The sequence below is a fragment of the Phyllobates terribilis genome, unplaced genomic scaffold (assembly GCF_046119375.1).
Source record: "Phyllobates terribilis strain yellow unplaced genomic scaffold, ASM4611937v1 Scaffold_1__5_contigs__length_1240528914, whole genome shotgun sequence".
NCBI classification, from domain to species: Eukaryota; Metazoa; Chordata; class Amphibia; order Anura; family Dendrobatidae; genus Phyllobates; species Phyllobates terribilis.
The window spans coordinates 1,190,965,013-1,191,037,101 of NW_027362761.1; the positions used below are offsets into that span (position 1 = coordinate 1,190,965,013).

The 72,089-nt window shown below is 47.5% G+C and overlaps 1 protein-coding gene across 2 annotated transcripts; it reads right to left on the reverse strand.

Moving 5' to 3' along the window:
• Positions 1-2,328: 2,328 nt before the first annotated feature.
• Positions 2,329-59,752, reverse strand: LOC141163961 (uncharacterized). 2 transcript variants are annotated; one of them, XM_073649192.1, is made up of 9 exons: positions 59,595-59,752; positions 49,681-49,808; positions 25,276-25,453; positions 21,480-21,862; positions 10,463-10,564; positions 9,234-9,338; positions 7,905-7,988; positions 5,897-6,001; positions 2,329-3,598 (listed from the first exon to the last, which is right to left on the reverse strand). In XM_073649192.1, exons 2-9 carry the CDS (start codon positions 49,798-49,800, stop codon positions 2,945-2,947), a joined length of 1,731 nt encoding a protein of 576 aa, XP_073505293.1. In that variant the 5' UTR covers positions 49,801-49,808; positions 59,595-59,752; the 3' UTR covers positions 2,329-2,944. The 2 variants fall into 2 exon arrangements, with proteins under 2 accessions (XP_073505293.1, XP_073505292.1); XM_073649191.1 differs by having other exon boundaries at positions 7,884-7,988.
• Between the last annotated feature and the right edge of the window lie 12,337 nt (positions 59,753-72,089).

Genomic DNA, 72,089 nt, shown 5'->3' on the forward strand with positions numbered 1-72,089 from the left:
GTTATCTGACTTCCTATGCGAATAGTATTCTTGTGTGTAACTGAATCTCTGCAAGCAAGTTACTAAACTGCCTATACAAATACTATTCCTGTATATAACCACATCTCTGCAAGCAATTTACATGATTGCCTATAAATCTAGTTTTCACATGTTATCCACATACCTGGCTATGCTTTATCTGGTGCTTCCTGTTCCGCTTATCTGAATGCTGTAATGCATATCCCGTTGTCCTGGTTCTTTCTGATCTATGAGCAGTCTGACAAGACGCACTCTGCTGCACCATTGCCCCCAGTTCATTCTGCTCAATCTGAACTATGGCATAGAGAATCCATCTCACGGGATAAGCCCATAACACCCATTTTCCTGCTTCCATAACCCACATCATTTGTCAGAACTGTTTGGTCACTTGTTGCCTAATATATCCCACCATTTTAGAGGTGTCATTGTCATGAGATAATCCACATTATTTACAGTACTTGTCAGTGGTTGTTAATAATATGGCTGATCGGCATGTCTTCACAATTAGAGAAGAGCATGACCCAGGACTCTTGGAGTAGGAGCCTTCTAGGCTGTGCTCTGTCTAAATCACTCTAGAAACTGTTATTTTCTACCATCAGAAAATGGAGAAGTCTTAAAAATTGAGGAACAGGAAACCAACATTGTCAAAATATTATAAACGGAATCATTGAGCTGTATATTAAGCTATACTCGCTACAGGAAACATAAGGTCTAGTTGTGTATGTAGCACCATCTGCAGTACTAGAGACTAGAAGAATCTTCAACCCTTCATGATATTCTCCTACAGCTCATTCACTCCATGATTTTTCTTCACAGGCATCATAGTTCAAGGGACTCCATGAATGAAAAGTCTAGTAGGCAACGCTGCAACTTCGAGCTCCAGTTGTGTGAACGTCTAAATGAAGATTGGACTGATGTGTTGGTCATGATTCTGATGTAAGAGCTAGAGACCAACAGTCAAGCCAATGACTTTTAAAATCTTATTTTCCCCATTTCGCCTCATGCATTGATCCTGTCATTTTCCATTGGCTTCCCAAAGTCTGAACTGAAAGCCCAACTATATGTTGTGCCTAAAAGCATTTATACAGATAGGTAACCAGATCCAGAGAAAGACCTGAAGCCACTTATTGCATAGAGACAAAGATACAGAGATAAAGATCCACCCCCACTTATTGTAGAGATAAAGACCCACCCCCACTTCCTGTATAAAGATAAAGACCAGCCCCCGACTTCCTGTAGAGAGAGAGAAAGACCCCGTCTTCACTTCCTGTAGAGAAAAATACCCACCCCACTTCCTGTAGAAAGATAAAGACCGGCCCCCGACTTCCTGTAGAGAGAGAGAAAGACCCGATCCTCACTGACTGTTGACAGCTAAAGATCCACCCCCACTTACTGTAGAGTTAAAGATCTGCCCCCACTTCCTGAACAGAGAAAGATCCGCCCCCACTTCCTGTACAGAGATAAAGATCCGCCCTCACTTCCTGTACAGAGATAAAGATCCGCCCCCACTTCGCGTACAGAGATAAAATCCTCCACTTCCTGTACAGAGATAAAGATCTTCCTCCACGTCCAGTATAGAAATTAAGATCCACATCCACTTCCTGTACAGAGATAAAGAGCCGTCCCAAATTCCTGTACAGAGATAAATATCCACCCCCACTTCTTAGAGTGTTAAAGACCCGCCCTCACTTCCTGTACAGAGATAAAGATCCTCCCCCAATTCCTGTACAGAGATAAAGATCCTCCCCCACTTCCTGTACAGAGATAAAGATCTGCCCCCACTTCCTGTACAGAGACAAAGATCCATCCCCACTTCCTGTACAGAGATAAAGATCTTCCTCCATTTGCTGTATAGAAATAAAGATCCGCATCCACTTCCTGTACAGAGATAAAGAGCCGTCCCAACTTCCTGTACAGAGATAAAGATCCTCCCCCACTTCCTGTATAGAGACAAAGATCCGCCCCCACTTCCTAGAACATTAAAGACCCGCCCCCACTTCCTGTAGAGAGTTACAGACCCACCCCCACTTCCTGTAGAGAGTTACAGACCCACCCCCACTTCATGTAGAGAGGCAAAGACCCATCACCTTTTCCTGTGAGTCATCTCGGTGTCTCTGCTGCTAGTTACGGATTACACATGACAACACTCCGTGAAAAGCAATTTCAGCAGAAGGTAGAAACCTAGTGGTCGACATTTTTATGTGATTTTGATTTTTTTCACACTGAAAACATAGAATTTGTGTATTTACTCAAAATGATTAGTCATTGTTGGGGCCATCAGACGTGGCAAAGTGTATTGAAACTACAATGACAATTTACATTTGTTTTATTCAGAAACAGCAGATTAATAAGAATCATAGAAAAGCACAAAATGAAGTTTATGTCACATGGCTACTAATTAAACAGTTTTCAGTGCAAAGAAGTAAGATATCTAAAGTGCACGGCATGGCGTGCTACAGAATTGCAGATTTGCAAGACTAGGTGTGCTGCAGAGTCGTAGATGACCTTTTCTTGATCTGGGCAAATATTTAGGACACCACACTTGTCCTGTAAGTAAATACCCTGGCACAGGATGAATGGCTTGTTGGTGCCCATCTTGGCAACTAGCACATGGTATATATGCCTCTCTTTAGTGTGGTGAAATTCAAAGCATGTACACAACTTCTCAAGGGTCATTTCAGGGCCTCATAAGGGACCATTTAAGGTTATAGAAGGATCAGGCATTTTCAATTTTAATTGTTCTCATTTAGGAGCCATTTCTGGTTAAATTTTATAAAACATTCTTTTGGATTCCCAGCATAATAGCGGCTTTATCTTCTATAATTGTAGTACGGAGTACATGTATCTACATTTACATACATATGTGCAAACGACGTTGGCAGCTCCTCGGTTCTTCGCGTCTGGTGGCCCTTTAAGTGTGACGTGTCTAGCTATGTCGATTTTTCCACAGAAGGAATACAGACAGACAAACAGAAATAACGGTGATTGTAATCAGGACCTTTCTTTCACGATCCCTTCCATAGCTACAAGTTTCCTCTATGCTCTGATCATCTGTCTCGTTGGGATTTGGAATTTTTCTTGGTCGGTTCCTCAACTCGTTGCCATTGCCTTCCAAGAGCTCTGCATCTGGATCCTCGTTGAAATCAAGTCTATAGTGGCTTACGCCTCTACTTCCAAAGCTATTCTCTTCCGGCTTCTTCAATGGCGACTGATCAAGCCGCCTGTTACCCCCTGGGCTGGACTTATAGGATGTACTACTGTTGGCTCTGTCGAACGTGAAGTCATTCTCCTCGGGACTTCTTCTGTCTGTGATCTCCATACTTCTGTGATTTGGAGTGCTCACAGATGGACCATTCCTCGGTGTGGAGGATGTAGGAAAAGAGCGATGACCAATATCATTTGATTCACTTCTCTCCGAATAATCGCTTATTTGTAAATCATGAATAGATGTTTCTGGTAACGCTCCAACTTCACTTGTGTCATCTCCAAACCCTTGTGTAGAGTTCAGGACACCAGGTTTGCTGAAATATTCTTCATCATTGTTGCTTTGTAGTGGTCTACAAGAGGAACCAGAAAGAACCTAGAAAAAAAAAACATAACCCAAACAATTATAAAATAAAAAAAACTAAAATGGAATTAATCATCACCATTTGTGAAGGAAAAATAACAACAGTATAAAAGTAGACAACGAAATGCAAGACTTTTTGGAGCCACCATACTTTTTCTAGACCACTTTATACATTTATGTTTGGACAGTGAAAAGAAGAAAAAAATCCCAAGTTGTTGAGTAGAGGAGATAACGTTTCCGATGCTGTATGGTAAAAGAAAGATTGATTTCTGCTTCCCTGGTGGTCCGGAGCTATAGAGGAGGCAATATGTCTATGGTTGTTTGATGTAGTAGCTATTAGTACTTGATTCCGGATGGTCTAGCGGATAGATACATTTCTGCTTTCCTCTTGGTCTCAGGTTGTAAAGGAGTCAATACTTCTGTGGTTTGATGTAATGGGCATAAGGACAGATTCCTGGTGATTTAGGATAAAGGAGGGATTCAGTTCTGCATTCCTCTTCATCTTAGGTTATCGAGAAGTCAATACTTGTCTGGTGGTTTGATGTACAGTAGTAGGCATTACTATATGATTCCTGTTGGGCTAGGATAGCTGAAAGATTCATTTCTGCTTCCCTCCTGGTTTGGGATTAAAGAGGAATCAAACCCACTATATCAAACTAAAACACAAGTATTTAGTACCTGATTCCTGGTGGTCACATATGTGGTGGTTTGATGTAGTGGGCATTAGTATGTAATTCCTGGTGGTCTAGGGGTTTAGAGGAGTCAATACTTCTGTGGTGGTTTGATGTAGTTGGGGTTATTACATGATTCTTGGTGGTCTAGGTTAAAGGAAGGATTCATTTCTAATTTCCTGGTGGTCAAGATTTGCAATGAACGTAATGTCTGACGGCCTAGAGAAGCAAAGGGTTTAATGCCATCGTCCTTGATGTTCAAACGTAATGAAGAGGGATAGTACCAGCAATCTCATGATCTCTTCATTTCTGCTTCTCTGGTGGATTTTTGAAAAATGGCCAAAGAGGTAGAGGGAGATACGTGAAAATGACGAAAAAACTTATAGCCACTTATTGTTCCAGTGGCTTCGCTATAGTGGTCTTGCCTGCCAGGGTTTCATATTAAAGGGGTTAGCCTATGTTGGGGCTGAACCTGGTAAGGGCTGATGGTCAACCGAATGGACACCTGCACTGTTGTAAACCATATAAATACCACTGTCAAAGATTGCCAGCGGCATTTAAGCGGTTAAAACAGCAGTCATCAGGGCTAGATCTGATTGCTGCTGTTAGAGGCGGGTGCCGGCTGTGTTATACTCCTGAGTCCCCTCCATACACCCACAACCGACCTGTGACGTATCTATCTCATGTACAGGATTTTTTTTTTCTCTCCGTTTGGGGAGGTTGGGTTTTTTTTTTCTTTTGCTGTGATGATTTGGTATATGATATTATTAATTATTATTATTATTACTATTATTATATTTGTATTGTGTAATATTATTAAGTTATTATATTATTATATATTTTATTATAATATTTTTATTAGAATATTACGCATGTTATTCAATTTACATTGTATTCTATTTTATTCGATTTTTATATTATTATATAGTTATAATATTATCATTAATATAATTATTATTATGATTAATAGTAGTATTATATCATTCAGTTCTAATTACTATCATTACGATTAGTCGTAGTATTATATTATTATACAGTTCTAATGTTCCATCATTATTATGATTAGTAGTAGTATTATATTTTTATTGTGTTGTTATTAAGTTATTAGATTGTTATTGATAAATTATATGCATAATACTATAAATATAGAATCAACTGACATTGTATTATTATAGATTACATTTTTGTATTATACACTAATAATGTTACAATTAATATAATTATTATGATTTGTATTATATTTTTATTGTGTTATGTTATGGAGTTATTATATTATATTTTATTATTATACTGTACTTTTATTATAATATGCATACAGTATTATTCAATTGACATTGCATTATATTTTATTACATTTTTATATTATACAGTAATAATGGTATAATATCATTATTGTTATGATGATTATTATTTTTTTTGTTATTGTGTTATGTTATGAAATTATATTGCTATTGTATTATATTTTCTTATTACATTTTTTATATTATTATCAGTATACAGTTATAATAATGTTATCATGAACATCATTATTGTTGTTATTATTATGATTAGTAGTAATATTATTAAAATAAAAAAAATAAAAAAGTTCCTAAAAATAAAACACTGTTTCTGATATACGGTATGCAGAACAGAAACTCACCGCCTGACGTGCGGACTGTGCCTCGTTCTGTACTCCGGGAACCGCCGGGTCTCTGATCGAGCGAGCGGGTGGCGGGGTCGCAGGCTGCTCCGGATGGTTTGCTGCCTATAGGAAACATGAAAGTTACGCTACGACAACTCAAACTTTTTCTCATTTGTTTTCGGGGCATAGGAGGCTGGCGCTGATCTGTTTAGAGAAGCTGATCAGGTCTCACATCCCATTTTGTTCTTGTACAGACTTCAACCCACTGTAACTTTGCCATATAACATATAATATATGGCTGCAGATTCCTGTTTCAGAGCTATAGACGCCTGAAATAAGGTCGCCTCTCCCTAGACAAACAGCGAGCAATAGATTGCCTTTAACTGCATAGCAAAAGCAGGCTGTACTAATGATACATTGCCCTGAAAAAGTATTCACATCCCATGAACTTTTTCACATTTTTTACGTTACACCCACAAACATAAATATATTTTTATTGAGATTTTATGTGATATAATAACACTCGGTAGCAAGTATTTGTGAAATGTAAAGGAAATGATACATAGTTTTCTAAATATTTAAAAAAATATCAATCTGAAAATTGTGACGTGCATTTGTATTCAGACTCCTAAATAAAATCCTGAGTGACCAATCGTCTCCAGAAGTCACATAATTAGTAAATTTGAGACCACTTGTATGTAATGTATTCTCAGTATAACTACATCTGTTCTGTGAAGGCCTCAGAGGTTTGTGTGAGGACATTATGGATCAAACAGCATCATGAAAACCAAGGAGCCCACCAGACAGGTCAGGGATAAAGTTGTGAAGAGTAAAGCAGGATTAGGTTTTAAAAAAACAGCCCAAGCTCTGAGCATCTCACAGAGAACTGTTCAATCCATTATCCAAAAATGGAGTATGGAAAAACTGCAAACCTACCAAGAAATGGCTGTCCACCTAACCTGACATCCCAAGCAATGAGAGCGTTAGCTAGAGAAACAGCCAAGAGGCCCATGGTCATTCTGGAGGAGCCACAGGGATCCATAGCTCAGGTGGGAGAATCTGTTCACAGGACAACTATTAGTTGTATACTCAACAAATCTGGCCTTTATGGAAGAGTGGCAAGAAAAATGCAGCAATTTTTGAGAGCAAGTCCCGTTTGCAGATGGCAAAAAGTCATGTAGTGGACACAGCAAGCATGTGGAAGAAGGGCTCTTGTCAGATGAGACCAAAGTAGAGCGTTTTGGGCTAATGTGTGGTGGAAAACTAACACTGCACATCATCATGAAAACACCATCCCCACTGTCAAACATGGTGGTAGCAGCATCATGCTGTGGGGAGGCTTTTCTTCAGCAGGGGCAGGGAAGCTGGTCAGAGTTGATGGGAAGATAGATGGAGCTAAATACAACACAGTCCTGGAGGAAAACCTGTTACAGGCGGCAAAAGACTTCAGGCTGGGGCGTAGGTCTATCTTCCAGCAGAACAACGACCCTAAACATCCTGCCAGAGCTACGAAGGAGGGTTTAGATCAGAGCATATCCATCTGTGTGAACGGCCCAGTCACAGTCCAGACCTAAATCCCAGAGAATCAGTGATCAGCAATTTTCACGTCTTACCATTATGTCTTACGTCTCCATCCAATCTCACTGAGCGAGAGCGAGTGCGCAAAGAAAAAGGGGCAAAAATGTCACCTCTGGATGTGCAAAGCTGGTAAAGACAGACCCCAAAAGATTGCAGCAGTAACTGCAGGGAAAGGTGATCCTACAAAGTATTGAGTCAGGGGAGGTGAGTAGAAAACCATTATTTAGAAAACCATGTATCTTTTCCTTTACACTTCACAAATACTTGCTACTTTGTATCCCAATCCCAATAAAATACATTTGAGTTTGTGGGTGTAACATAAAAAAAATGCAGAAACGTTCACGGGGTATGAATACTTTATCAAGGCTCTGTATATATACCAGTATAAATCAGGACTGTTACCGTCATGTGCAGAACACAAACTCACCGCCTGACGTGCGGACTGTACCTCGTTCTGTACTCCGGGAACCACCGGGTCTCTGAACGAGCGAGCGGGTGGCGGGGACGCAGGCTGCTCTGGACGGTTTCCTGCCTGCATGAGATTAATATAAAGCTTAGATAATGATAACTCAGTAATTACTTTCCTCACTACATTTTTGCTCTGCTTCATTAGGTCACAGCTATAACCAGTACCCCAGCCTCACTGTATGGTCTGTTGGAGTCTGGGGGGTTCTGAAATTTACCTCCAATCTAATCAAAGACTCAGGCTTCTGATTTCTCCCTCCCCTATACTTTACACTGCTATGTACAACCTTTAGCTGGTATATATATCAGTATAACGCAGCAAAAAGTATGGCATAGCAAAGAAGACTATGCACTTTAATCTCTGGATAAAAAAAAAAACAGAGGATCTTATTAAATAAGGCCAAAATAAGCTATGAATGATGTCACAGGGAGCTCCAGTGACATCACTGTCTATATACGGACAGATTACTGGAGCTGCCAGGCCATAGTGATGAGAACCGGGCCAGATTGGCCTTCAATGAATGCTGCTAAGATCAGCACTTTGTGGTCGAGGGAAAGTTACCAAGGACAGTGTGAAGGAGAATGACTCCATATGAATCAAATTCAATACAATACCGCTAGGAAAACTCTCATTAGGCTGCAATTCACATTACAACCACTAGGTGGCCACAAATCGACATAGTATAAACATCTCCCAACAGAGTATCACGGTTTTTTATTTTTTTTCTACAGCTGTTCCTCCTGCGCCACTCATCTCAGGACATGTTGAGTCAGGAGAAAAGGTAAGAAAGGGCACATATCTATAACAACGTTAAGTAAAAGGTGGATGTTGTGGGGTCCCTGGATTTGGTCTGTGTCAAGTGAGGAAGAGAGAGGGTTTTTTTTTTTCTCTGTTCGGGAAGACAAACGAGGTTTTCTTCTTGGTTGTGATAATTTGGTATTATTATTTATTTAACTCGCTTATATAGCACCATTAATTCCACAGCATCATCATCGCTGTCCCCATTGGGGCTCACAATCTACATTCCCTATCAGTATGTTTTTGGATTGTGGGAGGAAACCGGAGAACCCGGAGGAAACCCACACAAACACTGAGAGAACCTACAAACTCCTTGCAGATGTTGTCCTTGGTGGGATTTGAATCCAGGACCACAGCGCTGCAAGGCTGCAGTGCTAACCACTGCGCCACCGTGCTGCAAAATATTATTACTTATATTGTATTATACTATTATATTGTGTAAGACAAAAGCATATGAGTGAAGTTTCTAAAAAAAATAAAACTGTTGCCAACACGTGCAGAAAACAAACTCACCGCCTGCTGTGTGGGCTGTGCGTCATGCTGTACTCTGGAAACCACCTTCTCCCTGACCGAGCGAGCGGGTGGAGGGGACGCTGGCTGCTCTGGACGCTTGGCTGCCTATGTAAAAAATAATATAAAACATAAAAGATTTACATAATTACGACTCTCAAATTACTTTCTGTACTATGTGTTTTAGTTCAGCTATAACCAGTGACTCCAACCTCTGTGCGTCGTCTATAGGAGTCTGGGGTGGTCTGAAATTCACCTTCTATATCATAAATTCAGGATCCTCCCCTATGCTTTACATTGCATTAATCCTCCTTCCTCGATTCTTTCATTCACTCAAAAGTAGTTCCATTTGGAACACGGAATTTATTCTTTTTTAAATGATATAAAGAAAAAGAGAACTAATATCTGTTATGATAGTGTAGCAACTCACTCAGGATAATAGGTAAAGCTAAAAACTGAAACTGACCCTTCTTGTTCCTGTACAGACAAAAGATCCTGACCCCGCTGTCCCTAGTGGTTCCTCTGTGAGCAGAGATAGCGCTAACCACAGGCTAGACAATGGAACTCGGACCTATGCTGCCCAAAAGAACCAGAGGGCAGAGCAGAGTGCAAACTACCTATAAAATGGAAAGTGTGCTGAAAAAGGATATTATTATTTTTCAATTTACATTGTTTTAGGGACTGTTACATAATTCCCCTTTAATATAACAATACAACCTGCTCACCATTTTAGCTATGTTCACAATCATTTTAATATTGTATTAGGAACCCTGCATCCTCTAGTGGTTAACTTCAGAGACGGGTGACCTCATGGGACATGTCAGGCTCAGAAGAGGATTGTTCGGTCCCCTATTGGACCAGCCTAATCTTATTTTTAATAATGGCTAACAATCGTATTAATATACAATAGTTGTTCAGTTTGGAAAACCTCTATCCAATAGGGAATTCTGAGTTAATAATGGGTCATTATTCGAATCATCATCTATGGGTTCTAAAGAGCGTCTCTCTCTCTCTGGAGGACCTCTCTTGTCCTGCATTACACAGACAAACATTGATTTTAGTGAACATGGTGTAATACTTTGTTTCTCCTCGGGTGGCGCTGCAGGGAAATTAAACACTTACTTCCATGTTCTACCCTCTCTGGGGATTCTAGAAGGCAAAACAAGTAGGTAGGAAACCAGTTAAACAAGTAGGTAGGAAACCCTAAAACCACAAATAAGAAAATAGCAGACCTGTGATGGAAATGCGTCTCTCTCGTCCTGCGCAGGATGACTTCTCCCATCGCAAGCCCCTCGGTCACCGCTTGTAGGACTAGATGTCCCAGCATCTGGAACCTTATTAGGAAAATTGAACTTAGTATTACATAACTACTTCATACTCTCAAATAATACCTCTTTTAATGTCTGTGCTGTGTTTACAGATTTATCAGGAAATATATACCGTATGTGTCTACTACAGCTATTACGTGATGAGACATGGAGCCTGTGAGCTGAGACATGAAGCCTGTGAGCTGAGACATGGAGCCTGTGAGCTGAGACATGGAGCCTGTGAGCTGAGACATGAAGCCTGTGAGCTGAGACATGGAGCCTGTGAGCTGAGACATGAAGCCTGTGAGCTGAGACATGGAGCCTGTGAGCTGAGACATGAAGCCTGTGAGCTGAGACATGAAGCCTGTGAGCTGAGACATGGAGCCTGTGAGCTGAGACATGAAGCCTGTGAGCTGAGACATGGAGCCTGTGAGCTGAGACATGAAGCCTGTGAGCTGAGACATGAAGCCTGTGAGCTGAGACATGGAGCCTGTGAGCTGAGACATGGAGCCTGTGAGCTGAGACATGAAGCCTGTGAGCTGAGACATGAAGCCTGTGAGCTGAGACATGAAGCCTGTGAGCTGAGACATGGAGCCTGTGAGCTGAGACATGAAGCCTGTGAGCTGAGACATGAAGCCTGTGAGCTGAGACATGAAGCCTGTGAGCTGAGACATGAAGCCTGTGAGCTGAGACATGAAGCCTGTGAGCTGAGACATGGAGCCTGTGAGCTGAGACATGAAGCCTGTGAGCTGAGACATGGAGCCTGTGAGCTGAGACATGAAGCCTGTGAGCTGAGACATGAAGCCTGTGAGCTGAGACATGAAGCCTGTGAGCTGAGACATGGAGCCTGTGAGCTGAGACATGAAGCCTGTGAGCTGAGACATGAAGCCTGTGAGCTGAGACATGAAGCCTGTGAGCTGAGACATGAAGCCTGGGAGCTGAGACATGGAGCCTGTGAGCTGAGACATGAAGCCTGTGAGCTGAGACATGAAGCCTGTGAGCTGAGACATGGAGCCTGTGAGCTGAGACATGAAGCCTGTGAGCTGAGACATGGAGCCTGTGAGCTGAGACATGAAGCCTGTGAGCTGAGACATGAAGCCTGTGAGCTGAGACATGAAGCCTGTGAGCTGTGACATGGAGCCTGTGAGCTGAGACATGAAGCCTGTGAGCTGAGACATGAAGCCTGTGAGCTGAGACATGAAGCCTGTGAGCTGAGACATGAAGCCTGTGAGCTGAGACATGGAGCCTGTAAGCTGAGACATGGACCCTGTGAGTTGAGACATGGACCCTGTAAGCTGAGACATGGACCCTGTAAGCTGAGACATGGACCCTGTAAGCTGAGACATGATCTATCAGACTGGGTTGCCTTTTTACGTTACTCCATGGTCTAGTTCTGATGATCATGTGTCCATTATAGGTGCTTTATGTGGTGGACATGGATCCACAAGGGCATCACAACCAGTCTATTAAGCTACAGAAGTTCTCTGGGAACAGATGGGATAGCCTTTGTTTCCTACATGTGGCAGTGAGCCTTGGGTGCCCATGACCGGTCATCCAGTTTAGTAAGTATTAACCACTGTACATGGGCAAAATCCTAGAAGATCCTAGATCTTGTATTGTGTTGTTATATACTAGGAACAACCCACACGACCCACCATATACCAGAAACTCCCACAAGCTCCACTGTATACCATGAACTCCCCTCAAGACCCGCCATATACCAGAAACACCCACAAGATCTACTGTATACCGGGAACTCCCCACAAGACCCGCCATATACCAGAAACACCCACAAGATCTGCTTTATACCGGGAACTCCCCACAAGACCCGCCATATATCAGAAATACCCACAAGATCTGCTGTATACCAGTAACTCTCCACAAGACCCGCCATATACCAGAAACACCCACAAGATCCGCTGTATACCAGGAACTCCCCACAAGACCCGCAATATACCAGAAACACCCACAAGATCTGCTGCATACCGGGAACTCCCCACAAGACCCGACATATACCAGAAACACCCACAAGCTCCGCTGTATACCATGAACTCCCCTCAAGACCCGCCATATACCAGAAACACCCACAAGATCTGCTGTAGACCGGGAACTCCCCACAAGACCCACCATATACCAGAAACACCCACAAGATCTGCTGTATACCGGGAACTCCCCACAAGACCCGACATATACCAGAAACACCCACAAGATCTGCTGTATACCGGGAACTCCCCACAAGACCTGCCATATACCAGAAACAGCCACAAGATCGCTTTATACCGGGAACTCTCCACAAGACCCGCCATATATCAGAAATACCCACAAGATCTGCTGTATACCAGGAACTCTCCACAAGACCCGCCATATACCAGAAACACCCACAAGATCCACTGTATACCAGGAACTCCCCTCAAGACCCACAATATACCAGAAACACCCACAAGATCTGCTGTATACCGGGAAGTCCCCACAAGACCCGCCATATACCAGAAACACCCACAAGATCCGCTGTATACCGGGAACTCCCCACAAGACCCGTCATATACCAGAAACACCCACAAGATCCGCTGTATACCAGGAACTCTCCACAAGACCCGCCATATACCAGAAACACCCACAAGATCTGCTGTATACCGGGAACTCCCCACAAGACCCGCCATATACCAGAAACACCCACAAGATCCGCTGTATACCAGGAACTCTCCACAAGACCCGCCATATACCAGAAACACCCACAAGATCGGCTTTATACCGGGAACTCCCCACAAGACCTGCCATATATCAGAAATACCCACAAGATCTGCTATATACCAGGAACTCTCCATAAGACCCACCATATACCAGAAACACCCACAAGATCCGCTGTATCTTCTTTTTATCTTAATCCTGATTATTTGCTTAAAAAGCAATCCAGAGAACACAGTTTTTCAACGCCATTTGCTTGTTGGCACTGCAGAATTCAGCCAGGTCCTTTCCATAATACAGCGCTAAAAATCCAGCTATTTAAAACTGTGGTTTGTACGTCACACAGATCACATAAAATTGCGCTGAAAATTCTGCCATTTCTGGCCTCCATTAAAATTTTGTTTCAGTGTGTCAGCGAAGTTATTGACACCAGTTTGCTGTTAAAAATAGTTACCTACAGGCCAGCTATTTAAAACTGTGGTTTGTCCGTCACACGGATCACACATAAGTTTGCTCCAAATTCAGCCATTTGTAGTGAGCGTGGAAAATATTGTCCTCCATTTAAAATGGGCAAGGCACACGGCAAGGTACGGGGAACTGGACGCGATGGTGCATGCAAAGACCGAGGCCGTTGTCAAGCTTGTTGCCACAACAAACACCCACATCTTCTCGCTCGACCTTCCTGTCCCAATTAATAGGAGACCACAGAACACCACTATTTAACAGAGAGCAGTGTGAAAAGGTTATTGGCTGGATAGCAGATAATGCTTCCAGTCACTTAGCCACCACCACCACCACCCTGTTTTCCACATGGTCAAGTCTCAGTAGCCGTGAGTCTGGACTGCATATTCCTCACCCTGATCCTCCTTCCTCCCACCATGCCCACTGCCAAGAGACAACTGATCCCACACTTGGACACTCCCTTTTCTATTTATAGATTCGGGCCTCTCGCCTGGTCCACTTGAAGATGGGCAAGAGGAGATCGCATGTAGCGATGCCCAAATATTTGAGCAGCCACGATCATACGAAGGCGACGGTGGGAAAGTGTCACAAAAGGTGGACGATGATGAGACACAATTGCCAGAAAGTCAGGAAGAGGACCAGGGTACGGAAGTGGAAGACGAGGTGGTGAATGATATAGTAACTGACCCAACCTGGCAGGAGGACATGCAGAGCGAGGACAGCAGCACACAGGGAGAGGGAGGCAGAGCACCCCAACAGGCAGGAAGAAGCAGTGTGGTGGCCACAGACAGAAGGCGGGCAACCGTTCCCCGTAACACCAACACAACGGAAGTTGCCAGTATAACTGTTAGGTCTTCCCGAGTCTGGTTCATTTTTAAAGACTCTGCCGATAACCCCAAAACTACCAGCCTGACCACCGCCATCATGTTCAAACACATGGCAGCAAAGCACCTGACTTTGTGGGCTGAACCCCAGGGTCCAGGAACAGTGTCTGCGGGTCACACCACTGCTTCTTCTGCTGTTGTGCATGCAAGCCAATCCCCTGTCCATAGTGCATGCGAAGATGCCTCCTGCCCTGCACCTGTCGTTGCACACTCTCAACTAGCACCATCAGCAAGCACATCCTTGTCCCAGCGCAGCGTTCAGTTTTCCATACCCCAGTCCTTGGAACGCAAGAGCAAATACGCAGCCAACGCTCCACAGGCCACACTACTAAATTCCCACATTTCGCGACTGCTTGCACTCGAAATGTTGCCTTTTAGGCTCGTGGAGATGGAAGCTTTCCTCAACCTGATGGCGGCGACCGTCCCTCAGTACTCGGTCCCGAGCCACCAATATTTCTCCCGGTGTGCCGTCCCCGCATCACACAAGCACGTGTCCCACAACATTAGCCCTCAACAATGCAGTTACTGGGAAAGTCCACCTAACCACGGACACCTGGACTAGTGCTTGTGGGCAGGGATGGTTAACCCAGTGTGCTGACGGCACACTGGTTAACATAGTGGAAGCCGGGACCCAGTCAGACCTTGAGAAGGAACACATCCTCCCGACGCCGAGGATTGCGGGCCCTAGTTCAATCAGAGTTGCCCCCACAGTCTACAGCTCCTGCACCTCATCCTCCTCCTCCTCTTCAGCCTCTTTCTCCGAAATGACCACATCAGTCACAAGCTGGAAGCACTGCCTCAGCCAAGCGGCAACAGGCTGTGCTGAAGCTAATATGCTAAGGTGACAAAGCGCACAATGCTGAAGAGTTGTGGACAGCTCTGAAAGAGCAGGCAGATCTGTGGCTGACACCGCTGACCCTACAGCCAGGCATGGTTGTGTGTGACAATGGCCGGAGCCTGGTGACGGCTCTGAGGCGAGGCGAGCTCACACATGTACCATGCCTGGCCCATGTGCTTAACCTCGTGGTTCAGCGGTTTCTCAAAACCTACCCGGAGCTGCCGGATCTGCTTGTTAAAGTAAGCCGCCTGTGTGTCCATTTTAGAAAGTCAGCTACAGCTTCCACCGCCCTTGCCGTGCTTCAGCAGCGTTTGCAGCTTCCAGCTCACCGACTGGTGTGTGATGTCCCCACGCATTGGAACTCTAATCTGCAGATGTTGGGAAAGATTTGTGAGCAGAAGAGGGCAGTTGTTGACTACCAGCATCAACAAGGCCGTCGGTATTCAGTTCAGACTCCTGCTTCTCTGTCTTCTGAAACACTCTCTGCTCGCAATCAAAGAGGATGTATTGCAGGCGGAGCACGATGAGATGGAGCAAGGAGCCATACAGGGTGATTACACACAGCCCAGCCTCATCCCATCCCAACATGGATTGTGTGACAATGAGGAAGACGAGGAACAGGAGCTAGTTTCATGCGCTCTAGACGGTACTACCTGCACAACTGTCATACCGTCTCTTCAGCGTGTATGGCCTGAGGACAGAGAAGAGGAGGAGGACAGCATGGTCAGTCGTCCTCTTGGTGAGGACACTGAAGTCTTGCCTGTTGGCAGTCTGGCACGCATGGCTGAGTTTATGTTACGCTGCCTTTCCCGTGACCCTCGCATTCTCAATATTTTAGGTGTCATCATTACTGGTTGGTGACACTTCTAGACCCACGCTACAAGGAGAACTTTATATCTCTTATTCCTGAGGCAGACAGGTCTACAAAAATGGGGCAGTACCAGAAGGCCCTTGTTGCGAAACTATTAAAAAAATTCCCATCTGAAAACGCTGGCGGCAGAGGTCACAGTTCGTTGGACAACCAAGGAGTACAGGCGAGAGAGACACTCTTGGGTATCCAAGCTGGACACGTGGAATGAACTGGCTCTCTACGCCTTGGAGGTACTGGGCTGCCCTGCCGCTAGCGTTTTATCCGAGCGGGTTTTTAGTGCCGCTGGTGGAATTATAACTGATAAGCGCATCCGCCTGTCAACTGAAAATGATGACAAGCTGACTCTTATAAAAATGAACAAGGGCTGGATTGGGCCAGACTTCTCAACACCACCGAATGATAGCAGCGTAACATAAACTCAAATCCAGTGTCTTTTTTTGGGAGGTGTATTCCCATGCACCTTTTCACACCCAGACATGGGTATACGCTTCCTGATTTTGGCTATTTGCTCTTGTCCTCCTTCTCCTTCTCCTCATCCTCATCCTCCACCACCATATCACCAGGGTGACCGTGGTCCGTGATGCAACACCCACATAATTTTTTTAAAGGGTGTTTATGATGCCCGTAAAAAAAAATTTTTATACAGTATGTTCATGTATACCCCCCAGGGGTAGATGTTTGTCAGCCCATACACTTAGTGCATGGGCATTACAAGTATAGGAGAACTGCTCCTTTCTAATGGGAACATTTTTTTCTGAGACCCTCCTCCACGTCTCTTCCAAGGTGCATTGGAGTGCCTCCCAATTTTTGGCAGCCCTTGCATTCACTGCATAGGCCAACACTATGGGAGACCCACTTCCTAATAATGGGAACATGTTTCATGAGGCCTCGAACGTCTCTTCCAAGGGGCATTGGAGTGCCTCCAAATTTTTGCCAACCCTTGCATTCACAGCATAGGCAAACACAATAGGAGACCCACTTCCTAATAATAGGAACATTGTTTTCAGGAGGCCCTCTGACCTCCAAGTCTCTTCCAAGGGGCATTGAAATGCCTCCAAATTTTTGACAGTCCTTGCATTCACTGCATAGGCCAACACTATGGGAGGCCCAGTTCCTAATAATGGGAACACTTTTTCATGAGACCCTCTATATCTCTTCCACGGGGCATTGGAGTGCCTCCCAATTTTTGGCATCCCTTGCATTCACTGAATAGGCCAACACTATGGGAGACTCACTTCCTAATAATGGGAACATTTTTTCATGAGGCCCTCTACGTCTCTTCCAAGGGGCATTGGAGTGCCTCCAAATTTTTGGCAACCCTTGCATTCACTGCATAGGTAAGCAGTATGGGAGACACACTTCCTAATAATAGGAACATTGTTTTCAGGAGGCCCTCTGACCTCCACGTCTCTTCCAAGGGGCATTGAAATGCCTCCAAATTTTTGGCAACCCTTGCATTCACTGCATAGGCAAACACAATGGGAGACCCACTTCCTAATAATGGGAACATTTTTTTTCAGAAGGCCCTCCTCTACGTCTCTTCCAAGGGGCATTGGAGTAGGTCCAAATTTTTGGCGGCCCTTGCATTCACTGCATAGTCAAACAGTATGTGAGACCCACTTCCTAATAATGGGATCATTGTTTTCAGGAGGCCCTCCTCTAAGTCTCTTCAAAGGGGTATTGGGGTGCGTCCAAATTTTTAAAGGGGTATTGGGGTGCGTCCAAATTTTGGGCAGACCTGCCACTCACTGCATACGCAATAACAGTATAGGAGACCCACTCTTTAGTAATGGGAATAACAAAGCATAGCCGGCTGATGGCTCTCTAAGAATAGCGAGGGCCGACTGCTGGCCCTTTAAGAATAGTAAAGGCCGCCTGATGGCCCTATAAAAATAGACTTTGTGACTTTCAGAGTCCCTCCATCATAAATGAAACAGGATGTGTCTGATCATGTCTCACACAGCATATGGCCAGATAAGGTTGTAAAATGTTAAAATGACATTTCCTGCTGAATGCATTTGTCACGGATGAAAGCAATGCAAAAGTGCAAAAACGCATCAAAAACGCTACATGTGAACATAGCCCAAGGTGTGGAGGATCATTTTGTTTTTGGTTATTTATTTTGCTTTATATACAAGTCATTACCCTGGAAAGGATGTTCCTTAACATATTTCCCAGTAAAAGCCATTTTGGTTTTGTTTTTGTATGTTTTATTGTGAGTCTGTAAAAGTGGCATAATACTCTGACAACATTGTTGACAGCAGTGACCTGGGAGTCAGAAATGCTTCCAGAGGTCTTCCCCGTGCTGTCCCCATGTCATTTGAGCACTGTTCCCATCGATTTGGGCAATTTTTAGGCCCTCTGCAGACCGCCGGGTGGACCCGCCTTAAAAATGCTCAAGTTTCCCATAGACTCACATTGGGCTCGTTGCTCGGGTCGAGCACCCGAGTATTCCAATGTGCTCGACCCGAGCAACGAGTACCCGAGCATTTTAGTGCTCGCCCATCACTAGAGATTACTAATCCCTCTGGAAATAACCAGTATCTGGAGACACTGAGAGAAATATCACCGTCTAGTGCCTTCCTTTTTTTTGACGAGTGGAATAAGAGGAATATGCCCTCATCTCACAAGATCTTCCATTTACTGGAGCATCCCACAAGCCCTTTCGTATACTGTGAACATCTCACAAGACTCACTGTATACCAGGAACACTCCATAAGACCTGTCATATACTGGGAACACCCCACAAGATGTAACATATACGAAGAACATCCCGCAAGATCCACTGTACACCGGAAACACCCCACAAGACCTGCTGTATGCCCTGAAGACCTCATAAGACCTTCCATATACTGGAAACACCCCAAAAAACCTTCTGCATCACGGGAACACCATACAAGACCTGCCGTATACTAATAATAACTTACAAGACCTGCCATATACCGGAACACCTTACAACATCTAGAGTACAGGAACACTATACAAGACGCGCTGTAAACCGGGAACATCCCACATCATTTGCCGTATACCAGGAACACTCCACAAGACCTGCCATATACTAGGAACACGAAACAAGACCTGCTGTATACCGGGAACACCACATAACATGTGCCATATGCTTGTAACATCCCACAAGACCTTCGGTATACTGGCAACACCCTACAAGACCTGCCGTACAGCCAGAATCACCCCACAAGACCTGCCGTACAGCAGGAAACACCCCACAAGACCTGCCGTATAGCCGTAAACACCCCACAAGACCTGCCGTACAGCAGGAAACACCCCACAAGACCTGCCGTATAGCCGTAAACACCCCACAAGACCTGCCGTACAGCAGCAAACACCCCACAAGACCTGCCGTATAGCCGTAAACACCCCACAACACCTGCAGTATAGCTGGAAACACCCCACTACACCTGCCGTATAGCCGGAAACACGCCACAAGACCTGCCTTGTAGCAGGAAGCACCCCACAAGACCTACCATATAGCAGGAAACACCCCACAAGACCTCCATATAGCAGGAAACACCCCACAAGACCTGCCATATAGCAGGAAACACCCCACAAGACCTGCCGTATAGCAGGAAACACCCCACAAGACCTGCCGTATAGCCGGAAACACCCCACAAAACCTGCCGTATAGCTGGAAACACCCCACTGCCGTATAGCAGGAAACACCCCACTACACCTGCCGTATAGCCGGAAACATCCCACTACACCTGCCTTGTAGCAGGAAACACCCCATAAGACCTGCCATATAGCAGGAAACACCCCACAAGACCTCCGTATAGCAGGAAACACACCACAGGACCTGCCATATAGCAGGAAACACCCCACAAGACCTGCCGTATAGCAGGAAACACCCCACAAGACCTCCGTATAGCAGGAAACACACCACAGGACCTGCCATATAGCAGGAAACACCCCATAAGACCTGCCATATAGCAGGAAACACCCCACAAGACCTCCGTATAGCAGGAAACACACCACAGGACCTGCCATATAGCAGGAAACACCCCACAAGACCTGCCGTATAGCAGGAAACACCCCACTACACCTGCCGTATAGCCGGAAACATCCACTACACCTGCCTTGTAGCAGGAAACACCCCATAAGACCTGCCATATAGCAGGAAACACCCCACAAGACCTCCGTATAGCAGGAAACACACCACAGGACCTGCCATATAGCAGGAAACACCCCACAAGACCTGCCGTATAGCAGGAAACACCCCACAAGACCTCCGTATAGCAGGAAACACACCACAGGACCTGCCATATAGCAGGAAACACCCCATAAGACCTGCCATATAGCAGGAAACACCCCACAAGACCTCCGTATAGCAGGAAACACACCACAGGACCTGCCATATAGCAGGAAACACCCCACAAGACCTGCCGTATAGCAGGAAACACCCCACAAGACCTGCCGTATAGCAGGAAACTCACCACAGGACCTGCCATATAGCAGGAAACACCCCACAAGACCTGCCGTATAGCAGGAAACACCCCACAAGACCTCCGTATAGCAGGAAACACACCACAGGACCTGCCATATAGCAGGAAACACCCCACAGGACCTGCCGTATAGCAGGAAACACCCCACAAGACCTGCCGTATAGCAGGAAACACCCAACAAAACCTACTGTTTACCGAGAACATCCCACAAAACCTGCCGTATACCAGGAACACTCCAAAAGACCTGACATATAACAGGAACAACCCACAAGAACTGCATTATACCAGCAACACACCACAAGACCCGCCATATACTGGGTAAACCCGACAAGAACTGCCGTATATGAGGAACACCCCATAAGACCCGCAATATAAAGTCTTTGTTGGCAGGCTGCTGAGATAACATCACGATCATAATGCTAATGACCGCTGCAGCCAATCTCTTAGCTTAGCAGTCTCACAGTCTCATGCTGACTGTCATGGCAGCACATCGGCAGAAAGACAGCACTGAACCTGCGGTGGTGAGTATAGCTGAATTTGCTACTTGATATATATATATATACACCTATGGAATAAAGGTGCTAAAGTCACTTATGTGACAAAGCAGTCTTGGCGTTTCCCCGTTGCACCAGTGCCTCGGAGTGATTGCCGCCTTGGCACCACCTATACTCATGGCATTTTATACAATGGGTCCACAACTTTGCAGTGAGATGTTCTTCAGACAATGGGGTATGGAGGAACCTACCTTCTGAAAAGCTTCGGTATCACCCTCAAATGGTACGGACTGATATGGAGATGTTTCCGGGACTGGGTTTCTGGACATCTTATCTTTTAATGTTCTTCTGTCCAACTGTATAGGTTCGGAAACGCCTTGGGTAAGGGTGGCTCTTGGGCGAGCTGGTGGGTCACATGGAAGGCTTCTAAACTCATGGCTTTGTCCGGATGCTGAACTCGGACTCTTCTCCCGCTCAGGCTGCATCGGTTTTGTTGATGGACCTGGTTGTGTGTCCTGCGATGATGGGGGAATCGGTCCTGGGAGGCTCGAGGTGCATTCTGGACTTTCCTGTGGTGGTTGCTTGTTGTGATTACTCAAAGATGGAGGAAGTGATCGAGGAGAAGAGACTGAAGCTGCAAAAAGAAGATATATATACCAGTACATATAGCTATAGGGTTGGTAAAGATTTAATTATGTCGATTAATGTTGTTACTTTAGAATTGCTGTGATGACTTGGATAGGTTCCTGGTTGAGTTACTCTTAAACTAGTCTAGATGAGGCCAGGTTTTGTTTTTTTTTCTCCCATTTTTCGAAGAGTCATAACTTGTTTATTTTTCCTCGACACACAAGAGCGTATTTTTGGCAGTACGAGTTACAGTTTGGAATGATACCTTTCATTTGACCATATAATGTGGAAAGAATTTAAAGAAAAGCAATTCTCCCAATTTATTTTGTTTTGGTTTTTATTGAGTTCACTTTATAGTACAAATGACAAGTTGGCTTTGTCCTATGGGTCAATATGTATATGAGAAAAACAAAAAAATATATAAACTTTTCTAAACTTACTACTACATAAAAAAAACTTACAAAAATGTTCCAAGAGTCGATAGACTTTTTTTTAAGGGACAAGCTGCAGTTTTTACCATAACCATTTTGAGATCTATACGACTTTCCGATTTTTTTTTCCATTTTTTGGAGGCAGGCAAAGTGACCAAAAAATTGCAATTCTGCCATTTATATTTTTTTCCATCTTGCCATTCATCGTACAGGATAAATATGATGTATTATTAGTTTAGACATTTGTGCATGTGGAGACAGTAAATGAGTTGATTTTTTATCTTTTACATTTTCTTAGCTACGTTCCATGAAAAGGAGGGTGACTAACTTTTACGATTCTGGATATTATTATACACTTCTCAAAAAAATAAAGGGAACACTTAAACAGCAGAATATAACTCCAAGTAAATCAAACTTCTGTGAAATCAAACTGTCCACTTAGGAAACAACACTGATTGACAATCAATTTCACATGCTGTTGTGCAAATGGAATAGACAATAGATGGAAATTATTGGCAATTATCAAGACACCCTCAATAAAGGAGTGGTTCTGCAGGTTGGGACCACAGACCACATCTCAGTACCAATGCTTTCTGACTGATGTTTTGGTCACTTTTGAATGTTAGTTGTGCTTTCACACTCGTGGTAGCATGAGACGGACTCTACAACCCACAGAAGTTGCTCAGGTAGTGTAGCTCATCCAGGATGGCATATCAATGCGAGCTGCAGCAAGAAGGTTTGCTGTGTCTGTCAGCGTAGTGTCCAGAGGCTGGAGGCGCTACCAGGAGACAGGCCAGTACACCAGGAGACGTGGAGGGGGCCGTAGGAGGACAACAACCTAGCAGCAGGACCGCTACCTCCGCCTTTGTGCAAGGAGGAACAGGAAGAGCACTGCCAGAGCCCTGCAAAATGACCTCCAGCAGGCCACAAATGTGCATGTGTCTGCACAAACGGTTAGAAACCGACTCCATGAGGGTGGCATGAGGGCCCGACATCCAGATGGGGGTTGTGCTCACAGCCCAACACCGTGCAGGACGCTTGGCATTTGCCACAGAACACCAGGATTGGCAAAGTCGCCACTGGCGCCCTGTGCTCTTCACAGATGAAAGCAGGGTCACACTGAGCACATGTGACAGACGTGACAGAGTCTGGAGACGCCGTGGAGAGCGATCTGCTGCCTGCAACATCCTTCAGCATGACCGGTTTGGCAGTGGGTCAGTAATGGTGTGGGGTGGAATTTCTTTGGAGGGCCGCACAGCCCTCCATGTGCTTGCCAGAGGTAGCCTGACTGCCATTAGGTGCCGAGATGAGATCCTCAGACCCCTTGTGAGACCATATGCTGGTGCGGTTGGCCCTGGGTTCCTACTAATGCAGGACAATGCCAGACCTCATGTGGCTGGAGTGTGTCAGCAGATCCTGCAAGATGAAGGCATTGAATCTATGGACTGGCCCGCCCGTTCCCCAGACCTGAATCCAATTGAGCACATCTGGGACATCATGTCTCGCTCCATCCACCAACGTCACGTTGCACCACAGACTGTCCAGGAGTTGGCGAATGCTTTAGTCCAGGTCTGGGAGGAGATCCCACAGGAGAAAATCCGCAACGTCATCAGGAGCATGCCCAGGCATTGTAGGGAGGTCATACAGGCACGTGGAGGCCACACACAATACTGAGCCTCATCAGGAGCATGCCCAGGCGTTGTAGGGAGGTCATACAGGCACGTGGAGGCCACACACAATACTGAGCCTCATCAGGAGCATGCCCAGGCGTTGTAGGGAGGTCATACAGGCACGTGGAGGCCACACACAATACTCAGCCTCATCAGGAGCATGCCCAGGCGTTGTAGGGAGGTCATACAGGCACGTGGAGGCCACACACAATACTCAGCCTCATCAGGAGCATGCCCAGGCGTTGTAGGGAGGTCATACAGGCACGTGGAGGCCACACACAATACTCAGCCTCATCAGGAGCATGCCCAGGCGTTGTAGGGAGGTCATACAGGCACGTGGAGGCCACACACAATACTCAGCCTCATCAGGAGCATGCCCAGGCGGTGTAGGGCGGTCATACAGGCACGTGGAGGCCACACACAATACTGAGCCTCATTTTGACTTGTTTTAAGGACATTACATCAAAGTTGGATCAGCCTGTAGTGTGTTTTTCCACTATAATTTTGGGGGTGACTCCAAATCCAGGCCTCCATTGGTTAATAAATGTGATTTCCATTGATGATTTTTGTGTGATTTTGTTGTCAGCACGTTCAACTTTGTACAGAACAAAGTATTCAATGAGAAGATTTCATTCATTCACATCTAGGAGGGGGTATTTCAGTGTTCCCATTATTTTGTTGAGCAGTGTATATACGCACACACTGTATGTACTTACAGTTGAAACCAGAAGTTTCCATACACTGTATAAACAGACACATCTGCATGTTGTTTTTCTCAATATCTGACATGAAATCAGAATAAACCTTTCCCGTTTTAGGTCAATTAGGACTACCATCATTTTTAATATTTGCCAAATGCCAGAATAATGAGAGAGAGAATGTTTTAAGGCATTTTTATTACTTACTGCATAAAAAATGTTATGCGGCGTTTTTCCTGCCAATACGCTGTTTACTTGCTGCAAATAGTCAAGGTGTGACCGTACCCTTAGGCTGTGTGCACACGTTGCGTTTTTGCTGCATTTTTGTAGTACAGATTTGATACAAAACCTGAAGGAATTCTTAGTCCGCGCAAAGTGAGGGTCCTGAAGTCTCATGCACACGTTGCTTATTTGTGACTTGCAGAATGAAATCTGCGCTTGTCAATTCTTTCAGTGTTTTTGCTGCAGATTTCACGCCTATTAATGAGCGTGGAAAAATCTGCACCGAAAACGCAAGTAAAAAACACGAAGTTTTTGTCGCTTCGCTTTCCTGCCAAGGGATACAGAAATGGTGCAGGGATTTCAATGCCAGTCTTCATATGTCCTGACAGTTTTACTTACATCTGGGACGATGAGAAGAATATTCCTTTTGAAACTTTTGGGCGAGTTCCAAATATCCGCAGTGTTCTAGAGCGGTTATGAAATGGTTCACCCAGTCGTCACTTCTGCTCAGGTCTAGATAGAAATCCAGCACCGTGCTCCTATTGCCCTGATTTCTCACATAAGCGTTCAGTCTCTCCTGTAAAATATGTATGTATCGCCCATTAACAGTGACCAGACTTACTGTGTTTAATAAATATGTCCCCATGACAAAACTTCCAGGTTCCCTGCTCAGACAGCTTAGCGTTGTCATAATGAACACCCAATATTTTTTTTTTTATTCTTGCTAGGAAAATTATAGTTAGATTAGTATTAGTTACTAAGAAGCCCGGCATCCCGGAGTTTCCAGCAGAAGGGGGCAGGAAGTGTTGTCATAAAAATAAAAGAAGTCAAGGTTTGTTGGGTTTAGCTTTAAATGGTTGCTGTACTTTCAGACAACTTGATTGATAAATAATGTGATAGACAATCTGCAAATAGCTTTATTTAAATATTATATTGTCTAAACCAGTGTTTCCCAAACTCCAGTCCTCACGGCCCCCCACAAGTCATGTTTTCAGGATTTCCATAGTGCTGCACAGCTAAGAGAATTACTGAGGCCTTGATGATACTTCCACCACCTGGCCAATGCTAAGAAAATCCTGAAAACATGAGCTGATGGGGTCAGTGAGGACTGGAGTTTGGGAAACACTGGTCTAAACCATGAAAAATCCTTCCAAAGTGCTGACCACTAGGTGTCTCTCTTCTGTGTGACCTGTTCGCCACTGCCTGTTGTTAAGTGTAATCCTTCTCTAGCAGCACAGACAGCCAGGTGTCTCATAGTAAGTGGGGGGCAGCCCGTGTCTCATAGTAAGGGAAGGGAGGCCCGTGTCTCATAGTAAGTGAGGGGGCGGCCCGTGTCTCATAGTAAGTGAGGGGGCGGCCCGTGTCTCATAGTAAGGGGAGGCCCGTGTCTCATAGTAAGGGAAGGGAGGCCTGTGTCTCATAGTAAGGGAAGGGAGGCCTGTGTCTCATAGTAAGGGAAGGGAGGCCTGTGTCTCATAGTAAGGGAAGGGAGGCCTGTGTCTCATAGTAAGTGGGGGGCAGCCCGTGTCTCATAGTAAGGGAAGGGAGGCCCGTGTCTCATAGTAAGGGAAGGGAGGCCCGTGTCTCATAGTAAGTGAGGGGGCGGCCCGTGTCTCATAGTAAGGGAGGGGGCGGCCCGTGTCTCATAGTAAGTGAGGGGGCGGCCCGTGTCTCATAGTAAGGGAAGGGAGGCCCGTGTCTCATAGTAAGTGGGGGGTGGGTCTGTGTCTCATAGTAAGTGGGGGGCGATCTGCGTCTCATAGTAAGTGGGGGCGGGTCTGCATCTCATAATAAGTGGGGGGCGGGTCTGCGTCTCATAGTAAGTGGGGGCGGGTCTGTGTCTCATAGTAAGTGGGGGGCGGGTCCGTGTCTCATAGTAAGTGGGGGCGGGTCCGTGTCTCATAGTAAGTGGGGGGCGGGTCTGTGTCTCATAGTAAGTGAGGGGCGGGTCTGTGTCTCATAGTAAGTGGGGGCGGGTCTGTGTCTCATAGTAAGTGAGGGGCGGGTCTGTGTCTCATAGTAAGTGGGGGCGGGTCTGTGTCTCATAGTAAGTGGGGGGCGGCCCGTGTCTCATAGTAAGTGGGGGCGGGTCTGTGTCTCATAGTAAGTGGGGGGCGGGTCTGTGTCTCATAGTAAGCGGGGGCGGGTCTGTGTCTCATAGTAAGTGGGGGGCGGGTCTGTGTCTCATAGTAAGTGGGGGCGGGTCTGTGTCTCATAGTAAGTGGGGGGCGGGTCTGTGTCTCATAGTAAGTGGGGGGCGGGTCTGTGTCTCATAGTAAGTGAGGGGCGGGTCTGTGTCTCATAGTAAGTGGGGGCGGGTCTGTGTCTCATAGTAAGTGGGGGGCGGGTCTGTGTCTCATAGTAAGTGGGGGCGGGTCTGTGTCTCATAGTAAGTGGGGGGCGGGTCTGTGTCTCATAGTAAGTGGGGGGCGGGTCTGTGTCTCATAGTAAGTGGGGGCGGGTCTGGGTCTCATAGTAAGTGGGGGGCGGGTCTTTGTCTCATAGTAAGTGGGGGGCGGGTCTGGGTCTCATAGTAAGTGGGGGGTGGGTCTGTGTCTCATAGTAAGTGGGGGCGGGTCTTTGTCTCATAGTAAGTGGGGGCGGGTCTTTGTCTCATAGTAAGTGGGGGCGGGTCTGTGTCTCATAGTAAGTGGGGGCGGGTCTGTGTCTCATAGTAAGTGGGGGGCAGGTCTGGGTCTCATAGTAAGTGGGGGGTGGGTCTGTGTCTCATAGTAAGTGGGGGGCAGGTCTGGGTCTCATAGTAAGTGGGGGGCGGGTCTGTGTCTCATAGTAAGTGGGGGGCGGGTCCGTGTCTCATAGTGGGGGGCGGGTCTGTGTCTCAAAGTGGGGGGCGGGTCTGTGTCTCATAGTGGGGGGCGGGTCTGTGTCTCATAGTGGGGGGCGGGTCTGTGTCTCATAGTGGGGGGCGGGTCTGTGTCTCATAGTAAGTGGGGGGCGGGTCTGGGTCTCATAGTAAGTGGGGGGCGGGTCTGTGTCTCATAGTAAGTGGAGGGCGGGTCTGTGTCTCATAGTAAGTGGGGGGCGGGTCTGTGTCTCATAGTAAGTGGGGGGCGGGTCTGTGTCTCATAGTAAGTGGGGGGCGGGTCTGGGTCTCATAGTAAGTGGGGGGCGGGTCCGTGTCTCATAGTGGGGGGTGGGTCTGTGTCTCATAGTGGGGGGCGGGTCTGTGTCTCATAGTGGGGGGCGGGTCTGGGTCTCATAGTGGGGGGCGGGTCTGGGTCTCATAGTGGGGGGCGGGTCTGGGTCTCATAGTAAGTGGGGGGTGGGTCTGTGTCTCATAGTAAGTGGGGGGCGGGTCTGTGTCTCATAGTAAGTGGGGGGCGGGTCTGTGTCTCATAGTAAGTGGGGGGCGGGTCCGTGTCTCATAGTGGGGGGCGGGTCTGTGTCTCATAGTGGGAGGCGGGTCTGTGTCTCATAGTAAGTGGGGAGCTGGTCTGTGTCTCATAGTAAGTGGGGAGCTGGTCTGTGTCTCATTGTAAGTGGGGGGTGGGTCTGTGTCTCATAGTAAGTGGGGGGCGGGTCCGTGTCTCATAGTGGGGGGCGGGTCTGTGTCTCATAGTGGGGGGCGGGTCTGTGTCTCATAGTAAGTGGGGGGCGGATCTGGGTCTCATAGTGGGGGGCGGGTCTGGGTGTCATAGTAAGTGGGGGGCGGGTCTCTGTCTCATAGTAAGTGGAGGGCGGGTCTGTGTCTCATAGTAAGTGGGGGGCGGGTCTGTGTCTCATAGTAAGTGGGGGGCGGGTCTGTGTCTCATAGTAAGTGGGGGGCGGGTCTGGGTCTCATAGTAAGTGGGGGGCGGGTCCGTGTCTCATAGTGGGGGGTGGGTCTGTGTCTCATAGTGGGGGGCGGGTCTGTGTCTCATAGTGGGGGGCGGGTCTGGGTCTCATAGTGGGGGGCGGGTCTGGGTCTCATAGTGGGGGCCGGGTCTGGGTCTCATAGTAAGTGGGGGGTGGGTCTGTGTCTCATAGTAAGTGGGGGCGGGTCTGTGTCTCATAGTAAGTGGGGAGCTGGTCTGTGTCTCATAGTAAGTGGGGGGCGGGTCTGTGTCTCATAGTAAGTGGGGGGCGGCCCGTGTCTCATAGTAAGGGAGGGGGCGGCCCGTGTCTCATAGTAAGTGAGGGGGCGGCCCGTGTCTCATAGTAAGGGAAGGGAGTCCCGTGTCTCATAGTAAGTGAGGGGGCGGCCCGTGTCTCATAGTAAGGGAAGGGAGGCCCGTGTCTCATAGTAAGGGAAGGGGCAGCCCGTGTCTCATAGTAAGGAAAGGGAGGCCTGTGTCTCATAGTAAGGGAAGGGAGGCCCGTGTCTCATAGTAAGGGAAGGGAGGCCTGTGTCTCATAGTAAGGGAAGGGAGGCCTGTGTCTCATAGTAAGTGAGGGGGCGGCCCGTGTCTCATAGTAAGGGAAGGGAGGCCTGTGTCTCATAGTAAGGGAAGGGAGGCCCGTGTCTCATAGTAAGTGAGGGGGCGGCCCGTGTCTCATAGTAAGGGAAGGGAGGCCTGTGTCTCATAGTAAGGGAAGGGAGGCCTGTGTCTCATAGTAAGTGAGGGGGCGGCCCGTGTCTCATAGTAAGGGAAGGGAGGCCCGTGTCTCATAGTAAGGGAAGGGAGGCCCGTGTCTCATAGTAAGTGAGGGGGCGGCCCGTGTCTCATAGTAAGTGGGGGGTGGGTCTGTGTCTCATACTAAGTGGGGGGCGATCTGCGTCTCATAGTAAGTGTGGGCGGGTCTGCGTCTCATAATAAGTGGGGGGCGGGTCTGCGTCTCATAGTATGTGGGGGGCGGGTCTGTGTCTCATAGTAAGTGGGGGGCGGGTCCGTGTCTCATAGTAAGTGGGGGCGGGTCCGTGTCTCATAGTAAATGGGGGGCGGGTCTGTGTCTCATAGTAAGTGGGGGGCGGGTCCGTGTCTCATAGTAAGTGGGGGGCGGGTCCGTGTCTCATAGTAAGTGGGGGGCGGGTCTGTGTCTCATAGTAAGTGAGGGGCGGGTCTGTGTCTCATAGTAAGTGGGGGCGGGTCTGTGTCTTATAGTAAGTGGGGGGACGGGTCTGTGTCTCATAGTAAGTGGGGGGCGGGTCTGTGTCTCATAGTAAGTGGGGGGCGGGTCTGTGTCTCATAGTAAGTGGGGGGCGGGTCTGTGTCTCATAGTAAGTGGGGGCGGGTCTGTGTCTCATAGTAAGTGGGGGCGGGTCTGTGTCTCATAGTAAGTGGGGGGCGGGTCTTTGTCTCATAGTAAGTGGGGGTGGGTCTGTGTCTCATAGTAAGTGGGGGCGGGTCTTTGTCTCATAGTAAGTGGGGGCGGGTCTTTGTCTCATAGTAAGTGGGGGCGGGTCTGTGTCTCATAGTAAGTGGGGGCGGGTCTGTGTCTCATAGTAAGTGGGGGGCGGGTCTGTGTCTCATAGTAAGTGGGGGGCAGGTCTGGGTCTCATAGTAAGTGGGGGGCGGGTCTGTGTCTCATAGTAAGTGGGGGGCAGGTCTGGGTCTCATAGTAAGTGGGGGGCGGGTCTGAGTCTCATAGTAAGTGGGGGGCGGGTCCGTGTCTCATAGTGGGGGGCGGGTCTGTGTCTCATAGTGGGGGGCGGGTCTGTGTCTCATAGTGGGGGGCGGGTCTGGGTCTCATAGTGGGGGGCGGGTCTGTGTCTCATAGTAAGTGGGGGGCGGGTCTGGGTCTCATAGTAAGTGGGGGGCGGGTCTGTGTCTCATTGTAAGTGGGGGGTGGGTCTGTGTCTCATAGTAAGTGGTGGGCGGGTCCCTGTCTCATAGTGGGGGGCGGGTCTGTGTCTCATAGTGGGGGGCGGGTCTGTGTCTCATAGTGGGGGGCGGGTCTGTGTCTCATAGTGGGGGGCGGGTCTGTGTCTCATAGTAAGTGGGGGGCGGGTCTGGGTCTCATAGTGGGGGGCGGGTCTGTGTCTCATAGTAAGTGGGGGGCGGGTCTGTGTCTCATAGTAAGTGGGGGGCGGGTCTGTGTCTCATAGTAAGTGGGGGGCGGGTCTGGGTCTCATAGTAAGTGGGGGGCGGGTCCGTGTCTTATAGTGGGGGGTGGGTCTGTGTCTCATAGTGGGGGGCGGGTCTGTGTCTCATAGTGGGGGGCGGGTCTGGGTCTCATAGTGGGGGGCGGGTCTGGGTCTCATAGTAAGTGGAGGGTGGGTCTGTGTCTCATAGTAAGTGGGGGCGGGTCTGTGTCTCATAGTAAGTGGGGAGCTGGTCTGTGTCTCATAGTAAGTGGGGGGCGGGTCTGTGTCTCATAGTAAGTGAGGGGGCGGCCCGTGTCTCATAGTAAGGGAGGGGGCGGCCCGTGTCTCATAGTAAGTGAGGGGGCGGCCCGTGTCTCATAGTAAGGGAAGGGAGGCCTGTGTCTCATAGTAAGGGAAGGGAGGCACGTGTCTCATAGTAAGGGAAGGGAGGCCTGTGTCTCATAGTAAGGGAAGGGAGGCCCGTGTCTCATAGTAAGTGAGGGGGCGGCCCGTGTCTCATAGTAAGTGAGGGGGTGGCCCGTGTCTCATAGTAAGGGAAGGGAGGCCCGTGTCTCATAGTAAGTGAGGGGGCGGCCCGTGTCTCATAGTAAGTGGGGGGTGGGTCTGTGTCTCATAGTAAGTGGGGGGCCATCTGCGTCTCATAGTAAGTGGGGGCAGGTCTGCGTCTCATAATAAGTGGGGGGCGGGTCTGCGTCTCATAGTAAGTGGGGGGCGGGTCTGTGTCTCATAGTAAGTGGGGGGCGGGTCCGTGTCTCATAGTAAGTGGGGGCGGGTCCGTGTCTCATAGTAAATGGGGGGCGGGTCTGTGTCTCATAGTAAGTGGGGGGCGGGTCCGTGTCTCATAGTAAGTGGGGGGCGGGTCTGTGTCTCATAGTAAGTGAGGGGCGGGTCTGTGTCTCATAGTAAGTGGGGGCGGGTCTGTGTCTCATAGTAAGTGGGGGGCGGTCTGTGTCTAATAGTAAGTGGGGGGCGGGTCTGTGTCTCATAGTAAGTGGGGGGCGGGTCTGTGTCTCATAGTAAGTGGGGGCGGGTCTGTGTCTCATAGTAAGTGGGGGGCGGGTCTGTGTCTAATAGTAAGTGGGGGGCGGGTCTGTGTCTCATAGTAAGTGGGGGGCGGGTCTGTGTCTCATAGTAAGTGGGGGGCGGGTCTGTGTCTCATAGTAAGTGGGGGCGGGTCTGTGTCTCATAGTAAGTGGGGGGCAGGTCTGGGTCTCATAGTAAGTGGGGGGCGGGTCTGTGTCTCATAGTAAGTGGGGGGCAGGTCTGGGTCTCATAGTAAGTGGGGGGCGGGTCTGAGTCTCATAGTAAGTGGGGGGCGGGTCCGTGTCTCATAGTGGGGGGCGGGTCTGTGTCTCATAGTGGGGGGCGGGTCTGTGTCTCATAGTGGGGGGCGGGTCTGTGTCTCATAGTGGGGGGCGGGTCTGGGTCTCATAGTGGGGGGCGGGTCTGTGTCTCATAGTAAGAGGGGGGCGGGTCTGGGTCTCATAGTAAGTGGGGGGCGGGTCTGTGTCTCATTGTAAGTGGGGGGTGGGTCTGTGTCTCATAGTAAGTGGTGGGCGGGTCCCTGTCTCATAGTGGGGGGCGGGTCTGTGTCTCATAGTGGGGGGCGGGTCTGTGTCTCATAGTAAGTGGGGGGCGGGTCCGTGTCTCATAGTGGGGGGCGGGTCTGTGTCTCATAGTGGGGGGCGGGTCTGTGTCTCATAGTGGGGGGCGGGTCTGTGTCTCATAGTGGGGGGCGGGTCTGGGTCTCATAGTGGGGGGCGGGTCTGTGTCTCATAGTAAGTGGGGGGCGGGTCTGGGTCTCATAGTAAGTGGGGGGCGGGTCTGTGTCTCATAGTAAGTGGAGGGCGGGTCTGTGTCTCATAGTAAGTGGGGGGCGGGTCTGTGTCTCATAGTAAGTGGGGGGCGGGTCTGTGTCTCATAGTAAGTGGGGGGTGGGTCTGGGTCTCCTAGTAAGTGGGGGGCGGGTCCGTGTCTCATAGTGGGGGGTGGGTCTGTGTCTCATAGTGGGGGGCGGGTCTGTGTCTCATAGTGGGGGGCGGGTCTGGGTCTCATAGTGGGGGGCGGGTCTGGGTCTCATAGTGGGGGGCGGGTCTGGGTCTCATAGTAAGTGGGGGGTGGGGCTGTGTCTCATAGTAAGTGGGGGGCGGGTCTGTGTCTCATAGTAAGTGGGGGGCGGGTCTGTGTCTCATAGTAAGTGGGGGGCGGGTCCGTGTCTCATAGTGGGGGGCGGGTCTGTGTCTCATAGTGGGAGGCGGGTCTGTGTCTCATAGTAAGTGGGGAGCTGGTCTGTGTCTCATAGTAAGTGGGGAGCTGGTCTGTGTCTCATTGTAAGTAGGGGGTGGGTCTGTGTCTCATAGTAAGTGGGGGGCGGGTCCGTGTCTCATAGTGGGGGGCGGGTCTGTGTCTCATAGTGGGGGGCGGGTCTGTGTCTCATAGTAAGTGGGGGGCGGATCTGGGTCTCATAGTGGGGGGCGGGTCTGGGTGTCATAGTAAGTGGGGGGCGGGTCTCTATCTCATAGTAAGTGGAGGGCGGGTCTGTGTCTCATAGTAAGTGGGGGGCGGGTCTGTGTCTCATAGTAAGTGGGGGGCGGGTCTGTGTCTCATAGTAAGTGGGGGGCGGGTCTGGGTCTCATAGTAAGTGGGGGGCGGGTCCGTGTCTCATAGTGGGGGGTGGGTCTGTGTCTCATAGTGGGGGGCGGGTCTGTGTCTCATAGTGGGGGGCGGGTCTGGGTCTCATAGTGGGGGGCGGGTCTGGGTCTCATAGTGGGGGCCGGGTCTGGGTCTCATAGTAAGTGGGGGGTGGGTCTGTGTCTCATAGTAAGTGGGGGCGGGTCTGTGTCTCATAGTAAGTGGGGAGCTGGTCTGTGTCTCATAGTAAGTGGGGGGCGGGTCTGTGTCTCATAGTAAGTGGGGGGCGGCCCGTGTCTCATAGTAAGGGAGGGGGCGGCCCGTGTCTCATAGTAAGTGAGGGGGCGGCCCGTGTCTCATAGTAAGGGAAGGGAGTCCCGTGTCTCATAGTAAGTGAGGGGGCGGCCCGTGTCTCATAGTAAGGGAAGGGAGGCCCGTGTCTCATAGTAAGGGAAGGGGCGGCCCGTGTCTCATAGTAAGGAAAGGGAGGCCTGTGTCTCATAGTAAGGGAAGGGAGGCCCGTGTCTCATAGTAAGGGAAGGGAGGCCTGTGTCTCATAGTAAGGGAAGGGAGGCCTGTGTCTCATAGTAAGTGAGGGGGCGGCCCGTGTCTCATAGTAAGGGAAGGGAGGCCTGTGTCTCATAGTAAGGGAAGGGAGGCCCGTGTCTCATAGTAAGTGAGGGGGCGGCCCGTGTCTCATAGTAAGGGAAGGGAGGCCTGTGTCTCATAGTAAGGGAAGGGAGGCCTGTGTCTCATAGTAAGTGAGGGGGTGGCCCGTGTCTCATAGTAAGGGAAGGGAGGCCCGTGTCTCATAGTAAGTGAGGGGGCGGCCCGTGTCTCATAGTAAGTGGGGGGTGGGTCTGTGTCTCATACTAAGTGGGGGGCGATCTGCGTCTCATAGTAAGTGTGGGCGGGTCTGCGTCTCATAATAAGTGGGGGGCGGGTCTGCGTCTCATAGTATGTGGGGGGCGGGTCTGTGTCTCATAGTAAGTGGGGGGCGGGTCCGTGTCTCATAGTAAGTGGGGGCGGGTCCGTGTCTCATAGTAAATGGGGGGCGGGTCTGTGTCTCATAGTAAGTGGGGGGCGGGTCCGTGTCTCATAGTAAGTGGGGGGCGGGTCCGTGTCTCATAGTAAGTGGGGGGCGGGTCTGTGTCTCATAGTAAGTGAGGGGCGGGTCTGTGTCTCATAGTAAGTGGGGGCGGGTCTGTGTCTTATAGTAAGTGGGGGGACGGGTCTGTGTCTCATAGTAAGTGGGGGGCGGGTCTGTGTCTCATAGTAAGTGGGGGGCGGGTCTGTGTCTCATAGTAAGTGGGGGGCGGGTCTGTGTCTCATAGTAAGTGGGGGCGGGTCTGTGTCTCATAGTAAGTGGGGGCGGGTCTGGGTCTCATAGTAAGTGGGGGGCGGGTCTTTGTCTCATAGTAAGTGGGGGGCGGGTCTGGGTCTCATAGTAAGTGGGGGGTGGGTCTGTGTCTCATAGTAAGTGGGGGCGGGTCTTTGTCTCATAGTAAGTGGGGGCGGGTCTTTGTCTCATAGTAAGTGGGGGCGGGTCTGTGTCTCATAGTAAGTGGGGGCGGGTCTGTGTCTCATAGTAAGTGGGGGGCGGGTCTGTATCTCATAGTAAGTGGGGGGCAGGTCTGGGTCTCATAGTAAGTGGGGGGCGGGTCTGTGTCTCATAGTAAGTGGGGGGCGGGTCTGTGTCTCATAGTAAGTGGGGGGCAGGTCTGGGTCTCATAGTAAGTGGGGGGCGGGTCTGTGTCTCATAGTAAGTGGGGGGCAGGTCTGGGTCTCATAGTAAGTGGGGGGCGGGTCTGAGTCTCATAGTAAGTGGGGGGCGGGTCCGTGTCTCATAGTGGGGGGCGGGTCTGTGTCTCATAGTGGGGGGCGGGTCTGTGTCTCATAGTGGGGGGCGGGTCTGGGTCTCATAGTGGGGGGCGGGTCTGTGTCTCATAGTAAGTGGGGGGCGGGTCTGGGTCTCATAGTAAGTGGGGGGCGGGTCTGTGTCTCATTGTAAGTGAGGGGTGGGTCTGTGTCTCATAGTAAGTGGTGGGCGGGTCCCTGTCTCATAGTGGGGGGCGGGTCTGTGTCTCATAGTGGGGGGCGGGTCTGTGTCTCATAGTGGGGGGCGGGTCTGTGTCTCATAGTAAGTGGGGGGCGGGTCTGGGTCTCATAGTGGGGGGCGGGTCTGTGTCTCATAGTAAGTGGGGGGCGGGTCTGTGTCTCATAGTAAGTGGGGGGCGGGTCTGTGTCTCATAGTAAGTGGGGGGCGGGTCTGGGTCTCATAGTAAGTGGGGGGCGGGTCCGTGTCTTATAGTGGGGGGTGGGTCTGTGTCTCATAGTGGGGGGCGGGTCTGTGTCTCATAGTGGGGGGCGGGTCTGGGTCTCATAGTGGGGGGCGGGTCTGGGTCTCATAGTAAGTGGGGGGTGGGTCTGTGTCTCATAGTAAGTGGGGGCGGGTCTGTGTCTCATAGTAAGTGGGGAGCTGGTCTGTGTCTCATAGTAAGTGGGGGGCGGGTCTGTGTCTCATAGTAAGTGAGGGGGCGGCCCGTGTCTCATAGTAAGGGAGGGGGCGGCCCGTGTCTCATAGTAAGTGAGGGGGCGGCCCGTGTCTCATAGTAAGGGAAGGGAGTCCCGTGTCTCATAGTAAGTGAGGGGGCGGCCCGTGTCTCATAGTAAGGGAAGGGAGGCCCGTGTCTCATAGTAAGGGAAGGGGCGGCCCGTGTCTCATAGTAAGGGAAGGGAGGCCTGTGTCTCATAGTAAGGGAAGGGAGGCACGTGTCTCATAGTAAGGGAAGGGAGGCCTGTGTCTCATAGTAAGGGAAGGGAGGCCCGTGTCTCATAGTAAGTGAGGGGGCGGCCCGTGTCTCATAGTAAGGGAAGGGAGGCCCGTGTCTCATAGTAAGTGAGGGGGCGGCCCGTGTCTCATAGTAAGTGGGGGGTGGGTCTGTGTCTCATAGTAAGTGGGGGGCCATCTGCGTCTCATAGTAAGTGGGGGCAGGTCTGCGTCTCATAATAAGTGGGGGGCGGGTCTGCGTCTCATAGTAAGTGGGGGGCGGGTCTGTGTCTCATAGTAAGTGGGGGGCGGGTCCGTGTCTCATAGTAAGTGGGGGCGGGTCCGTGTCTCATAGTAAATGGGGGGCGGGTCTGTGTCTCATAGTAAGTGGGGGGCGGGTCCGTGTCTCATAGTAAGTGGGGGGCGGGTCTGTGTCTCATAGTAAGTGAGGGGCGGGTCTGTGTCTCATAGTAAGTGGGGGCGGGTCTGTGTCTCATAGTAAGTGGGGGGCGGTCTGTGTCTAATAGTAAGTGGGGGCGGGTCTGTGTCTCATAGTAAGTGGGGGGCGGGTCTGTGTCTCATAGTAAGTGGGGGCGGGTCTGTGTCTCATAGTAAGTGGGGGGCGGGTCTGTGTCTAATAGTAAGTGGGGGGCGGGTCTGTGTCTCATAGTAAGTGGGGGGCGGGTCTGTGTCTCATAGTAAGTGGGGGGCGGGTCTGTGTCTCATAGTAAGTGGGGGCGGGTCTGTGTCTCATAGTAAGTGGGGGGCAGGTCTGGGTCTCATAGTAAGTGGGGGGCGGGTCTGTGTCTCATAGTAAGTGGGGGGCAGGTCTGGGTCTCATAGTAAGTGGGGGGCGGGTCTGAGTCTCATAGTAAGTGGGGGGCGGGTCCGTGTCTCATAGTGGGGGGCGGGTCTGTGTCTCATAGTGGGGGGCGGGTCTGTGTCTCATAGTGGGGGGCGGGTCTGTGTCTCATAGTGGGGGGCGGGTCTGGGTCTCATAGTGGGGGGCGGGTCTGGGTCTCATAGTAAGAGGGGGGCGGGTCTGGGTCTCATAGTAAGTGGGGGGCGGGTCTGTGTCTCATTGTAAGTGGGGGGTGGGTCTGTGTCTCATAGTAAGTGGTGGGCGGGTCCCTGTCTCATAGTGGGGGGCGGGTCTGTGTCTCATAGTGGGGGGCGGGTCTGTGTCTCATAGTAAGTGGGGGGCGGGTCTGGGTCTCATAGTGGGGGGCGGGTCTGTGTCTCATAGTAAGTGGGGGGCGGGTCTGTGTCTCATAGTAAGTGGGGGGCGGGTCTGTGTCTCATAGTAAGTGGGGGGCGGGTCTGGGTCTCATAGTAAGTGGGGGGCGGGTCCGTGTCTCATAGTGGGGGGTGGGTCTGTGTCTCATAGTGGGGGGCGAGTCTGTGTCTCATAGTGGGGGGCGGGTCTGGGTCTCATAGTGGGGGGCGGGTCTGGGTCTCAAAGTAAGTGGGGGGTGGGTCTGTGTCTCATAGTAAGTGGGGGCGGGTCTGTGTCTCATAGTAAGTGGGGAGCTGGTCTGTGTCTCATAGTAAGTGGGGGGCGGGTCTGTGTCTCATAGTAAGTGGGGGGCGGGTCTGTGTCTCATAGTAAGTGAGGGGGCGGCCCGTGTCTCATAGTAAGGGAGGGGGCGGCCCGTGTCTCATAGTAAGTGAGGGGGCGGCCCGTGTCTCATAGTAAGGGAAGGGAGTCCCGTGTCTCATAGTAAGTGAGGGGGCGGCCCGTGTCTCATAGTAAGGGAAGGGAGGCCCGTGTCTCATACTAAGGGAAGGGGCGGCCCGTGTCTCATAGTAAGGGAAGGGAGGCCTGTGTCTCATAGTAAGGGAAGGGAGGCGCGTGTCTCATAGTAAGGGAAGGGAGGCCTGTGTCTCATAGTAAGGGAAGGGAGGCCTGTGTCTCATAGTAAGGGAAGGGAGGCCCGTGTCTCATAGTAAGGGAAGGGAGGCCTGTATCTCATAGTAAGGGAAGGGAGGCCCGTGTCTCATAGTAAGGGAAGGGAGGCCCGTGTCTCATAGTAAGGGAAGGGAGGCCCGTGTCTCATAGTAAGGGAAGGGAGGCCCGTGTCTCATAGTAAGTGAGGGGGCGGCCCGTGTCTCATAGTAAGGGAAGGGAGGCCCGTGTCTCATAGTAAGTGAGGGGGCGGCCCGTATCTCATAGTAAGGGAAGGGAGGCCCGTGTCTCATAGTAAGTGGGGGGTGGGTCTGTGTCTCATAGTAAGTGGGGGGCGATCTGCGTCTCATAGTAAGTGGGGGCGGGTCTGCGTCTCATAATAAGTGGGGGGCGGGTCTGCTTCTCATAGTAAGTGGGGGGCGGGTCTGTGTCTCATAGTAAGTGGGGGGCGGGTCCGTGTCTCATAGTAAGTGGGGGCGGGTCCGTGTCTCATAGTAAGTGGGGGGCGGGTCTGTGTCTCATTGTAAGTGGGGGGCGGGTCCGTGTCTCATAGTAAGTGGGGGGCGGGTCCGTGTCTCATAGTAAGTGGGGGGCGGGTCTGTGTCTCATAGTAAGTGAGGGGCGGGTCTGTGTCTCATAGTAAGTGGGGGCGGGTCTGTGTCTCATAGTAAGTGGGGGGCGGGTCTGTGTCTCATAGTAAGTGGGGGGCGGGTCTGTGTCTCATAGTAAGTGGGGGGCAGGTCTGGGTCTCATAGTAAGTGGGGGGCGGGTCTGTGTCTCATAGTAAGTGGGGGGCGGGTCTGTGTCTCATAGTAAGTGGGGGGCAGGTCTGGGTCTCATAGTAAGTGGGGGGCGGGTCTGTGTCTCATAGTAACTGGGGGGCAGGTCTGGGTCTCATAGTAAGTGGGGGGCGGGTCTGAGTCTCATAGTAAGTGGGGGGGGGTCCGTGTCTCATAGTGGGGGGCGGGTGTGTGTCTCAGAGTGGGGGGCGGGTCTGTGTCTCAGAGTGGGGGGCGGGTCTGTGTCTCATAGTGGGGGGCGGATCTGGGTCTCATAGTGGGGGGCGGGTCTGTGTCTCATAGTAAGTGGGGGGCGGGTCTGGGTCTCATAGTAAGTGGGGGGCGGGTCTGTGTCTCATAGTAAGTGGAGGGCGGGTCTGTGTCTCATAGTAAGTGGGGGGCGGGTCTCTGTCTCATAGTGGGGAGCTGGTCTGTGTCTCATAGTAAGTGGGGGTCGGGTCTGTGTCTCATAGTAAGTGGGGGGCGGGTCTGTGTCTCATAGTAAGTGGGGGGCGGGTCTGGGTCTCATAGTAAGTGGGGGGCGGGTCCGTGTCTCATAGTGGGGGGTGGATCTGTGTCTCATAGTGGGGGGCGGGTCTGTGTCTCATAGTGGGGGGCGGGTCTGGGTCTCATAGTGGGGGGCGGGTCTGGGTCTCATAGTGGGGGGCGGGTCTGGGTCTCATAGTAAGTGGGGGGTGGGTCTGTGTCTCATAGTAAGTGGGGGCGGGTCTGTGTCTCATAGTAAGTGGGGAGCTGGTCTGCGTCTCATAGTAAGTGGGGGGCGGGTCTGTGTCTCATAGTAAGTGGGGGGCGGGTCTGTGTCTCATAGTAAGTGGGGAGCTGGTCTGTGTCTCATAGTAAGTGGGGAGCTGGTCTGTGTCTCATAGTAAGTGGGGGGCGGGTCTGTGTCTCATAGTAAGTGGGGGGCGGGTCTGTGTCTCATTGTAAGTGGGGGGTGGGTCTGTGTCTCATAGTAAGTGAGGGGCGGGTCCGTGTCTCATAGTGGGGGGCGGGTCTGTGTCTCATAGTGGGGGGCGGGTCTTTGTCTCATAGTAAGTGGGGGGCGGGTCTGGGTCTCAAAGTGGGGGGCGGGTCTGGGTCTCATAGTAAGTGGGGGGCGGGTCTCTGTCTCATAGTAAGTGGGGGCGGGTCTCTGTCTCATAGTAAGTGGGGGGGCGGGTCTGGGTCTCATAGTAAGTGGGGGCGGGTCTGTGTCTCATAGTAAGTGGAGGGCGGGTCTGTGTCTCATAGTAAGTGGGGGCCGGATCTGTGTCTCATAGTAATTGGGGGGCGGGTCTGTGTCTCATAGTAAGTGGGGGGTGGGTCTGGGTCTCATAGTAAGTGGGGGGCGGGTCCGTGTCTCATAGTGGGGGGGGTCTGTGTCTCATAGTGGGGGGCGGGTCTGTGTCTCATAGTGGGGGGCGGGTCTGGGTCTCATAGTGGGGGGCGGGTCTGGGTCTCATAGTGGGGGGCGGGTCTGGGTCTCATAGTAAGTGGGGGGTGGGTCTGTCTCATAGTATGTGGGGGCGGGTCTGTGTCTCATAGTAAGTGGGGAGCTGGTCTGTGTCTCATAGTAAGTGGGGGGCGGGTCTGTGTCTCATAGTAAGTGGGGGGCGGGTCTGTGTCTCATAGTAAGTGGGGGGTGGGTCCGTGTCTCATAGTGGGGGGCGGGTCTGTGTCTCATAGTGGGAGGCGGGTCTGTGTCTCATAGTAAGTGGGGGGCGGGTCCGTGTCTCATAGTGGGGGGCGGGTCTGTGTCTCATAGTGGGGGGCGGGTCTGTGTCTCATAGTAAGTGGGGAGCTGGTCTGTGTCTCATAGTAAGTGGGGAGCTGGTCTGTGTCTCATAGTAAGTGGGGAGCTGGTCTGTGTCTCATAGTAAGTGGGGGGCGGGTCTGTGTCTCATAGTAAGTGGGGGGCGGGTCTGTGTCTCATAGTAAGTGGGGGGCGGGTCTGGGTCTCATAGTAAGTGGGGGGCGGGTCTGTGTCTCATTGTAAGTGGGGGGTGGGTCTGTGTCTCATAGTAAGTGGGGGGCGGGTCCGTGTCTCATAGTGGGGGGCGGGTCTGTGTCTCATAGTAAGTGGGGGGCTGGTCTGGGTCTCATAGTGCGGGGCGGGTCTGGGTCTCATAGTAAGTGGGGGGCGGGTCTCTGTCTCATAGTAAGTGGGGGCGGGTTTTTGTCTCATAGTATGTGGGGGTGGGTCTGTGTCTCATAGTAAGTGGGGGCGGGTCTGTGTCTCATAGTAAGTGGGGGGCGGGTCTGGGTCTCATAGTAAGTGGGGGGCGGGTCTGGGTCTCATAGTAAGTGGGGGGCGGGTCCGTGTCTCATAGTGGGGGGTGGGTCTGTGTCTCATAGTGGGGGGCGGGTCTGTGTCTCATAGTAAGTGGGGGGCGGGTCCGTGTCTCATAGTAAGTGGGGACGCGTCTGTGTCTCATAGTAAGTGGGGGCGGGTCCGTGTCTCATAGTAAGTGGGGGCGGGTCCGTGTCTCATAGTAAGTTGGGGGCGGGTCTGTGTCTCATAGTAAGTGGGGGGCGGGTCTGGGTCTCATAGTAAGTGGGGGCGGGTTTTTGTCTCATAGTAAGTGGGGGGTGGGTCTGCGTCTCATAGTAAGTGGGGGGCAGGTCTGGGTCTCATAATAAGTGGGGGGGCGGGTCTGTGTCTCATAGTAAGTGGGGGCGGGTTTTTGTCTCATAGTAAGTGGGGGGCGGGTCTGGGTCTCATAGTAAGTGGGGGGCGGGTCCGTGTCTCATAGTACGTGGGGGCGGGTCTGTGTCTCATAGTACGTGGAGGCGGGTCTGGGTCTCATAGTAAGTGGGGGGCGGGTCTGGGTCTCATAGTAAGTGGGGGGCGGGTCTGGGTCTCATAGTAAGTGGGGGCGGGTCTGTGTCTCATAGTAAGTGGGGGGCGGGTCTGGGTCTCATAGTAAGTGGGGGCGGGTCTGGGTCTCATAGTAAGTGGGGGCGGGTTTTTGTCTCATAGTAAGTGGGGGGCGGGTCTGCGTCTCATAGTAAGTGGGGGGCGGGTCTGGGTCTCATAGTAAGTGGGGGGGCGGGTCTGTGTCTCATAGTAAGTGGGGGCGGGTTTTTGTCTCATAGTAAGTGGGGGGCGGGTCTGGGTCTCATAGTAAGTGGGGGGCAGGTCTGTGTCTCATAGTAAGTGGGGGCAGGTCTGGGTCTCATAGTAAGTGGGGGCAGGTCTGGGTCTCATAGTAAGTGGGGACAGGTCTGGGTCTCATAGTAAGTGGGGGCAGGTCTGGGTCTCATAGTAAGCGGGGGCGAGTTTTTGTCTCATAGTAAGTGGGGGGCGGGTCTGGGTCTCATAGTAAGTCAGGGGCGGGTCTGGGTCTCATAGTAAGTGGTGGGCGGCTCTGGGTCTCATAGTAAGTGGAGGGCGGGTCTGTGTCTCATAGTAAGTGGGGGGCAGGTCTGGGTCTCATAGAAAGTGGGGGGGGTGGGTCTGGGTCTCATAGTAAGTGGGGGCGGGTTTTTGTCTCATAGTAAGTGGGGGCGGGTTTTTGTCTCTACAGGAAGAGTGAGCGGGTCTGATGTATTCTGCATGACAACACTTATTTTGATGCTGTATGTACTATCAGGATGCTGTACGGTATTGTTTATTTTGATGCTGTATGTACTATCAGGATGCTGTACGGTATTGTTTATTTTGATGCTGTATGTACTATCAGGATGCTGTACGGTATTGTTTATTTTGATACTGTGTGTACTATCAGAATGCTGTACGGTATTGTTTATTTTGATACTGTATGTACTATCAGGATGCTGTACGGTATTGTTTATTTTGATGCTGTATGTACTATCAGGATGCTGTACGGTATTGTTTATTTTGATACTGTATGTACTATCAGAATGCTGTACGGTATTGTTTATTTTGATACTGTATGTACTATCAGGATGCTGTACGGTATTGTTTATTTTGATGCTGTATGTACTATCAGGATGCTGTACGGTATTGTTTATTTTGATGCTGTATGTACTATCAGAATGCTGTACGGTATTGTTTATTTTGATACTGTATGTACTATCAGGATGCTGTACGGTATTGTTTATTTTGATGCTATATGTACTATCAGGATGCTGTACGGTATTGTTTATTTTGATGCTGTATGTACTATCAGGATGCTGTACGGTATTGTTTATTTTGATGCTGTATGTACTATCAGGATGCTGTACGGTATTGTTTATTTTGATGCTGTATGTACTATCAGAATGCTGTACGGTATTGTTTATTTTGATGCTGTATGTACTATCAGAATGCTGTACGGTATTGTTTATTTTGATACTGTATGTACTATCAGGATGCTGTACGGTATTGTTTATTTTGATGCTGTATGTACTATCAGGATGCTGTACGGTATTGTTTATTTTGATGCTGTATGTACTATCAGGATGCTGTACGGTATTGTTTATTTTGATACTGTATGTACTATCAGAATGCTGTACGGTATTGTTTATTTTGATACTGTATGTACTATCAGGATGCTGTACGGTATTGTTTATTTTGATGCTGTATGTACTATCAGGATGCTGTACGGTATTGTTTATTTTGATACTGTATGTACCATCAGAATGCTGTACGGTATTGTTTATTTTGATGCTGTATGTACCATCAGAATGCTGTACGGTATTGTTTATTTTGATGCTGTATGTACTATCAGGATGCTGTACGGTATTGTTTATTTTGATGCTGTATGTACTATCAGGATGCTGTACGGTATTGTTTATTTTGATGCTGTATGTACTATCAGGATGCTGTACGGTATTGTTTATTTTGATACTGTATGTACTATCAGAATGCTGTACGGTATTGTTTATTTTGATGCTGTATGTACTATCAGGATGCTGTACGGTATTGTTTATTTTGATGCTGTATGTACTATCAGGATGCTGTACGGTATTGTTTATTTTGATGCTGTATGTACCATCAGAATGCTGTACGGTATTGTTTATTTTGATGCTGTATGTACTATCAGGATGCTGTACGGTATTGTTTATTTTGATGCTGTATGTACTATCAGAATGCTGTACGGTATTGTTTATTTTGATACTGTATGTACTATCAGGATGCTGTACGGTATTGTTTATTTTGATGCTGTATGTACTATCAGGATGCTGTACGGTATTGTTTATTTTGATACTGTATGTACTATCAGAATGCTGTACGGTATTGTTTATTTTGATGCTGTATGTACCATCAGGATGCTGTACGGTATTGTTTATTTTGATGCTGTATGTACTATCAGGATGCTGTACGGTATTGTTTATTTTGATACTGTATGTACTATCAGGATGCTGTACGGTATTGTTTATTTTGATGCTGTATGTACTATCAGGATGCTGTACGGTATTGTTTATTTTGATGTTGTATGTACTATCAGGATGCTGTACGGTATTGTTTATTTTGATGCTGTATGTACTATCAGGATGCTGTACGGTATTGTTTATTTTGATGCTGTATGTACTATCAGGATGCTGTACGGTATTGTTTATTTTGATACTGTATGTACTATCAGAATGCTGTACGGTATTGTTTATTTTGATGCTGTATGTACTATCAGGATGCTGTACGGTATTGTTTATTTTGATGCTGTATGTACTATCAGGATGCTGTACGGTATTGTTTATTTTGATGCTGTATGTACTATCAGGATGCTGTACGGTATTGTTTATTTTGATGCTGTATGTACTATCAGGATGCTGTACGGTATTGTTTATTTTGATGCTGTATGTACTATCAGAATGCTGTACGGTATTGTTTATTTTGATACTGTATGTACTATCAGAATGCTGTACGGTATTGTTTATTTTGATGCTGTATGTACTATCAGGATGCTGTACGGTATTGTTTATTTTGATGCTGTATGTACTATCAGAATGCTGTACGGTATTGTTTATTTTGATACTGTATGTACTATCAGAATGCTGTACGGTATTGTTTATTTTGATACTGTATGTACTATCAGGATGCTGTACGGTATTGTTTATTTTGATGCTGTATGTACTATCAGGATGCTGTACGGTATTGTTTATTTTGATGCTGTATGTACTATCAGAATGCTGTACGGTATTGTTTATTTTGATACTGTATGTACTATCAGAATGCTGTACGGTATTGTTTATTTTGATGCTGTATGTACTATCAGGATGCTGTACGGTATTGTTTATTTTGATGCTGTATGTACTATCAGGATGCTGTACGGTATTGTTTATTTTGATGCTGTATGTACTATCAGGATGCTGTACGGTATTGTTTATTTTGATACTGTGTGTACTATCAGAATGCTGTACGGTATTGTTTATTTTGATACTGTATGTACTATCAGGATGCTGTACGGTATTGTTTATTTTGATGCTGTATGTACTATCAGGATGCTGTACGGTATTGTTTATTTTGATACTGTATGTACTATCAGAATGCTGTACGGTATTGTTTATTTTGATACTGTATGTACTATCAGGATGCTGTACGGTATTGTTTATTTTGATGCTGTATGTACTATCAGGATGCTGTACGGTATTGTTTATTTTGATGCTGTATGTACTATCAGAATGCTGTACGGTATTGTTTATTTTGATACTGTATGTACTATCAGGATGCTGTACGGTATTGTTTATTCTGATGCTATATGTACTATCAGGATGCTGTACGGTATTGTTTATTTTGATGCTGTATGTACTATCAGGATGCTGTACGGTATTGTTTATTTTGATGCTGTATGTACTATCAGGATGCTGTACGGTATTGTTTATTTTGATGCTGTATGTACTATCAGAATGCTGTACGGTATTGTTTATTTTGATGCTGTATGTACTATCAGAATGCTGTACGGTATTGTTTATTTTGATACTGTATGTACTATCAGGATGCTGTACGGTATTGTTTATTTTGATGCTGTATGTACTATCAGGATGCTGTACGGTATTGTTTATTTTGATGCTGTATGTACTATCAGGATGCTGTACGGTATTGTTTATTTTGATACTGTATGTACTATCAGAATGCTGTACGGTATTGTTTATTTTGATACTGTATGTACTATCAGGATGCTGTACGGTATTGTTTATTTTGATGCTGTATGTACTATCAGGATGCTGTACGGTATTGTTTATTTTGATACTGTATGTACTATCAGAATGCTGTACGGTATTGTTTATTTTGATGCTGTATGTACCATCAGAATGCTGTACGGTATTGTTTATTTTGATGCTGTATGTACTATCAGGATGCTGTACGGTATTGTTTATTTTGATGCTGTATGTACTATCAGGATGCTGTACGGTATTGTTTATTTTGATGCTGTATGTACTATCAGGATGCTGTACGGTATTGTTTATTTTGATACTGTATGTACTATCAGAATGCTGTACGGTATTGTTTATTTTGATGCTGTATGTACTATCAGGATGCTGTACGGTATTGTTTATTTTGATGCTGTATGTACTATCAGGATGCTGTACGGTATTGTTTATTTTGATGCTGTATGTACCATCAGAATGCTGTACGGTATTGTTTATTTTGATGCTGTATGTACTATCAGGATGCTGTACGGTATTGTTTATTTTGATGCTGTATGTACTATCAGAATGCTGTACGGTATTGTTTATTTTGATACTGTATGTACTATCAGGATGCTGTACGGTATTGTTTATTTTGATGCTGTATGTACTATCAGGATGCTGTACGGTATTGTTTATTTTGATACTGTATGTACTATCAGAATGCTGTACGGTATTGTTTATTTTGATGCTGTATGTACCATCAGGATGCTGTACGGTATTGTTTATTTTGATGCTGTATGTACTATCAGGATGCTGTACGGTATTGTTTATTTTGATACTGTATGTACTATCAGGATGCTGTACGGTATTGTTTATTTTGATACTGTATGTACTATCAGGATGCTGTACGGTATTGTTTATTTTGATGCTGTATGTACTATCAGGATGCTGTACGGTATTGTTTATTTTGATGTTGTATGTACTATCAGGATGCTGTACGGTATTGTTTATTTTGATGCTGTATGTACTATCAGGATGCTGTACGGTATTGTTTATTTTGATACTGTATGTACTATCAGGATGCTGTACGGTATTGTTTATTTTGATACTGTATGTACTATCAGGATGCTGTACGGTATTGTTTATTTTGATGCTGTATGTACTATCAGAATGCTGTACGGTATTGTTTATTTTGATGCTGTATGTACTATCAGGATGCTGTACGGTATTGTTTATTTTGATACTGTATGTACTATCAGGATGCTGTACGGTATTGTTTATTTTGATGCTGTATGTACTATCAGGATGCTGTACGGTATTGTTTATTTTGATACTGTGTGTACTATCAGGATGCTGTACGGTATTGTTTATTTTGATGCTGTATGTACTATCAGGATGCTGTACGGTATTGTTTATTTTGATGCTGTATGTACTATCAGGATGCTGTACGGTATTGTTTATTTTGATACTGTATGTACTATCAGAATGCTGTACGGTATTGTTTATTTTGATACTGTATGTACTATCAGGATGCTGTACGGTATTGTTTATTTTGATGCTGTATGTACTATCAGGATGCTGTACGGTATTGTTTATTTTGATGCTGTATGTACTATCAGAATGCTGTACGGTATTGTTTATTTTGATACTGTATGTACTATCAGGATGCTGTACGGTATTGTTTATTTTGATACTGTATGTACTATCAGGATGCTGTACGGTATTGTTTATTTTGATGCTGTATGTACTATCAGGATGCTGTACGGTATTGTTTATTTTGATGCTGTATGTACTATCAGAATGCTGTACGGTATTGTTTATTTTGATGCTGTATGTACTATCAGGATGCTGTACGGTATTGTTTATTTTGATACTGTATGTACTATCAGGATGCTGTACGGTATTGTTTATTTTGATGCTGTATGTACTATCAGGATGCTGTACGGTATTGTTTATTTTGATGCTGTATGTACTATCAGGATGCTGTACGGTATTGTTTATTTTGATGCTGTATGTACTATCAGGATGCTGTACGGTATTGTTTATTTTGATGCTGTATGTACTATCAGGATGCTGTACGGTATTGTTTATTTTGATGCTGTATGTACTATCAGGATGCTGTACGGTATTGTTTATTTTGATGCTGTATGTACTATCAGGATGCTGTACGGTATTGTTTATTTTGATGCTGTATGTACTATCAGGATGCTGTACGGTATTGTTTATTTTGATACTGTATGTACTATCAGGATGCTGTACGGTATTGTTTATTTTGATACTGTATGTACTATCAGGATGCTGTACGGTATTGTTTATTTTGATACTGTATGTACTATCAGGATGCTGTACGGTATTGTTTATTTTGATACTGTATGTACTATCAGGATGCTGTACGGTATTGTTTATTTTGATGCTGTATGTACTATCAGAATGCTGTACGGTATTGTTTATTTTGATGCTGTATGTACTATCAGGATGCTGTACGGTATTGTTTATTTTGATACTGTATGTACTATCAGGATGCTGTACGGTATTGTTTATTTTGATGCTGTATGTACTATCAGGATGCTGTACGGTATTGTTTATTTTGATGCTGTATGTACTATCAGGATGCTGTACGGTATTGTTTATTTTGATGCTGTATGTACTATCAGGATGCTGTACGGTATTGTTTATTTTGATGCTGTATGTACTATCAGGATGCTGTACGGTATTGTTTATTTTGATGCTGTATGTACTATCAGGATGCTGTACGGTATTGTTTATTTTGATGCTGTATGTACTATCAGGATGCTGTACGGTATTGTTTATTTTGATGCTGTATGTACTATCAGGATGCTGTACGGTATTGTTTATTTTGATGCTGTATGTACTATCAGGATGCTGTACGGTATTGTTTATTTTGATACTGTATGTACTATCAGGATGCTGTACGGTATTGTTTATTTTGATACTGTATGTACTATCAGGATGCTGTACGGTATTGTTTATTTTGATACTGTATGTACTATCAGGATGCTGTACGGTATTGTTTATTTTGATACTGTATGTACTATCAGGATGCTGTACGGTATTGTTTATTTTGATACTGTATGTACTATCAGGATGCTGTACGGTATTGTTTATTTTGATGCTGTATGTACTATCAGGATGCTGTACGGTATTGTTTATTTTGATACTGTATGTACTATCAGGATGCTGTACGGTATTGTTTATTTTGATACTGTATGTACTATCAGAATGCTGTACGGTATTGTTTATTTTGATACTGTGTGGTACTGGGTCATAGTTTTCTGATTATTTGAGGTACTGTTTAGCTGTGACTACTATTTATCTAGACACTAATGGTTTGAAAAGTTGACATATGTTACATCCAAAGCTGCATTAATCATTCTGCCATTCAGAATCTACCTGTGTCCGTAGTAGCTGGGCTCCAATGACTCCTACTACCAAATTTGCAAAGGATTCTGGGATATGCAGTGCCTACGTAGTGGCTAATGCCTCGTCAATAAATCACAGTGTGCTCTTTACAGACGTAGCATGAAGAAGTTGGTAGATGCAAAGTTAGGGCTTACTGGAAACTCGCAGAAGTTTGAATGCTGCTCTGGAACATGATGTAAGTGAAGATCAATACAAGAGAATGACAGTAGGACAACCTATTGAGAGCAAGAGTAGACAATGACCGGGTTATTGATAATTACACCTGAATGACTCTTACCACAGTAGCCGAAGTGAGGCACGCCGACAGAGGGAGTAACAGCTCATCAACTCTTATGTTCTCCAGATCAGTCAGATGCTTTCGCAAATAATCCATGAACTTGTCCTCTGCAAAACCCATTATTCACCCTATAAGGAAAGACAAGTCAGTGGGGTCCGAAAACAATTCTTCTGTCCATGACTTCAGAAATCCCAGGCTCCAAACATAAAAGCATCCATGTATCCATCCAATCATCTCTCTGTGTGTTTTTCTAGTTAGGGTGTTATCAGCCACTTTTACCAACTTACTGCAGTCTCAGAATTATTCACCCCTTCATGACAAGTGTCATGACAAGCTCCTCTGGCTGTTATGACCTGATACAAATGTGATACGATTGAAACCAGACGTTTACATACATTATATAAAAAGACACACATGTTTTTCTTAATATGTGACATGAAATCAGAATAAACCTTTCCCGTTTTAGGACAATCAGGATTACCATAATATTTAATATGTGCCAAATGCCAGAATAATGAGAGAGAGAGAATGTTATAAGGCATTTTTATTACTTACTTCAAAGTCAAAAGTTTACATACACTGAGATTACTATGCCTTTAAACAATTCTGGACCGCCCATATGATGATGTCATGTGTTTGGAAGCTTCAGATTTCAGTTGTTTTTTGGCAACATTTGAGTTAATTACAGACACACCTGTGGATGTATTTTAATGTACACCTGAAACACACTGTTCACACTGCACAGTCAAGAAATCAAGAAGAGAATTGTGGACTTGCACATGTCTGGCTCATCCTTGGGTACAATTTCAAGATACCTGAAGGTGCCTCGTTCATCTGTACAAACAATTATATGCAAGTACAAACAAGATGGGAATGTCCAGCCATCATACTGCTCAGGAAGGAGACGGGCTCTGTGTCCCAGAGATGAACGTGCTTTGGTCCGACATGTGCATATCACCCCAAGGACAAAAGGAACAGACCTTGTGAAGATGATGGTAAGATTGTGTCAATATCCACAGTGAAACGAGTACTGTATCAACATGGGCTGAAAGGCCACTCTGCAAGGAAGAAACCATTACTCCAAAAGAAACATAAAAAAGCCAGATTAATGTTTGCAAATGCACACAGGAACAAAGACCTTAATTTTTGGAGACTTGTCCTGTGATTTGATGAAACTAAAATTTAACTTTTTGGGCATAATGACCATCGTTACGTTTGGAGGAAAAAGGGAGAAGCTTGGAAGGCTAAGAACACCATCCCAACTGTGAAACACAGGGGTGGCAGCATCATGTTGTGGGGTTGTTTTGCTGCAGGAGGGACTGGTGCACTTCACAAAACAGATGGCATCATGAGAAAAGAAGATTATCTGGCAATACTGAAGCGACATCTCAAGACATCAGCCAGGAAGATAAAGCTTGGGCGGAAATGGGTCTTCCAAATGGACAATGACTCGAAGCATACTGCCAAAATGGTAACAAAGTGGCTTAAGGACAACAAAGTCAATGTTTTGGAGTGGCCATCACAAAGCTCTGATCTCAATCCTATTGAAAATGTATGAGCAAAGCTGAAAAGGCTGCGAGCAAGGCGACTTACAAACCTGGATCAGTTACACCAGTTTTGTCAGGAGGAATCGACCCAAATTCCAACCAACTATTGTGAGAAGCTTGTGGAAGGAGATCCCAAACGTTTGACCCAAGTCATTCAGTGTAAGGGCAATGGTACCAAATACTAATGAAATGGATGGAAACTTTTGACTTTGAAGTAAGTAATAAAAATGTCTTAAAACATTCTCTCCTCTCATTATTCTGGCATTTGGCAAATATTAAAAATTATGGTAAACCTAATTGACCTAAAACGGGAAAGGTTTATTCTAATTTCGTGTCAGATATTGAGAAAAACATACATACAGTTGTGCTCAAAAGGCAAATTTGCACTCATCAGCCCAGAAGCTGCACATGGGACGTACTTGGACGTTCCAACATGACAACGATCCAAAACACAAGGCCAAGTCGACCTGTCATTGGCTACAGGAGAACGAAGTGAAGGTTCTGGAGTGGCCATCTCAGTCTCCTGACCTCAATATCATTGAGCCACTCTGGGGAGATCTCAAGCGCACAGTTCATGCTAGACAGCCCAGGAATTTACAGGAACTGGAGGCTTTTTGCCAAGAAGAATGGGCAGCTTTACCATCCGGGAAAATAAAGAACTTCATCCACAACTACCACAAAAGACTTCAAGCTGTCATTGATGTTAGAGGGGGCAATACACTGTATTAAGAACTGGGGGATGTGAACTTTTGATCAGGGTCATTTGGATGTTTTTGGTTGTCATTAAGATTTAAAAAGAGGAAACACAGTAGTTTGACAATAAATGGCTTCACCCAACCAATAACCATGAATGGAAAAAAAGTGTTTTTGTTACCATTCATATTCTCTGAAACAAGGCCAAGAAAGGAAAAATTCTACCGGGTATGTAAACTTTTGAGCACAACTGTATGTGTCTTTTCATATAGTGAATATAACTTCTGGTTTCAACTGTGTATAACCAGACACCAGCTGCTGGCAGCGTTCCTGTGGAATCTTATCCACGCCTCATGGGGAATTGCCTCCAGTTTATTAATATTGCTGCAACTGCCTTCTTCAAATCCCACTAAAGTTTTTTTATGGAGTTCAAGTGGACTCTCCAAGCGACTGTGATGGCCGCTCAAGAATTTTCTTCCAAATCTAAGACTTGGTGAACTTTGAGGAATGCTTGGGATTATTTCCCCATTGAATCCATCTTGCTCTCCACACACACTGCAGGTTTCCATTGCCAGAGGAAGGAAAGCAGCCCCAGTACAACACCATTACCATGCTTCACTGTAGGTGTCACCAAGTCACCCCCATGGTTCGCTGTAGGCATAATCGAGCCACTGCCATACATCACTGCAGGCATCACTAAGTCACCACAATATTTCACTGTAGGCATCACCAAGTCCCCGCCATGCTTCAGTGAAGGCATCACTGAGTCACCACAATGTTTCACTGAAGGCATCACCAAGATACTGCCATGCTTCAATTAAGGCATCAACTAGCCATTAGCATGCTTCACTGTAGGTATCACCAAGTCATCATTAAGCTTCACTGTAGGCATCACCAAGTCTTCACTGTAGACACCACAAAGCCACTGCCATGCATCACTGTAGGCATCTCTAAGTCATCACCATGTTTCACTGTAGGCATCACTAAGCTACTGCCATGCTTCACTGTAGGCATCATCATGCTATTAGCATGCTTCACTGTAGGCATCACCATGCCATCGCCATGCTTCACTGCAGGCATCACTGAGTGACCACAATTTTCACTGTAGGCATCACCAAGCCCCCGCCATGCTTTACTGAAGGAAACACTAAGCCACCAACATGGTTCACTGTAGGTACAACCAAGCTACTCCCATGCTTCACTGTAGGCATCACCAAGCCATTAGCATGCTTCACTGTAGGCATAATCATGCCACCGCCATGCTTCAGTGTAGGCATCACTGAGTCACCACTGTCCTTCACTGTAAGCAGCACCAAACCACTGCCAAGCTTCACCAAGCCACCACCATACTTCACTGTAGGCATCTTCAAGTCAACGCCATTCTTTTCCTCAGAAATCACTGAGCCACTGCCAGTTACATTTACATCTTAAACCTCTCTAACAGCATCTGCCTCTGTCGCTAGCTGCCGCTGCAGGTACACTGCGTTGGGCGTGGCCCAGTTATACAATAGTATAGCTAGTACATGTGGTGTTGTCCTGTGTATAACTGATGAGTACTATTCATCAGTTGTAATTAGTTCAGAATTTTCTGATGAAACAACCACTTACACACCAACCAATTCATGGAGAGGGTGGTTGCCTAGTATTAGAATTACACATGGATAAGGCTTGTATAGGGCGCCATCACACAGATGTTACGCACAGTGTCTGTCTTACAGTCTCTTTGTGACAACCGTACTATTAGATCAAGCAGCTGCCCAGAACTACATAAGACGAGAACAAACACTTTAATTTACAAGACCAACATTGATGGGCCTGGCTGCATCGTGCATAAAAATTAAAAAAACAAAATAGGAAAATATACAGTATAAAGTATTATATGCAAGAGGTATTGGTCAATATTTTCGCCAAAATGTGCAAGTTCACAATCCCCATTTCAAGGGTCCTCATTGTCTTGTCGGATGTACAACAAGACATGAAGAACTATATTATGTCAGATGACTGAACAATTCCACCTGACGAACTGTGAAGGCTGCAGCTCATCAGCGTCTGCTGATGGACTGCAATGGTTATGAGACACAAACTGGAACCTTTCAGCGGTATGTCTGGAGGTAGAAAAATGAAGCATTTTCTGAAAATAACACCCTGTCTAAAGTGAAGTATGATGGTGGCTCGGTGATGCCTACAGTGAAGCATGCTGGTGGCTGAGTGATTCCTACAGTGAAGCATGACAGTGGTTTGCTGATTCCTATGGTGAAGCATGGCGGTGGCTCACTGATGTATACAATGAAGCATGGCGGTATGAAGTTTAACTGTATGTGGAACCTGGCAACTTGTAATATGGATTCCAGAATAAGACTTTGCACAAGCCACTTTGTTAGTAATTCCCAGAGGAATCCTGCCCTTCATTCACCCTTTTACATCCACAGAGTGGCTGCCTTTCGGTGGAGCTAGCTGGCAGATGAGGGTCATCTAGCCAGGTCAAAACCAGAATAGGCAAATACAAGACAAACAGAAAACAGCTGCTGGGGAGCTGCTTCTCTTTGGTGCAACAATGCTAGTTGCTATTGATGATGTTGATACTCACAGCTGCTTTTCCAGATTTGCATAGTTCAGGCTACTCTTTGTGATGAATTATGAAAAGAACTTGCATGCAGTAAGTTCTGAATACAGATGTATATTATACTGCAGGTCTCCTTACAGTGGGAAATTCATCACTGCTCATGTAACATTTCTGGAACTCAAGCAGTGAGGGGGGGTCTGCAGTATATACATCACATAGGAGACGCTGTGACTCAAGCATATACATCACAGAGGAGACGCAGGGGCACATACATCACAGAGACGCAGGGGCACATACATCAGAGGAGACGCAGGGGCACATACATCAGAGGAGACGCAGGGGAAGAAACATTACAGGAGATGCTGTAATGTATATACCCCAGCACTACATCGGAGGCGCTGGGGCATATACATCAGAGGAGACGCAGGGGCACATACATCAAAAGACACGCAGGGGCACATATATCAGAGGAGACGCAGGAGAATAAACATTACAGGAGATATATATAGTCTCCAGAGATATATAGTCTCCATACCTAGTGAACTGGCCACTCTCAGACTGCCAAGGTGGCCGGTAACCTAGGCAACTTGCTATAAACAATAGACTTTAATATCACTCCGCTCTTGAGACTACGCCTTTAAACTTAGAACAAGCTCACTGATGGATTCTAACGAGAGTTTATATTTCAATTAAATGTAAGGTGATGCCACTAGGGCGGGATTACACATTTATACTGGGTATGATTGAGGGGAATTCTTTACTGTAAGAGCAGTAAAGCTGCTTATTCCTTCTAATATGAGGCAATTAGTATCAACCTGTTGGGGGTGGGGGTGGGGGTGGGAGGGTTGTTCTTCCAACGCTCACCACTGGAGGGTAATGGCTTAAAATAGGAGGACTTTATTTTGAATCTGCCTATGCTTAAAGGGGTCGTCCACTTTATCTTTAGTTTAACAGATATGTTGAGGACACGATTTTTTAGCATTTACTAATATATAAGTATTATAGAATCTTCTTCATTGGAGGAGGTCTGGGCACACGATATATCAGTCTGCGAGGATGAGAACCTGCAATATTCACACTGCATGGAGAAAAGTATTGACCGCACATCATAATCATTGAATTCAGGTTTCTCATTCAGCCCGATTATCCTCAGTGTATAACATCCGGACCCATTGCCTTCCTAGTGTATAAAATCCGGCCTCTCGCCCCCAGTGTCTTATCCTTGGCCCCCCACAATGCCGTCTGACATTACTAACATGTGACAACAGCCGGTGGTGCCGAGCCCACTGATACCAGCGCGGTCCTGTAATAGGAGCCTCCGGGGCATCCATCCAGGACATTTGTTCCTCCTGGATCTTCCCCCCATCACCTGTGAGTGATATTATTGAGAAGTGGAAGGAATCGCAGCAACTCAGCCACGAAGTGGAGACCCCGTAACGTTACAGAGGCGGCACAGAGCTCGGACCTCAGCTCCATCCTCTAACAGAGATTGGGAGCCCGGTCTCCCTCAAACATCAGGGTCTGACCTCACAAATGCTATTCTGCATGAAGGGGGCAAAAATTCCCACAGACGTCTCCAAAACCTTTCCCAGAATAGCGGGAGCGCTTATATCTGCAAAGGAGCCAACTCTGTATTAACAACTGAGATACGACTGAAGTGGAGACCTTCAGGTTTAGTTACAGGGATTGAACAAAAATAGCCTGCGAAATGTTTAGGAATTGCAACCATTTTTCTACAAATTCTCCCAATTTCAGGGGCTCAAAAGTAATTGGACAAATTAACTTTCCCATAAATAAAATGTAAATTTTTTACATAGTTACATAGTTTATAAGGCCGAAAAAAGACAAGCGTCCATCCAGTTCAGCCTATTTCTTGTGCACTGCAGCTATTCCGCAGCGTTGATCCAGGGGAAGGCAAAAAAAAAAAACATGCGGTATAGGCCAATTTACATCATTGAGGAAAAATTCACTTTCTGACACCAATCTGGCAGTCAGATTAAATCCCTGGATTAATTAACTAAGTATAAGATGTAATTTTATTGTTCTCAAGAAAGGCGTCCAGGCCTCTCTTGAACTCATTAAGTGAGTTGGACATCACCACTTCCTCTCCCAGAGAGTTCCAGAGTCTCACGGCTCTGACCGTAAAGAATCCCCTTCTATGCTTTTTAATCCTTTGTAGAGAATCCTTTGCAGCAATGACAGCCTGAATTCTGGAGACCATGGAAGGCACCATCGCTGGTCTCCTCCGGTGTGATTTTTTGCCGCCTTCACTGCAGTGACTTTAGTTGTTGCTTCTTTGTGGCTCTTTTGGCCTTATGTTTTGTCTTCAGCCTGTGAAATGCTGCTCGATGGGGCTGAGATCTGATGAGGACTCGGCCATTGCAGAATATTCCACTCCTGTGCCTTCGCAAGATGTTTTGGGTCCTTGTCCATCTGTCCTGTGTAGCGCCGTCCAATCATGCTGCATTTGGTTGAATCTGAACAGAAAGTATCGCCCTGTACACACAGGATTATTCCAGCTGCTTCTGTCTTCAGTCACATCATCGGTAAACAGTAGGGACTCGGTGCCACTGGAAGCCATGCATGCCCGCGCCATCACACTGCCTCCACCATGTGTTACAGAGGGTGTGCGGTGCCGAGGATCAAGCCTTCTCCAGACTTTCTTTTTCTCATCATTCTGGTACAGGTTTATCTTAATTTGGCTTTTCCAGAACTGGGCGGCTTCTTTAAATGTTTTTTGGCAAAGTCTAATCTGGCCTTTATATTTTTAAGGCCAATTAATGGTTGCACTTTGCGTTGAACCCTCTGTATTTGCTCTCATGAAGACTTCTCTTTACAATAGGACTTAGATACTGACACAGCTACTTCCCGAGACTGTTCTTCACTTGGGTGGATGTTGTGAAGGGGATTTTCTTCACCATTGAAAGGATTCTGCAATCATCCACCACGGTTATCTTCCGTGGATGTCCGGGCCTTTTGAATTCCCAAGCTTACCAGGGCACTCATTGTTTTGCTGAATGTACCAAAACTGCTGATGTGCCCACTCCTAACATATCTGCTCTCTCTGATGGATTTCTTCTTTTTTTCAACCTAATAATGGTGTGTTTCTCTTCCATTGAGAGCCCCTTTGACTGCATGTTGTGTGTTCACAGCAACAGCTTCCAAATGCAAATTCCAAACCTGGAATCGGTTCCAGACCTTTTACCTGCTTCACTGATGATGGATTAACAAGGGAAGCCTATGAAGCTCAATAAAGAGCTTCTGAGACAATTGTCCAATAACTTTTGGTCCCTTTAAAAAGAGGCAGTTACATATTAAAAAGCTGCAAATCCTAAACCTTTACTCCAATTAGGATGTGAATACCCTCAAGTAACTGTACTTTTTGCACTATAAGACGCATTTTTTTTAAAGAGTTTGTGTCTTATAGTATGGAGGCAGCTTCTTGTGCTGAAGGAGAAAGCTGACACAGCGTCCTTCCCGATCATAGAGAGCAGCTGTCTCTCTTCTGTGACACTGATCTGTGTGATGGGTGCAGAGTAGAAAAAGAAGCTGTTGGACTGAACAGAGGCTGCAGGAGCTGAGTAGCTGCAGGACCTTCTGTGCAAGTAATTCCAGGAATTTTCAGGTCATGTGACTGATCACAAGATTTGAATGGTGCTTGAATTAATCAAGTGGAAGGTCCTGCAAATGCTCTGCTGCAGCAGCCTCCGTTCATTCCCAATCAGGAACTGTAGGATGTGGTAATGTATATAGTGTGTGTGTGAGTCTATATGGGCATGTAGCAGAGCTGTGTACATAGATATGTGCACATGTAGCAGAGCTGTGTGTGTCTATATAAACATGTAGCAGAACTGTGTGTGTCTATATGTGCCCGCAGCAGAACTGTGTGTGTGTATCTATATGTGCATGTAGCAGACTTGTGTGTGTTTTAATGTGCACGTAGCAGAACTGTGTGTGTCTATATGTGCGTGAAGCGGAGCTGTGTGTGTCAATATATGCACATATCAAATCTGTGTATGTCTATGTGCATGCCGCAGAGCTGTGGGTGTATGTATATGTGCATATGTAGCACAGCTGTGTGTGTATGTATATGTGCATATGTAGCACAGCTGTGTGTCAATATATGCACATATCAAATCTGTGTATGTCTATGTGCATGCCGCAGAGCTGTGGGTGTATGTATATGTGCATATGTAGCACAGCTGTGTGTGTATGTATATGTGCATATGTAGCACAGCTGTGTGTCAATATATGCACATGTAGCACAGCTGTGTTGTATGTATATAACACTATAGAGACACAAATAGATTTATTCCCTCCCATTTCTACCCTACTAAATTAAAATTAGTGATAATGACCCCTCCACTTTACACCGCCAAGGAAGTTTTAATTATTTTTCCTACTATCTGCTGTGTAAACCTGGGGTGCGTTTTATGGTCGGAAAATACAGTAAAGCAGAGAGTCGGCACTTTAAGCCCATACTGATTATGTAAAGAATTTGTCACTTACTAATATGAACACTAAAGGAAATCTGTCATCAGGTTTTGCTGTGTATGTGAGAGCAGCATGATGTAGGGGCAGAGACCCTGATTCCAGTGATGTGTCACTTACAGGGCTACTTGCTGCAGTTTTGAAACAGTCACTGTTTTCTCTTTGGCACATCTTAGCAGTTCTCTGAATGCTGAGCTCTGTATAACCCTGGCTACATCACTGATTGGCTGCTTTCACTGTGCATAGACAGAAAGCTGCCTATCAGTTGTGGGGGGCGTGGTTATATAGAGTTCATGAATATGGAGGATTACCTGGCAGCAGGTTTACAAGTCCTCTAGTGATAATCTCCTACTGATAAAACTGTGATTTTATCAAAACTACAGCAAGCAGCCCAGTAAGAGATGATCTCTGTACAACATACTGCACTCAGATCTGGTGACAGATTCCCTTTCAGGGCTAAGATACAAGGTCACAGCACATTTATAGCAAATCGTACAGAAAAGCCCCAGCCCTATAGAGGCCCCAGCGCTGCGCCCATCATGCAGCGCATACGGGATCAATGGCCTCCGGTCAGTGAGGGTAATAACACCAGTCTATGCAGATACAGTGTATACACCTACCCGCTGCTGCACCTCCTGCGTCTGTCTCTCTCCAGCTTCAGTACTGTCTCCTTCCTTCTTTCTCTTGTCTGATACTTCCTGGAGCAGTTACATGAGGCATCAAGCCCATAACACCAACACTGACTCAGCCCAGCCCCCGCATCACAAAGGCGGCTCTCTGTGTCTGCCATCTTCCCATTGGCTCCCTCACTTCCTGCAACTACTTCCCCTTATACTTGTATATACAATGTAGCAGAGCTGGAATACAGAAATGCTGTAATACAAGAGGAAAGCAGAATAGTGAGTGCAGCTCTGGAGTATAATACAGGATGTAACTCAGGATCAGTACAGGATCAGTAATGTAATGTATGTACACAGTGACTGCACCAGCAGAATAGTGAGTGCAGCTCTGGGGTATAATACAGGATGTAACTAAGGATCAGTAATGTAATGTATGTACACAGTGACTGCACCAGCAGAATAGTGAGTGCAGCTCTGGAGTATAATACATGATGTAACTCAGGATCAGTACAGGATCAGTAATGTAATGTATGTACACAGTGACTGCACCAGCAGAATAGTGAGTGCAGCTCTGGAGTATAATACAGGATGTAACTCAGGATCAGTACAGGATTAGTAATGTACAGCATGTACACAGTGACTGTACCAGCAGAATAGTGAGTGCAGCTCTGGAGTATAATACAGGATGTAACTCAGGATCAGTACAGGATTAGTAATGTAATGTATGTACCCAGTGACTGTACCAGCAGAATAGTGAGTGCAGCTCTGGAGTATAATACAGGATGTAACTCAGGATCAGTACAGGATCAGTAATGTAATGTATGTACACAGTGACTGCACCAGCAGAATAGTGAGTGCAGCTCTGGAGTATAATACAGGATGTAACTCAGGATCAGTACAGGATCAGTAATGTAATGTATGTACACAGTGACTGCACCAGCAGAATAGTGAGTGCAGCTCTGGAGTATAATACAGGATGTAACTCAGGATTAGTAATGTAATGTATGTACACAGTGACTGCACCAGCAGAATAGTGAGTGCAGCTCTGGAGTATAATACAGGATGTAACTCAGGGTCAGTACAGGATCAGTAATGTAATGTATGTACACAGTGACTGCACCAGCAGAATAGTGAGTACAGCTCTGGAGTATAATACAGGATGTAACTCAGGATCAGTAATGTAATGTATGTACACAGTGACTGCACCAGCAGAATAGTGAGTGCAGCTCTGTGGTATAATACAGGATGTAACTCAGGATCAGTAATGTAATGTATGCACACAGTGACTGCACCAGCAGAATAGTGAGTGCAGCTCTGGAGAATAATACAGGATGTAACTCAGGATCAGTAATGTAATGTATGTACACAGTGACTGCACCAGCAGAATAGTGAGTGCAGCTCTGGAGAATAATACAGGATGTAACTCAGGATCAGTAATGTAATGTATGTACACAGTGACTGCACCAGCAGAATAGTGAGTGCAGCTCTGTAGTATAATACAGGATGTAACTCAGGATCAGTAATGTAATGTATGCACACAGTGACTGCACCAGCAGAATAGTGAGTGCAGCTCTGGAGTATTATACAAGATGTAACTCAGGATCAGTAATGTAATGTATGCACACAGTGACTGCACCAGCAGAATAGTGAGTGCAGCTCTGTAGTATAATACAGGATGTAACTCAGGATCAGTACAGGATCAGTAATGTAATGTATGTACACAGTGACTGCACCAGCAGAATAGTGAGTGCAGCTCTGGAGTAAAATACAGGATGTAACTCAGGATCAGTACAGGATCAGTAATGTAATGTATGTACACAGTGACTGCACCAGCAGAATAGTGAGTGCAGCTCTGGAGTATAATACAGGATGCAACTCAGGATCAGTACAGGATCAGTAATGTAATGTATGTACACAGTGACTGCACCAGCAGAATAGTGAGAGCAGCTCTGGAGTATAATACAGCATGTAACTCAGGATCAGTACAGGATCAGTAATGTAATGTATGTACACAGTGACTGCACCAGCAGAATAGTGAGTGCAGCTCTGGAGTATAATACAGGATGCAACTCAGGATCAGTACAGGATCAGTAATGTAATGTATGTACCCAGTGACTGCACCAGCAGAATAGTGAGTGCAGCTCTGGAGTATAATACAGGATGCAACTCAGGATCAGTACAGGATCAGTAATGTAATGTATGTACCCAGTGACTGCACCAACTTTGGGCACATGATTGATAAATGGGTTGTTGTCTTTGCAGAATCGGTGGGGATCATCAATGGTGGCACAAGAGCTACACAGGCTATAACTAGTCACTAACATTTCTTTATCCTCTATTCTTGGACAACTTTTCTAGAACCTCAGAAAACTCCTCTAAACTCATTAGTACAGAAAAATAGTATTGAGTATAGCCATGGCCTGGCAAGACAGTGATGGGGAAGGGAGGGTCAGCTCACAGCCTATCATCTGTGTAAACCTTCACTGGGCTGGTACGTGGCCTCCGCTGGTGGCAGATAACCTCTGCATGTAGCCATCATGTATTTCATGTATTCATAGAACACATTTACCAGTGAAAGTTGAATGGAAAATCTCTTATTCTGCCCGGTGTAAGACTTTGGAGTAGACCTGTCCGTGTCCTCTACCCGACCCAGGGACGTGTTTCCTGTATGTCTGTGATGGGCTGGGCCTGCAGTATATACACATAATCTGCACAGAAAGAAGTGACCTGCTTGTTTCGCGATCTGCACCTAAACGTGGGTCTGTATTCCTTCCGAACAAAGTCCTAGAAAAGACATTTAAGTCATTAGGAATTCTCCAAGTCAGCAGTGAACAACACTCACTTCAGGAGACTTTCCAATCTCTTAACGAATTTCAGCTCCATGTAGGAAGAAGAGAAAACAGCAGCGCAGCTTGTGAGCGCAGCGCAGCATGTGAGCGCAGTGCAGCATGTGAGCGCAGCGCAGCTTGTGAATGCAGCGCAGCTTGTGAGCGCAGCGCAGCATGTGAGCGCAGCGCAGCTTGTGAACGCAGCGCAGCTTGTGAGCGCAGCGCAGCATGTGAGCGCAGCGCAGCATGTGAGCGCAGCGCAGCTTGTGAGCGCAGCGCAGCATGTGAGCGCAGCGCAGCATGTGAGCGCAGCGCAGCTTGTGAGCGCAGCGCAGCATGTGAGCGCAGTGCAGCATGTGAGCGCAGCGCAGCTTGTGAGCGCAGCGCAGCATGTGAGCGCAGCGCAGCATGTGAGCGCAGCGCAGCTTGTGAGCGCAGCGCAGCATGTGAGCGCAGCTTGTGAACGCAGCGCAGCTTGTGAGCGCAGCGCAGCATGTGAGCGCAGCGCAGCTTGTGAACGCAGCGCAGCTTGTGAGTGCAGCGCAGCATGTGAGCGCAGCGCAGCTTGTGAGCGCAGCGCAGCATGTGAGCGCAGCGCAGCTTGTGAGCGCAGCGCAGCATGTGAGCGCAGCGCAGCTTGTGAGCGCAGCGCAGCATGTGAGCGCAGCGCAGCTTGTGAGCGCAGCGCAGCATGTGAGCGCAGCGCAGCTTGTGAACGCAGCGCAGCATGTGAGCGCAGCGCAGCTTGTGAGCGCAGCGCAGCATGTGAGCGCAGCGCAGCTTGTGAGCGCAGCGCAGCATGTGAGCGCAGCGCAGCTTGTGAGCGCAGCGCAGCATGTGAGCGCAGCGCAGCTTGTGAGCGCAGCGCAGCATGTGAGCGCAGCGCAGCTTGTGAGCGCAGCGCAGCATGTGAGCGCAGCTTGTGAGCGCAGCGCTGCATGTGAGCACAGCGCAGCATTTGAGCACAGCGCAGCATGTGAGCGCAGCGCAGCATTTGAGCGCAGCGCAGCATGTGAGCGCAGCGCAGCATGTGAGCGCAGCGCTGCATGTGAGCGCAGAGCAGCATGTGAGCGCAGCGCAGCATGTGAGCGCAGCTTGTGAGCGCAGCGCAGCATGTGAGCGCAGCGCAGCATGTGAGTGCAGCGCAGCATGTGAGTGCAGTGCAGCATGTGAGCGTAGCGTGGGGGAGAGAGCAGTGCAGCAGCGGGGAAGAGAGCAGTGCAGCATGTACATGTCTAGATAAAACTGGAATGACAATAGGCGCAATAGGGTATTATCCGGATTACAAGAAAAAGATCCACCAAAAAATATAGGGTAAACACTTGAAGATGAGAGTGGATGTAAACCCACGCTGCTGAGGATCCAATATACGGTAAAAGACCAGATGTTGTATGGATGCGGTTTTGTCAACACATTTCAGGGTAATCATACCTCTTCATCAGGACAAACCACAATGATCAAAGATCAATATGAATAACTTGAAACGTGTTGACAAAACCGCATCCATACAACATCTGGTCTTTTATCTTATATTGGATCCTCAGTGTCACACAAGGTGTAAGAAAGACTAAGGCTGTGTGCCCACGTAGCGTTTTTCAAGCGTTTATGCTGCGGAATTTCCGCAGCGGAAACGCTTGTAAAATGCTAGGTAATCCGCACCCCATGGTCCCCAAGGGGATTCCGCATGTTCTATGCACATGCTGCGGATTTTTCCGCAGCGTTTATGCTACGTACAAAAATCCGCAGCATGTCATTTAATTTTGCGGAAGCGCAGCGGAACTCCCGCCATTGACTTGCATTGAAACGCATAGAAACCGCGACTGTACATTTGTACAAGCGGCTTCTATGCGTCTCTATGTGCGGATGGTACCCAGTTCTGGAGGAGAGGAGACTCTCCTCCAGACCTGGGTACCATTGTACCTGTAAAAAAAGAATAAAATAACAAATAAAGTTTATACTCACCTGTCCGGTGTCTTATCTCTGAATGTCAGCAGCGCTGAAGGACCTGCGGTGACGTCACAGTCATGTGACCGCAGGCCCTTCACCGCTCTGTCTCGCGATATGCCGGCAGCCGGGAAACAGACAGGAACGAGCGCTGCAGCACATACCGGGGCCTCGGGGGTGAGTATAGCTTTATTTGTTTTAATTTTTACGGTTCACACTGTATAAATCCATGCTGTTTGCATGAATTTATACAGTGTGACCTAGTTGTCAAGCACTTTCCAAGTGATGCTATCGCCTGGAAAGTGCTTGTCAATCTGCATGCGGAAATGCATGTGAACCCGCATGTGGATCCGCATGTATTCTGCAGGAAAAACGCATGCACAATCTGCATGCGTTTTTTTCTGCCAGGGAGATGCAGAAATGCTGCAGAAATTTTCTGCTTCATTTCTGCATCGTGGGCACATAGCCTAAGTGCAACACGAAGGGAAGAGGGGAAGAAAGTCCAGACACTAGGGAAAGGGGGAGTGGAGACCTCCTAGGCTGATCTGATATCACCCTGTCTGCCCTAACATCTCTATATTGGTTCCTCACTAATTGCCACACAGGAGTCTAAACCCTGTATTTCCATAGAGCTTGGCCCTGGATAGGGAAGGGGGATGAGCACCAGTCAGTCCCCACTAACAACTAAAGACAACAAGGGAGACAAACACGGGGGAAAGTAACTTAACTTGAGCCGACTTTAGAGAAATTACACCAAACATCCTCTTAGGAACTAGAGAGGAAGTAAACAGACTGCAATAGCTCCAAGCCTTCACAAGGGAACATATGAATATCACCGGCACCTCCCTGTAGCAAACAGAAAGTATTTAAACACCCAGACCTAGGAGTCAATTAGCAGGAGGGAGGTAGTCACTGGGTCCTAGAGTGAGACAGATCTAAGAAGGTGTCTGTAATGCCAAACGAAGAGATCTTCTGCAACCAACTGCAGGGCGACTGTCTGTCACATCTGACACACCCGTGACACTCAGCAGCGCGGGTTTACATCCACTCTCATCTCCCATTGTGTGCCCCAGCACAGTGTATGCCCCGATGTGAAGGGGTGGCTGAAGATTCCCACTCTACTCCCCTCTAAAGCTGTTTTAGTAGATATGTATTACGTGTGTAAACATAAAAGATGTTATTGGTGTTTTGGCCATTAGATGGTAGTGGTTTGCACATTCATACTACGGACACAGGGACTTAACCAGTTTGGGCTGCCCCCAGTGTCAGTCAGGGACTGAAGGATTACTGGGAGTTGGAAGTAGCCATCTTAAATTCAGATAAGAAGGGTCAGTCAGTGAGGACAGACGTGCTAGGAGACTGAGGAGAAGAAGGACGGGTGTGTGTGGGGAAGATATGGAGCAACGGGCACACTACAGTACTGCCTATACTCAAGTAGTCAATCTGTGGACTCTGGTCTCTTCCAGCCGGTAGGCATTAGTAGACGTGTCAGGACTAGTGCAGCCTCAGCAGCAGGTGGTCCCTGATAGCGTCGGGCAGTGGAAGCCGTGGGGTAAAGCAGGAGCTTCCCTACCTGTGATTCCAGAGACAGTTTTCCCCTAGGTCTGCTATACACAGTGAGGAGCACGGTGTGGGGACTGTGACTGTATGTTAACACTTTAAAGTACCGTTATATGCAACTTGCATTGTACCTGTAATCCTACCTGTCTTCAAGGCCGTACAGGTAAAGTAAACCGGACTGTGTTATTTTTAAAGAACTGTGTCGTCTCTTATTCAAGCTCAGAACTTCACCTAAAAACTGAGTATGACAGTGAGTAGAGACCACCACAGAACACAGCACACCACACACACACAGGGACACACAGGTCCCCATTTTCCTGTAGCGGGACAGGGTGAAGAAGAAAACATAGCATCCCTCGCCACTGACTACCACCCAGGCCCCCATTACACCAGCACAGTGTATGAGCGCAGCCATAGGAAAAAGAGAACCATGATATGCCATGGACTTCCATAGCCCCCACCCTAGATGCGCCCCCATCCATGGTTCCTACAGTCCTTACTGCACACTCACTTTGACAAAACGAATGTTTATTTGTTCCTGCCACTAAAGCTTCTTTGAATTTGAAAGTCGATAGATCAATAATAGATGATCGATAGATATTAGAGAGAAATGATTTTCTCTTTCTATTATTCAGTTTTTCCACTTTTCTAAGTTTCTATTTCCCACCATTGACATCTGTAAACGTTTTTATGCAATTGCTCCAAAAAATTGAAGTGAAACAAAGAACCCAACGACGTCAGTACCGATTCCTTCTTTTGTATAATTAATGACTTCACATTTAGAGGATTGCTCCATGAACGTGGGGACTTTCAGTAGTTCCCACAATCTCCTGGCATAGATAGCACTGTATAGGGACCCCAGACACAGGAACTGCGGCAGTGGCGTACCGCCAATGGCGGCAGGCCACGCGACTGCTATGGGGCCCGTGACGCGAGGGGGCCCCATAGCAGTCCAGGAGAGGACATACCACCACCGGTGCAGCTGCTCCCTGCACGTGGCGGGCATGGAGCGATCCCTGCAGCTCTGCTGCTGACAGGAGGACAATGGCAGCGGAGCTGGAGGGATCCGTTCTCCGCTTCCTCCTTGACACAGACTCGCGCTGCTTGATGACATCATCATGCAGTGCTCGCCTGGGTCAGGAAGAAAGTTGCCAGCAACTTGGAGGATGCTGCAGGAGTGCGTGCTGAGAGGTAAGTTGTTTTTTTTATTTTTTTACTTAAAACGCTGGGAAGAGGAACAGGAGAATGAGGGGAGGTGGGGGAGAGCAGTGGTGGGGCTGGGGAGAGCAATGAGGGGGATGCGGAGAGAAATGATGGGGATGATGGGGCTGGGGAGAGCAATGATGGGGATGTGGTGCTGGGGAGAGCAATGATGGGGTTGGGGGGAGCAATGATGGGGATGATGGGGCTGGGGAGAGCAATGATGGGGATGTGGGGCTGGGGAGAGCAATGTTGGGGCTGATGGAGCTGGGGAGAGCAATGATGGGGATGGTGGGGCTGGGGAGAGCAATGATGGGGATGGTGGCGATGGGGAGAGCAATGATGGGAATGGTGGGTCTGGGGAGAGCAATGATGGGGCTGATGGAGCTGGGGAGAGCAATGATGGGGCTGATGGGGCTGGGGAGAGCAATGATAGGGCTAATGGAGCTGGGGAGAGCAATGATGGGGATGGTGGGACTGGGGAGAGCAATGATAGGGATGGTGGCAATGGGGAGAACAATGATGGGGCTGGAGAGAGCAATGATGGGGGTGCTAGGAGAGAGCAATGATTGGGGTGCTGGGAGGGTTATAGGAAGCTTTGTCCCCAGCAGTTTGCCCCCAGCAGTTCGCCCACAGGTACATTTTGCCCCCGCACATTTTGCCCCTATCATTTCACCCCCAGGAAGATTCGCCCCCGCACATTTCGCCCCCGCACGTTTCGCCCCCGGACTTTCTCGTAGACCAACTTCTTCTTCCCGCGTTTGGATAGAACCGAGTTCATACTTGTAGACAGTGAATTGCTGTGAAAGCTGACTGATTTTTTTGTGCTCGTACACCACTCTCTATGTAGAGATTTTAGACGCTGCTATATTCTGATGTAAAGATGGAATAAAAGCCAGTCTAATGCAACTTCCAGGACACCTGACATGCAAATTGTTACATCTGCAACAAAACTTGCAAAAAAAGCAGGTAAAAGTTCACAAAAAGTTTAGATTTTAGAGTGGTTTACATTCCCCACATAAATCAGGCCTCATTCACACTACATTTTTTTGAATCCGTTTATTTGTTTCGTGTTATGTTTTTGTAACACAAAAGCGTTTTAGAAAGGTTTTGGAAAATGTCTTGTTATAATTGCGGGCAAAATGCTCTGACACTATATGCAATCAGTTGTGAGCTTTTACAGATGGAAACAGTTGATTTAACATGTCACAAAAGTGCCGCACTCCGTTCAGGTACTTTTGAGAAAATGTGGATTGATGACGGACGTGAATTTATGAATCACAAGGACAAACTGGTGAAACATCCAAACACAAAATTCTGGGGGCAAAACAGGGTACAAACATCCGGGGGCGAACTGCTGGGGGCGAAACATCTGGGGGCGAACTGGGGGTGATATGTGCGGGGGTGAAATGTGCGGGGGCAAAACATCCTGGGGGCCAAATGCTGGGGACGAAATGTGCAGGGGCGAAATGTACCCGGGGGCGAACTGCTGGGGGCGAAACATCCAATTCCTCCTGGGAGAAAGCAATGATGGGGGTTTCACTTTGCTTGTGCTGTGAAGCCTTGTATGTTTTCGGTGTGCACATAGCCTTACAGTTAATTGGGGAGAGTCACAGAGACTAAATACTTTATATTATTGGCTAGTGGAGATTATAGTTAATGGGGGGCACAGTGTTGCTTATCACTTTATATTTTGATTACTAAGTGGCTAATAGTATATTAATGGGGGGGGGTACATATCTGTATTCGAGGACGCAGAGCAGGGGAGACACATGTATACATACAATATGTGACCTTGTTATTTTTAGGGCTGTACTGATCATCGTGACAAGATGAGTCGTGGCTGGGAGATGTCGTCATGAAGGTCTGACCAGATGGAGAAGAAGCAGCAGAAACCGACTCTGATCAGGCGAGACGTCAGCGGTAAGTGCCTGGATGTAAATATTATTCTGTATCTGCACTGTGTGACTTGGAGTGATAATGTTATCTGTAAAATCCCTTAGGCTGCATTCTCACATTTGTGTAATGTCCGTGTGCTGCCAGATCTTTTTATCGGATGGTCCACGGACTCGTACAGTTTTATAGATCCATTCACACATCCATGAAAATCACGGATCTGAGAATGAGATCTGTGAGGGTCAGAGGATGTCCTGTTCTGATCCGATTTTGAGGATTAGAATAGGACATGCTCAATGCGTCTGTAAAACAGGGCAGCACACCGACACTGCACACAGATGCAGGAATGTAACCATATTATGTATAATACTCAGTATATAGTGTACTCACTTATTCTTTTTCTATGTATAACACCCTCCCTTATTACGTATCATCCTCTCTAGCTCTAAGGGGTCACAGCTGAGGGATCATACTGTGTTTGGGGGACACTTTTGTTGGCATGACACTTTATGGGGCAATGAAAGAGGGATCTAGGACTACAGAAGGGGGAAAATTACTATGTGACGGATGGAAAGTTGTGAGATCTGATCTTGTTTGACCACGACAATTATTTACATTTTTTTTTTTGGGTGGGGGGGGGCCCAATTAGAACTTCTGCTATGGAGCCCCATGATTCCTATGTACGCTCCTGAGCTGCGGCTCTCAGAGAAAGTGGCATCTTGAGTCCTAGCATGAGCAGATACAATGCTTTCCACCCCCTTCACCAGAGGCAACGACAGAGGTTTCCGTCATCACCGCCCCGGACCCCAGACATGTCCGGGATGCTTCTTGCTACATCTAAAGTTTATATTTAGATTCCAGGTTGGAATTTTTTATGTAACGTAATTGTTTCCCCTGAAGATCAGAGAGAGACAAGGGAGCATTAATTATATAGGATGCAGAATGACAGGACTGTCTTCATGTTTTCTCCGGTGCAGTACACCCTCCACCCTCCTGCTACCTAATATTTCAGGTTTGTCTGGGAGTTTTCTAGGGAATTTCCCATTTCTTAGAACTAGGTCGATAACTGAGCACAGTGATTAACAGGCAGCGAAAGTGAAAGTCCTCATCTGCGCCGGCCGATGGAAATTCCTAAACCTAACCAAATGTAAATGTGTCTTCTCACACAGCAGTGGACGACAGCACAATCGCATTGGGGCTGTTATAACCTGCAGCGGCATCTGTCCAGTTGTGTAATGAGATATCTGCGGCACAGATAACCAATCCTCTGCAGCGTGATAAGCTGATATCGGACATGTCTGTAGGTGTGGAGATATGTGAGAAGAATGGGGGCAAGACGTGTTCTGCACCTTCTATAAAAGAGAGATTAGATCTCTAATCCCTAGATTAGATTACAGGCGTAAAAGGGTAAAGGGAACCTCAGCAGGTTACTAAAAACAACGGGCGGAGGCTGCGGTGGATAAAAAGCCTGGATATGGAAAGTGTGAGGATTTTGTTTTTTTTTGTGGGCTATGATGACCATCACACTGTATGCAGAGCTGCAGGGTCACCATCATACTGCGTGAGGGGGTCAATATACTGTGTGGTGGGCAGTGTGGAAGGACCATCATACTGTGTGAGGGGACCATTATACTGTGTGGTGGGCTGTGTGGAAGGACCAGTGGGGACTGAGCCGGGTGGCAGAGGGGCAATTGCCCCCCAGGCCGGTCCTCCAGCAGTGCGCAGCCTGCTAGGAGAGCGCGTGGCCTGCTGAGAGAGTGCTCGGCCTGCTGGGAGAGCGTGTGGCCTGCTGGGAGAGCGCATGGCCTGCTGAGAGAGTGCTCGGCCTGCTGGGAGAGCGCGTGGCCTGCTGGGAGAGTGCTCGGCCTGCTGGGAGAGCGCGTGGCCTGCTGGGAGACTATATGTGGCCTGCTGGGAGACTATATGTGGCCTGCTGGGAGGGCGCGCGCAGAAAAGAGTGGCCTCAATGTTAGTGAAAGGGGGATGGCCCATGGGCCCACAGGTAAGTAGAAATCAGCGTTGGAATGAAAAAGGTGAGTATTTATTTATTTTTTTAATATGGTGCCATTATACTGTGAGGAGCACTATGCGGGGCCATATATACAGTACAGAGCACTATGTGGGGCCATATACACAGTACAGATCACTATGCGGGGCCATATATACAGTACAGAGCACTATGTGGGGCCATATACACAGTACGGAGCACTATGCAGGGCCATATATACAGTATGGAGCACTATGCGGGGCCATTATACTGTGAGGAGCACTATGCGGGGCCATATATACAGTACAGAGCACTATACGGGGACATATATACAGTACAGAGCACTATGCGGGGCCATATATACAGTACAGAGCACTATGTGGGGCCATATACACAGTACGGAGCACTATGCAGGGCCATATATACAGTACAGATCACTATGCGGGGCCATATATACAGTACAGAGCACTATGTGGGGCCATATATACAGTACAGATCACTATGCGGGGCCATATACACAGTACGGAGCACTATGCGGGGCCATATACACAGTACGGAGCACTATGCAGGGCCATATACACAGTACAGATCACTATGCGGGGCCATATACACAGTACGGAGCACTATGCGGGGCCATATATACAGTACAGAGCACTATGCGGGGCCATATACACAGTACGGAGCACTATGCAGGGCCATATATACAGTACAGATCACTATGCGGGGCCATATACACAGTACGGAGCACTATGCGGGGCCATATATACAGTACGGAGCACTATGCGGGGCCATATATACAGTACAGATCACTATGCGGGGCCATATACACAGTACGGAGCACTATGCGGGGCCATATACACAGTACGGAGCACTATGCGGGGCCATATATACAGTACAGAGCACTATGCGGGGCCATATACACAGTACGGAGCACTATGCAGGGCCATATATACAGTACAGATCACTATGCGGGGCCATATACACAGTACGGAGCACTATGCGGGGCCATATACACAGTACGGAGCACTATGCAGGGCCATATATACAGTACAGATCACTATGCGGGGCCATATACACAGT

Bases quoted from the DNA above. Each gene is read 5' to 3' on its own strand.
- LOC141163961 (XM_073649191.1), bottom strand. From the start codon at position 49,800: ATGGGTTTTGCAGAGGACAAGTTCATGGATTATTTGCGAAAGCATCTG. The intron at 21,863-25,275 runs GTAAGTAAAACT...TTCTTTTTGCAG, and splicing joins TTCTTCTCATCGTCCCAGAT to CTTCAGTCTCTTCTCCTCGA. The intron at 3,599-5,896 runs GTGAGTTTCTGT...TTTTTTTTCTAG, and splicing joins CACAGTCCGCACGTCAGGCG to GTTCTTTCTGGTTCCTCTTG.